Source organism: Lolium perenne, chromosome 6 (genome assembly GCF_019359855.2).
Source record: "Lolium perenne isolate Kyuss_39 chromosome 6, Kyuss_2.0, whole genome shotgun sequence".
Lineage (NCBI taxonomy): Eukaryota > Viridiplantae > Streptophyta > Magnoliopsida > Poales > Poaceae > Lolium > Lolium perenne.
This window is the reverse complement of record NC_067249.2, coordinates 228,746,365-228,817,590: the sequence shown is the minus strand read 5'-3', so window position 1 is coordinate 228,817,590 and position 71,226 is coordinate 228,746,365. Positions and strand designations below refer to the sequence as shown.

At 47.3% G+C, this 71,226-nt stretch overlaps 4 protein-coding genes and 1 long non-coding RNA gene across 6 annotated transcripts; 2 read left to right on the top strand and 3 right to left on the bottom strand.

Moving 5' to 3' along the window:
- The first annotated feature begins 31,973 nt into the window (after positions 1-31,973).
- Positions 31,974-33,057, top strand: LOC127305916 (uncharacterized). Its single transcript, XM_051336518.2, has one exon. It carries the CDS (start codon positions 32,093-32,095, stop codon positions 32,864-32,866), a length of 774 nt encoding a protein of 257 aa, XP_051192478.1. The 5' UTR covers positions 31,974-32,092; the 3' UTR covers positions 32,867-33,057.
- Positions 33,058-36,614: 3,557 nt separating this feature from the next.
- LOC127305913 (photosystem I chlorophyll a/b-binding protein 5, chloroplastic) lies at positions 36,615-38,831 on the top strand. The gene is made up of 6 exons (XM_051336515.2): positions 36,615-36,944; positions 37,025-37,157; positions 37,780-37,892; positions 38,036-38,140; positions 38,250-38,338; positions 38,418-38,831. The coding sequence occupies exons 1-6, from the start codon at positions 36,742-36,744 to the stop codon at positions 38,552-38,554; spliced, it is 780 nt and encodes a 259-aa protein (XP_051192475.1). The 5' UTR covers positions 36,615-36,741; the 3' UTR covers positions 38,555-38,831.
- On the bottom strand, positions 37,545-38,140 carry LOC139832910 (uncharacterized). The gene is made up of 2 exons (XR_011747740.1): positions 38,005-38,140; positions 37,545-37,918 (listed from the first exon to the last, which is right to left on the bottom strand). It is a non-coding gene; the product is annotated as an uncharacterized lncRNA (long non-coding RNA).
- Positions 38,832-38,936: 105 nt separating the features above from the next.
- Positions 38,937-44,786, bottom strand: LOC127305912 (galactoside 2-alpha-L-fucosyltransferase-like). 2 transcript variants are annotated; one of them, XM_051336513.2, is made up of 2 exons: positions 44,187-44,786; positions 38,937-40,535 (listed from the first exon to the last, which is right to left on the bottom strand). In XM_051336513.2, exons 1-2 carry the CDS (start codon positions 44,452-44,454, stop codon positions 39,109-39,111), a joined length of 1,695 nt encoding a protein of 564 aa, XP_051192473.1. In that variant the 5' UTR covers positions 44,455-44,786; the 3' UTR covers positions 38,937-39,108. The 2 variants fall into 2 exon arrangements, with proteins under 2 accessions (XP_051192473.1, XP_051192474.1); XM_051336514.2 differs by having other exon boundaries at positions 38,937-40,532; positions 44,187-44,783.
- A 15,021-nt stretch (positions 44,787-59,807) lies between these two features.
- Positions 59,808-63,074, bottom strand: LOC127309289 (germacrene A hydroxylase-like). Its single transcript, XM_051340193.2, has 3 exons — positions 62,157-63,074; positions 60,457-61,075; positions 59,808-60,310 (listed from the first exon to the last, which is right to left on the bottom strand). Exons 1-3 carry the CDS (start codon positions 63,069-63,071, stop codon positions 59,808-59,810), a joined length of 2,037 nt encoding a protein of 678 aa, XP_051196153.2. The 5' UTR covers positions 63,072-63,074.
- Positions 63,075-71,226: the final 8,152 nt, after the last annotated feature.

Genomic DNA, 71,226 nt, shown 5'->3' with positions numbered 1-71,226 from the left:
CCTGTTATTATTAGTTCTAAGCTTTCAGAGTTTGAAGAAGAAAGGTTATTGGAAATATTGAAGAAACACCGAGGTGCTATTGGCTACACTCTTGATGACTTGAAGGGGATTTCTCCCTCTATTTGCCAACACGCCATTAATATGGAAGATGATGCGAAGCCTGTTGTTGAACCTCAGCGTCGTCTAATTCCTAAGATGAAGGATGTGGTAAGAAATGAGGTATTAAGACTCCTTGAAGCTGGTATTATATATCCTATTGCTGATAGTAGATGGGTTAGTCCTGTGCATTGTGTTCCTAAGAAAGGAGGAATGACTGTTGTGCCTAATGATAATGATGAGCTCATCCCTCAAAGAGTAGTTGTAGGTTATAGAATGTGCATTGATTATCGAAAAGTTAATAAGGTTACTAAGAAAGATCATTACCCTTTACCATTTATTGATCAAATGTTAGAAAGGTTATCTAAAAATACTCATTTTTGCTTTCTTGATGGTTATTCTGGGTTTTCACAAATTGCTGTTAAAACTAAAGATCAAGAGAAAACCACTTTCACTTGTCCCTATGGAACTTATGCTTATAGGCGTATGCCTTTTGGTTTATGTAATGCTCCTGCTACTTTTCAAAGATGCATGTCTGCTATTTTTCATGGCTTTTGTGAGAGTATTGTAGAGGTATTCATGGATGATTTTTCCGTCTATGGAAATTCTTTTGATAATTGTTTGCGGAATCTTGATAAAGTTTTGCAGAGATGTGAAGAAACTAACCTTGTCCTTAATTGGGAGAAATGCCACTTTATGGTTAATGAAGGAATTGTATTGGGACATAAAATTTCCGAGAGAGGTATTGAAGTTGATAGAGCTAAAGTTTAAGCAATTGAGAAGATGCCCTATCCTAGGGATGTTAAAGGTATTCGTAGTGTTCTTGGTCATGCTGGGTTTTATAGGAGATTTATTAAAGACTTCTCCAAGATTTCAAAGCCTCTTACTAATCTTCTTCAAAAAGATGTACCTTTTGTTTTTGATGATGATTGTAAGGAAGCTTTTGAAACTCTAAAGAAAGCCTTAACAACTGCTCCTATAGTTGAACCTCCTGATTGGAACTTACCATTTGAAATTATGTGTGATGCTAGTGATTTTCTTTGTAGGCGCTGTTCTTGGACAAACGAGTAGATAAAAAACTGAATGTTATTCATTATGCTAGTAAAACTCTTGATGCTGCTCAAAGAAATTATGCTACAACTGAAAAAGAATTGTTAGCTGTAGTCTTTGCTTGTGATAAGTTTAGATCTTATATTGTTGATTCAAAAGTTACAATTCATACTGATCATGCTGCAATTAGATATCTTATGACAAAGAAAGATGCTAAGCCAAGGCTTATTAGATGGGTACTTCTTTTGCAAGAATTTGATTTACATATTGTAGATAGGAAAGGTGCTGATAATCCTGTTGCTGATAATTTGTCTAGATTGGAAAATATTGCTTATGATCCTGTTCCTGTTAATGATAGTTTTCCAAATGAACAATTGGCTGTAATAAAGGTGAGCTCGCGAGACAGTCCTTGGTTTGCTGATTATGCTAACTTTATTGTTTCCAAGTACTTGCCTCCAACCTTTTCAGCTCAGCAAAGGAGGAAATTCTTTTATGACTTAAGGCATTATTTTTGGGATGACCCACACTTATATAAAGAAGGAGTGGATGGTATTCTGCGAAGGTGTGTTCCCGAATATAAACAACAAGAGATATTGAGTAAGTGTCATGGTAGTGCTTATGGAGGACATCACGCCGGAGATAGAACTGCGCAAAAGGTTCTACAATCAGGTTTTTATTGGCCAACTCTCTTCAAAGATGCAAGGAAGTTTATTTTATCTTGTGATGAATATCAAAGGGTTGGTAATATCTCCAGACGCAATGAAATGCCTATGAATTATACTCTTGTTATTGAACCGTTTGATTGTTGGGGATTTGACTTCATGGGACCTTTTCCCTCTTCAGAAGGTAACACTCATATACTTGTTGATGTTGATTATGTTACTAAATGGGTGGAAGCCATACCTACAAAAAGTGATGATGGTGAGACCTCTTTAAAAATGCTTATAGACATTATTTTTCCTAGATTTGGAGTTCCTAGATATATTATGACAGATGGAGGTTCTCATTTTATTCATGGTGGTTTTAGAAAGACTCTTGTTAAATATGGTATTAATCATAGAATTGCTCCCGCTTATCATCCTCAAACTAGTGGGCAAGTAGAACTATCAAATAGAGAAATTAAATCTATCTTGCAAAAGACTGTTAATAAAACTAGAAAGAATTGGGCTAGTAAATTGAAGGAAGCACTATGGGCTTATAGAACTGCTTATAAAAACCCCATGGGAATGTCACCTTATAAAATTGTTTATGGAAAGGCTTGTCATTTACCTTTAGAACTAGAACACAAGGCTTATTGGGCCGTTAGAGAGCTAAATAAAGATCCTAAACTAGCCGGTAATAAGAGGTTGCTGCAATTAAGTTCTCTAGATGAATGGAGAAGTGAAGCTTATGAAAATGCTAAACTCTTTAAAGAGAAAGTTAAGAAATGGCATGATAGAAGGATTATCAAAAGAGAGTTTAATATTGGGGATAAAGTCCTATTGTATCGGTCTCGTCTCAGATTCTTTGCAGGGAAATTACTCTCGAAATGGGAAGGACCATATGTTGTTGAGGAGGTGTATCGTTCAGGAGCAATTAAAATTAGTTCTCTCCAAGGCAATGCCACGCAAGTGGTGAATGGACAAAGACTCAAGCACTATATCTCAGGTGATTCTTATAATGTAGATGTTGATGTTATTCAAGTGGAAACACCGGAGGCTTTCATCAAAGGTCAAATTGACAACCGCCGTAACCCGACTTTGAATAGGTAACAAGACAGTAATAAAAGTTCGCGATTTACTTTCCGAACAATGTTTTTGCTGTTTTTGGAAAATATGAAAAATTACGAGATCGAAACGGAGTGGAGGAGACGCACGAGGGCGTGCCCCCATAGGCCGGCGCGGGCCCCAGCCTGGCTGCGCCGCCCTATGAGGACACCGCCTCGTCGCCCCTCTCCGACTCTGGTTCGACCTGGTACTTTCCGTTTGTTGTGAAAAATTTTGCTATATAATCCCCCGGACCCCTGGAGGTCCGTATATCGTTTTCTCGACGTGTTTTGTTTCGAGCTGTTTCTGCCAGGATTTGTCTTTGATCTAGAAGCACCATGGTCTCCCACAACAAGGACAAGGAGCCTTCGGAGGAAGGTATTCAAGACCCCGAGTTGAAGGAAGAAGTGAAGGAGGATGAAGAGGAAGTCGAAGAAGTTCCGCAAGTACGCCCGCACACCACCATTGCAAGCATCGGAGTGGTGTCAAACCCGTTCAACGCCAAGAAGAGCGCACGGATTAGCACCGGAGGAGGAGTTCCACGTCATTACCTAGCTCCAAAGACATCTTCTTCAGGCACTTACCATCCCTTCCGCAATCTAATCTACAATAATCAAATTGAAAGGACTCCCAAGGCAGCATTGCTTAGCAATTGGGATATAGATCGTTCTAACACTGCAGGAAGGACGAAGCCTGAAGCTGAAGGGTGGGGAAATAATTCCAAGAATTGGGACTCGCCGTCGGACATACTTCTTAATCGCGTCGAGCACAATTCGGAGATGATCCGCAACCTCATGTACAAGATTGATGAGCTTCAGGAGCTTGTGGAGAAGCTTGTGAGGAGTTCATCACCACCACCGCCAAAGGAGTAATTCATCATCGGTATTGGCATCCCCTTGGTTTGTTCCAAGCTTGGGGGAGTGCCGCGGTATCACATCATCACCACCTTTTACTTTTTACTATCAAGTAGTGTCATATCATGAGTAGGGAAGTTATCATATAAGATGGGTTGCAGTGTGGAAGTATCTCTCCTTTAGTTGGTTGTCTATGTATCCCTTGGTGTGAGTTATCGTTATGAAATATTAATGAGAAGTCTTATCATTTACATATTGCACATCTTATTTTAGTTTGCAATTTCTAGTATATAATTGATCTTGATTTTAGTATTGGTACCACTTTGGGAGCATTGAGTAAATCTATTTGGTTTTGGCAAACTTAGCATTGGTCAATAGCAACAACACCTTGAGGTTTAAGTAGAAAAGAGAAATACATATAGTTGTTTCATTGTCTTCCTTTCTTGTTAGCTCATAGCTTATTATTCTGAAGTTAAAATTGTTTGTGCTTGCAAGAAAGATGCATGATTATGTCTATCACATGTATATTTGTTTGTTTCCCTCAACTCTTATGCTTGCTAATTAACCTTGCTAGCCAAAGACACAGACCGAGAGGGAATGCTTCTCGTGCATCCAAACCTGAACCCAAACCTATGCCATTTGTGTCCACCATATCTACCTACCGCATGGTATTTTACGCCATTCCAAGTAAATACTTCATGTGCTACCTTTAAACAATTCAAAATTTATTACTTCTTATTTGTGTCAATGTTTTATAGCTCATGAGGAAGTATGTGGTGTTTTATCTTTCAGTCTTGTTAGGCAGCTTCCACTAATGGACTAGTGGCTTCATCCACTTATCCTATAATTTTGCGAAAAGAGCTGGCAACGGGGTTCCCAGCCCCAATTAATCAACTTTCATTAATAATTCTCTTCACATGTTTTGCCCTGATTCATTAGTAAGCAACTTAATTTTGCAATAGACACTCCTCCATGGTATGAGATTGTTGGAAGGCACCCGAGGATTCGGTTAGCCATGGCTTGTGTAAGCAAAGGTTGGGGGAGTGTCATCCTTAAATAAACTAAAGTACATGTGTAAACAAAAGAGAAGAGGGATGATCTACCTTGCTGGTAGAGATAACGTCCTTCATGGGAGCCGCTCTTTGGAGGTCTGTTTGGCAAGGGGGTTAGAGTACCCGCTACCAGTCGTTGACAACAACAAACACCTCTCAAAACTTTACTTTTATTCTCTTTATATGATTTCAAAACTGAAAAAGCTCTAGCACATGATTTAATCCCTGCTTCCCTCTGCGAAGGGCCTGTCTTTTACTTTATGTTGAGTCAGTACACCTATTTCCATCCATCTCAAGCAAGCATTTGAGTTGTTGTGATCAAACCATTATATTGTGATTTGCTTCATCATGTCTTTACTTTTCCTTGTTTAGTACAAGTTTTATCTGAATGAATATAGCTTTGCAAGTTATCAATGATCATTATGATTGAGTATGCAAGTTTACCATAAGCTTTAACATGAGAGCGCTGCTCAATAGATAAGTGTAATTTGTTAACTGTTCTCTGACCAAGAACGAAGTTTGCCATCACCAACTATGATTTCTTATGCACCTTTATTTGTGATTACCTTATACTTGTTTCAAGTTGAATTATATGAGGAAGTTGTTTACTAGAATGTCTTGTGTGAATGAATATGATGCTTCTTGTCCGTATTTTATTTATCGACTCTTCACTCCATAAACATGTGGTCCTGTTTACCGAGTTCAGTTTCGCTTGGGGACAAGCGAAGTCTAAGCTTGGGGGGAGTTGATACGTCCAATTTGCATCACTATTTTATATCATAATTTGCTGTTATTCATTGATATATTTCATATTTGTAGATGATACTTATGTTATTTCATCTATTTTGCATGTTTCATGATTACTTGGGGATCACGCACCGGAGCCAGGATTCTGCTGGAAAAAGCACCGTCAGAATGCAATATTTCGGAAGATCAACAGTTGAAGGAAATTATACGAAAATTCCTATTTTTCCAGATGACGAAGGGAGCTAGAAGGGGGAGAAGAGGGGACCCGAGGTGGGCCCACCCCATAGGCCGGCGCGGCCCAAGGCCTGGCCGCGCCGCCCTGTGAGGAGGGGGCCCACAACCCCTCTCGCCTCCTTTTCTTCGCGTATGCCTTCGTCCCGAAAACCTAAGCCAGAGGGGTACGTCGAACACACTACAAGAGATGGGGGATTTGTTGACGAAAACCCTGGTGACAAAAATGCATACCGTCATGGATGTGTCCTTATAGGTGACGAATTCATCTTTCGTCAAGCATTTAAGGTAATGCTTGACGGTATGATTTCTCGTCAAGAAAAAATCGTCACCCATTACCCAAGCGGGAAGGGCTTCCATCGTGTCTGTTAATAGGTGACGAAATCAAAGATCGAGGTGACGAAATATTACTAAGTTACTTTATTAAATGTTATTAGTTTTATATATCATGCGTGACCCACTTGTCAGGAACATATTTAATTAAGTAAAAATTGTGGTTTGGAAGAATCGAACAAGGGCTTCGGCGTGACCGACGCGGAGTCTTACCGCTAAGGTAGATATGGAATTTTGATCTGGATCCGTAAGTAGTCTATTCTACATATTTATTTCAATGGTGTGATCTAGATGTTACGACATAATAATTCCCTTATTAATATTTATGTCGGCCGAGGGTGCCTCGTTTAAGTCGCGCCGCTAGCAGACACGGCCTATATAGGTGCTCTTGCTAACAGTCGAATCGACTAGGGTTCTCGTCGAGGTGAGAAGAATTCCGTGAAGGCTCCATTGTGGTGGCGGCGAGACGCATCATCGGTGAGTTGTCCTGATTGTTCGTTAGGTCTAGATTTTTTAATCAGTTGTCAAGATCTGTTCTGAAGAACGTTGGCATGTTCTTAACTGAATTGTAGGCAATGGATCGAAGTTGGATAACTGATGGCACCAAGAAGTTCACAACAAAGTACATGGCAGGTGTTAGGGATTTCATCAAGTTTGCGCGAGAACACTTGGACAATACAGATGAACCAATCTTGTGCCCTTGCAAGGACTGCCTAAATCTGATACGTCAGGATATAAAAGCGATCGAGGATCACCGCAATTGTTCAGGTATGTCCATGACGTATACAAGATGGACTAGACATGGGGAAGATTTTAGTGATGACGAAGGGCGGGATAGAAACGATGATGGTGCGTATGATAGTGACAACGATGAAGAGGAAGACAATGGTGTTTGTTATGTTGATGATTCGTCTAGTATGATCGATGAGCTCAGAAGTCTGGAAATAAAGGTCCCGACCTGCCAAATCTGTATGCTAATCTAATTGAGTCAGCGAAAAAGAACTTTATGAGGGATGCACCTCTTTCACTAGGTTGTCGTTCATCATTAAGCTCCTTCATGTCAAATCATACAGCCGGATAACAAACAGAGGATTTGATCTCTTACTTCAGCTTTTACGTATGACTTTGCGGATGTGGACTTTCCCAAATCATATGCTGATGCTAAGAGTGTTCTTTACGATGTTGGGCTTGGTTATGAGACAATTCATGCATGCAAGTTTGATTGTTCTTTATTTTGGGGAGATCACAAGGACGATACGAACTGCCATGTTTGTGGATTATCAAGATATAGAGACCCTACAGGAAAAAAGAAAATCCCTCACAAGGTGTTAAGGTACTTTCCTATAATTAAAAGGTTGCAGAGACTATTTGTTAAAAAGGAAATGTCGACACATACTAGATGGCACAAAGAGAAGAGGGTTGTTGAGCCCAATGTACTGAGGCACCTGCTGATGGTGAGGCATGGAAGCACTTTGATGGCAAGTTTGATTGGTTTGCTAAAGATCCTCGTAACATAAGACTAGGTTTTGCCACAGACGGCTTCAGTCCTTTTGGAAGTATGAGTAATCCTTACAGTATGTGGCCTGTTTTTGTGATTCCTTACAACTTCCCACCATGGATGTGCATGGATCAATCGAATTACATGATGGCATTGCTAATCCCCGGAAAGTATTCCCCAGGGAAAGATTTTCATGTATTTATGCAGCCACTGATAAAAGATATGATGCAGCTATGGAGCGGTGTGGAGACATTTGATGCATGCACAGAGGAATATTTCCCATTGCATGCTGCGTTTCTTTGGTCTATTCATGATTATCCTGGATATGCCACTATGTCAGGCCGAAGCACAAGAGGATTTCATGCGTGTGTGCATTGCGATGAGAATCCTTGCGCTGAAACTTTGAAAAACAAAATTGGATATATTGGGCATCGGCGATTTCTTGATAAAAATCACCCATACAGAACAATGAGACTTTTCAATGGTACAACTGAGACTAGAGATCCACCAAGGAAGTACACACCCAAAGAGGTAGCTGCGAAGGTAGAAATGGTTAAGGATTTTGAACATGGGAAAAATCCAATATGTAGAAAGCGGAAGCGTGCAACTGTACCCGGTGAACCAACATGGCACCTGAAAGTCAGCTTACATCATCTACCGTATCGGCGTAACTTAAGATAGCTCACAACTTAGATGTGATGCATATTGAGAAGAACATATGTGACAATATTGTTGGTACACTACTTGAACTTGAGGGCAGGAATAAGGACACTGTTAGTGCTAGAATTGATTTGAGGAAATTCAAAATGTGGAAGAAGTATTGGTTGAAGAAAATTGTGAAGGATGATGATGATGCAGCAGTAACTTATGCGAAGCCCCCTGCACCGTGGACGCTTTCGAAGGAACAGAAGAGACATTTGTGTAGGTATTTGGCAAACACTAGGTTCCCGTGATGGTTATTGCGCAAACCGGGGAAGATGTGTGAATATTGATGGTTGTAAGGTTACCGGTATGAAGACGCATGATTGCCACATACTGCAGCGAGTGTTGCGGCTGGGCTCAAGGGAATTGCATCTAAGGAAATGTATGTGGCTATTGCAGAGCTAGGAAGATTTTTAGGAGCTGTGTGCCAAAACCCCGAAAGTTGATGTGCTGAATCGATTGAAGGTTGAAATTGTTGTGATCCTATGCAAACTTGAGAAGCTCTTCCCCCAGCTTTTTTTGATGTAATGGTGCACTTAGCTATTCATCTTCCTGAGGAGGCTCTTTCGAGGGGTCCTGTTCATTATGGTTGGATGTATCCAGTTGAGAGAAGATTAGGTTATCTAAAGTCTACGGTCCGTAACAAAGCAAGGCCAGAAGGTTCTATCGCAGAGAGCTACATTGTTGATGAGTGTTTGATTTTTTGCTCTAGATTTTTCAAGGATGGCACAGAAACAAGATTTAACAAAGATGATAGGAACCAAGACATTCGGAGAAAACCTGATCCTGACGAGATGGAAGTATTTTCAGTTGGAGCTAAAGGTCTTGGGAAATCCATTTTGAAACATTTTGACAAGGAATTTGACAACATGGTTTGGTATGTGCTGAACAACTGTGACGATGTAGAACGTTATATCAAGTAAGTAGTTAGCTTCACTTTAATAACTACTTCTCAATGTTGCAGACATAATTGTCCTGTATTTCATATGTGTTTTTTCTATGTTTCAGTGAATTCCGACAAGAATTGGGAGGTAGGGGTGTGCGTGACATCGAGGAGACAGTTCAGAGAGAGTTTGCAGGTTGGTTTGCAAACCATGTGAGACAGTTGGACAATGCATCAGAAGATTTGAAGTCTCTCGGCTTGGGCCAGACCGGCGTGTAGTAGTATACGCTGGTTGCAACGTAAAGGGTGCGAGGTTTCGCACGCTTACTCGGGATAAAGACACGAAGACTCAAAATTCGGCGTAGCGACTAAGGGATCTTTTGGTGATGCAGATGAGACCGACTACTATGGTGTTCTGCAAGAAGTTCTTGAACCGCAAGACGGGACTAACAAACACGGTGACAGTCCGTGTACTTGTTTCGTTGCGATCGGTTCGACCTTGCGAGCAAGGGTTCCAAGATTAAAGATGATGGTTTTTTTAAAAGCGTTAACACTTCTATCCTATGGTTCAAGAATTCACCATTCATATTGGCCAGTCAAGCTGAAACATGCTTCTATTTGGAGGATACAAAGTTTGGTGATCCGTGGAAAGTGGTGCAGAAGTTCAGCCATAGACATGTGTACGACGTTCAGAATTAGAAGATGGTAACGATGATGCATTTGTACGGAATGAAGACGCATACCAGGAGGATGAAGGTTGATCGACCATACATTTCATGATGTTGTCGACCTAGACGAGGAAGCAGAGGTGGAAGCAGAGGAGGATGATCATCGTGCTCTTGAAGTTGTACGTATTCATGATGCTCGTACAATCCGTGAACTCGCGACTGAGGAAGATAGTCCCCATGATGACCAGGATATGAGCGACGATGAACTAGAGAATCAGGAAGATAGTGTCATTTTGGAAGAGAACATACATGATGACGAGGGAAAAATTCAGAAGAAGATAGTGATTTAGATTGATAGAAACATGTAATGCATACAACTATATGTTTTGTTCCAAACATTTGAAATGTTCTTATTTAGATGTTTACGATCTCGAACTTGTCATTGAATTATCGAGAAGGGTTTAAGAGCAAATTAATATAAGCAAAAATATGGACAAATATAAGAAAGCCAACATGTCGGTAACATAACTTTGACAATGGTTTTAATTAATCGACACTTGACATGATTACAACCAGCAGCACGATATGACTAACTATTGTTTTAACACAAGCAAAATCGACAATCGCATAAAGAGTCTTACAACTTAATTTAAACCTAAAGGGGCTGCATAGTTGGACACACGGGCACCATGAATCACGGACGAGCTACTCCAGATCGCTTTCAGGGCACATGGGTAGCAAACAAGTAAACCCGCATTTCCGGTAAAGCAAGAACAGCATCTTGTCACCCATCTGAAGGTGCTTTTCCTTGTCCATGAACTCCTTCCACCCATCGACGCAGAGACGACCATCGTCTCGAAGAAATTGCGTAGGACGCATGCACCAAAGTACCGGGATGGCACACAATACCGATTGCACCATATTGTTCCATATCTTTAGGAACCAAACGGCTAGGGATTTTCTGTTCCAACAGTAGGGACATAGTTTAGTTAACACTTGTACGTAATGTAGGTCGCAAACTTAATGAAATGATATGATCTACCGCTTACCACGTGTTTGTTGTAATTTTCATTGTTTGTCCAATTCGTAGTATGCAGCATTGGGACAACTAGTGCTCCTTGATCATAATCTCCGACATTGTGGTAGTCAACAAGGTAGTCCAAGTTGTCCACCCGAAGAATGACGGTATGCATCATCCTCCAATTTATCATTGTTCCATCGCATTTCATCGAGCGAGTCAACAATGTCACGCTTCGTACGGGACAACTGGTAGTAAGCTGCATAATTAAAATAACTGACATAAGATGGAATAATTAATATGATCAATCATTGTGTCCAAAGGTGGAAAATTACCTGGATGGATTAGTGGTTCAGTTCCAGTTATTACAAGAGTATCCTGAGCAGATGAGTTAACTCTGAAAATTAACTCCATGCCAACCTTAAAATTGTACACTCTAGCAAATTCGTTCCAAAATCTTCCGTTGATATAGGTTCTGCCAGCTCTGTTGGTAACATTAACAACAAATGCATGGCCATCTTTGGTTTTGAGTGCAGCTTCAAAAGTTGTCCTGTGGGAGGTCTGGACACCATACTTCTTAAGGAAATACGGTCTATAGTAGCAAGGGATGACCTAAATTCAGTAGAGTTAATACAAAAGTAAGTTAAATATGCGTCTACTCGGATAATCACCGAGTCTCAGATCTTGGACTTCTATCAGCACATATCTGAACTTCTATCAGCACATATCTGAACTTCTATCAGCACATATCTGAACTTCTATCAGCACATATCTGAACTTCTATCGGTATAGGACTGAACTACCGATACCTCTATCTCTAACAGCTACAACTATCGTAAAACTGGTATGAACGTAAAAGTTATCACAACTATCGTAAAACTCAACCATAAATAAGCGGTTAATACATATGGTGACCAACAATTATTACACACATCTGAATAATAGTACTAAACTAGCAATAACTACTAGGATCACGTGTTAAACTTTGATGTGGTGGCGAATTAATAAAACATCTGAATGAATTTTAAACTTGTAAGTGCATGTACCGTCTTCTCCTCAAAACCCTCTTGTAGTGTTTGGACGAAAAAACCTAACGCGACTCCCCCTCCGCCGCACATCCCCTTCTTGTCAAAGCAAACTGGACACTGCAAAAAATATGAAGAAAGATTACAAATCAGAAACAACGATCGATCGCGAGACGTACATGTTATTTATGTACTCCACTAGTAGGCGCCATCGTTGGTCTCGACGCGGAGCGCGAGTCTTACAAGTCTCGCCGGCGAGAGACGTGGCGAGCTGTGGCGGCGAGAGACGTGGCGAGATCTGGCGGCGAGAGACGTGGCGAGATCTGGCGGCGGCTGAAGGAGGTCGTGATATGATGGCAAGTTATATCGTGGAGTAAATTTCGGTAGGTCAATAGGAGTGCAAATGGGCGGTGCTGGGTTTAGACGTGACAACACGGTCGACTGCGCGTCAGTTGGACTAGACCCGCGTCAGTTTTCTCTTCGTCTGCCGTGTCAATATTCGGACGGAGTAATTAATGGGGATGATATTTATCCCCTTCCCCCTCCCCTACCGTCTCAATATTCGCACCGCATCCTGGTTTCCACTTTCCACACTTCTCGTCGTCTCCTCTCCCTCATTATCTTCGTCTCCCGCCGCTGCGTCGCCATGGACATGGATGAACAGCAAATGTACAACTGGACTAGCACGCGCGCAGTCCACATGCACGACGAGGAGGACCTGGAGGTGGTCTACACCAACGACCCCTGGGAAGTGCGCCGCGTCCTCGACATGTACACGGAGTGGCTCATGGAGGACGAGCACAAGTTCGTCGGCCTCGACTTCGAGTACACCAACCATCGAGCCGAGGACGAGAAGAAGATCGCCGTGGTTCAACTCTGCATGCGTCGACATGTGCTGGTGTTCCACTACGCAGCGTAAGAACTAATCCCCTTTTTTAATCTTTCGATTGGGGTTTTTTACTTGCCGCCGTTCTGTCTCTCTTTGATTTTCGTTAGACATTGTTCCCGAAAATCAGTACATTCCCGATCTAAATCTGCTACACATTGTTCCAGAAAAGCAGTACATTCCCGATCTAAATCTGCTACACATTGTTCCCGATTTATTAATTTGTTTCATCTTCGTCACCTCTTTAGGTTCTTGCATATTTGTAACTGATCTGTGACTAGTACATTACTTTGTTTACTGCAGTGCTAACTGGTGGGAGTCTCCGGCAATCTGCGATTTCTTTCGAGAAGGCGCTACGTTTGCGAGTGTTGACATCCGTGGTGACAAGAGAGTTCTGCGGAGGACATGGCACATGGAGATTCCTTCTGAGTACTATGTCGATCTCCAGGACGAGTACTTCAAGTACACTGGTCATGCGAGGGCTGGCATGGCTACCATGGCAGCAAGACTCATTGATTCATGGTTCGGTGATATGAAGAAGAAGTTCCACCACCATCGGCACGCATCGTGGGGGGACTTCCCACTTCCAACTATGAACATCGAGTATGCAGCCATTGATGCTTGGGTCTCGTACGAGCTCTACCGCAAGATCATGGTCGACAAAGTCCTGCTGATGGTGGATTGATCATCTCTTCTGCTGCATGACCCCCTGATCTTTTGGTTTGGTCTCCCTCCTGCGTGAGGTGCTTTTGGCTAGTAGTCCGTTCTTTTGAAACTGTAAATATTTTGCCATGATATGTTAACAATTGTCTTGGGACGTTTCAATTTTATGTTGTCTACATCCTAGTACTTCAAAGTGCTAGTAAACTAAATGTTCGTGAGCAAGAGAGTTCTTCAAAATCAAAACATACCAGACGTAAAAATCACCAAAAATTGTGATTCAAATTTTCTTTATGACTTTTACTCATTTATCTGAAATTTTTCATCGAAAAAATCTCAAAGTGGTGAACAATAACATAATATGGTGTCCCCATGGTGGACATGTGTCGAACGAGGGGTTTTCGGACGAAAAGAGGGGAAATCGCCAAAAACTCACCAAACCACCATGGATCTGGGGCATGATTTGGCACCCTTGTGCACATTGTGATATGACACCTTGGTTGCTATGGGTTTTTATATTTGGGAGTTGGTGGCTTGGTGTCCCCATGGTGGACATGTGTCGAACGAGGGGTTTTCGGACGAAAAGAGGGGGAAATCGCCAAAAACTGACCAAACCACCATGGATTTGGGGCATGATTTGGCACCCTTGTGCACATTGTGATATGACACCTTTGTTGCTATGGGTTTTCATTTTTTGGAGTTGGTGGCATGGTGTCCCCATGGTGGACATGTGTCGAACGAGGGGTTTTCGGACGAAAGAGGGGGAAATCGCCAAAAACTGACCAAACCACCATGGATTTGGGGCATGATTTGGCACCCTTGTGCACATTGTGATATGACACCTTTGTTGCTATGGGTTTTCATTTTTTGGAGTTGGTGGCATGGTGTCCCCATGGTGGACATGTGTCGAACGAGGGGTTTTCGGACGAAAAGAGGGGAAATCGCCAAAAACTCACCAAACCACCATGGATCTGGGGCATGATTTGGCACCCTTGTGCACATTGTGATATGACACCTTGGTTGCTATGGGTTTTGATATTTGGGAGTTGGTGGCTTGGTGTCCCCATGGTGGACATGTGTCGAACGAGGGGTTTTCGGACGAAAAGAGGGGGAAATCGCCAAAAACTCACCAAACCACCATGGATTTGGGGCATGATTTGGCACCCTTGTGCACATTGTGATATGACACCTTGGTTGCTATGGGTTTTGATATTTGGGAGTTGGTGGCTTGGTGTCCCCATGGTGGACATGTGTCGAACGAGGGGTTTTCGGACGAAAAGAGGGGGAAATCGCCAAAAACTCACCAAACCACCATGGATTTGGGGCATGATTTGGCACCCTTGTGCACATTGTGATATGACACCTTGGTTGCTATGGGTTTTGATATTTGGGAGTTGGTGGCTTGGTGTCCCCATGGTGGACATGTGTCGAACGAGGGGTTTTCGGACGAAAAGTGTCGTAAATCGCCAAAAACTCACCAAACCACCATGGATCTGGGGCATGATTTGGCACCCTTGTGCACATTGTGATATGACACCTTGGTTGCTATGGGTTTTGATATTTGGGAGTTGGTGGCTTGGTGTCCCCATGGTGGACATGTGTCGAACGAGGGGTTTTCGGACGAAAAGAGGGGGAAATCGCCAAAAACTCACCAAACCACCATGGATTTGGGGCATGATTTGGCACCCTTGTGCACATTGTGATATGACACCTTGGTTGCTATGGGTTTTGATATTTGGGAGTTGGTGGCTTGGTGTCCCCATGGTGGACATGTGTCGAACGAGGGGTTTTCGGACGAAAAGAGGGGGAAATCGCCAAAAACTGACCAAACCACCATGGATTTGGGGCATGATTTGGCACCCTTGTGCACATTGTGATATGACACCTTTGTTGCTATGGGTTTTCATTTTTTGGAGTTGGTGGCATGGTGTCCCCATGGTGGACATGTGTCGAACGAGGGGTTTTCGGACGAAAAGAGGGGAAATCGCCAAAAACTCACCAAACCACCATGGATCTGGGGCATGATTTGGCACCCTTGTGCACATTGTGATATGACACCTTGGTTGCTATGGGTTTTGATATTTGGGAGTTGGTGGCTTGGTGTCCCCATGGTGGACATGTGTCGAACGAGGGGTTTTCGGACGAAAAGAGGGGGAAATCGCCAAAAACTCACCAAACCACCATGGATTTGGGGCATGATTTGGCACCCTTGTGCACATTGTGATATGACACCTTGGTTGCTATGGGTTTTGATATTTGGGAGTTGGTGGCTTGGTGTCCCCATGGTGGACATGTGTCGAACGAGGGGTTTTCGGACGAAAAGAGGGGGAAATCGCCAAAAACTCACCAAACCACCATGGATTTGGGGCATGATTTGGCACCCTTGTGCACATTGTGATATGACACCTTGGTTGCTATGGGTTTTGATATTTGGGAGTTGGTGGCTTGGTGTCCCCATGGTGGACATGTGTCGAACGAGGGGTTTTCGGACGAAAAGAGGGGGAAATCGCCAAAAACTCACCAAACCACCATGGATTTGGGGCATGATTTGGCACCCTTGTGCACATTGTGATATGACACCTTGGTTGCTATGGGTTTTGATATTTGGGAGTTGGTGGCTTGGTGTCCCCATGGTGGACATGTGTCGAACGAGGGGTTTTCGGACGAAAAGAGGGGGAAATCGCCAAAAACTCACCAAACCACCATGGATTTGGGGCATGATTTGGCACCCTTGTGCACATTGTGATATGACACCTTGGTTGCTATGGGTTTTGATATTTGGGAGTTGGTGGCTTGGTGTCCCCATGGTGGACATGTGCCGAACGAGGGGTTTTCGGACGAAAAGAGGGGGAAATCGCCAAAAACTCACCAAACCACCATGGATTTGGGGCATGATTTGGCACCCTTGTGCACATTGTGATATGACACCTTGGTTGCTATGGGTTTTGATATTTGGGAGTTTGTGGCTTGGTGTCCCCATGGTGGACATGTGTCGAACGAGGGGTTTTCGGACGAAAAGAGGGGGAAATCGCCAAAAACTCACCAAACCACCATGGATTTGGGGCATGATTTGGCACCCTTGTGCACATTGTGATATGACACCTTGGTTGCTATGGGTTTTGATATTTGGGAGTTGGTGGCTTGGTGTCCCCATGGTGGACATGTGTCGAACGAGGGGTTTTCGGATGAAAAGAGGGGAAATCGCCAAAAACTCACCAAACCACCATGGATCTGGGGCATGATTTGGCACCCTTGTGCACATTGTGATATGACACCTTGGTTGCTATGGGTTTTGATATTTGGGAGTTGGTGGCTTGGTGTCCCCATGGTGGACATGTGTCGAACGAGGGGTTTTCGGACGAAAAGAGGGGAAATCGCCAAAAACTCACCAAACCACCATGAATTTGGGGCATTTAACGTCACCACATTACCCTACAACAGAAGTTTCACTTGGAAAAAGGTTTGACAACCTCTTAGTGCAATTAGGTCAACCTAGGTTTCACCAAACACTCAAACTTTCATATAAAATTGAAAATTTGTTGAAATCTTTCCAAACCTTGTGTATTGGCCAATGTGTGGCTAACACTTTCCATGGAAAATAACAAACTAGAAAAAAATTTGGCATAAGGGTGCATCAACATGTGGGTAATGACGCTAGCATGCTATCTTGGCAGTTTGGTTTGGAAATTTTCAAAAAATCATCCCCTAAACTCAAGAAGAGGCTATGTGTGATCACTAATTCGTATTTCAAATAATTTAGAGTTTTTAATACCCATACTGAAAATTCTGTGCCAGCCCATCCGTCATGCGTGGGACCCATGTCAAAGTAATGGGAAAGTGGACTGACTACATGCAGCAATCCACGTTTTCACACCCACGCGTCAGAGAGAGGAACCCAAACGGCAGCACCTACTGTATATCCATCGGCCCCATCGTCTCTCCCACCCGCAACTTCTATTCCCCAATCTCTGGCGAAAACCCTGCTTGCACCTCCACCAGCGCAACACCGACCTCCCCTTCCACCGAAGATCCCGAAGATGAAGCGTGTTCGCGGAGACGAGCCGGAGGCGAGTGCGGTCGTCAACGTCGACAGAGGCGACGGCGAGGGTCCGGTAGTAGTCGACATCGCGGAGGCGGGATCTTCTTCCGGACCTGGAGCCGCTCTTCGCCGCGCCGTGACCGTGGAGGGCTCCGCCCAACCGGCCGTGGTCGCCGTCGCTGATGAGGCCCAGGGAGACGTCCTCGCTCCCGCGGCACAAGCAGATGACCAGGGCTTCGATCCGAATGACCCGTTCTACCGCCACTCCAGGCAGTACCGCGAGCTATATGGCCCCAGAGAGTGCGACGAGTTCGAAGAGGAGGCCTCCGACAACTGCAGCGAGGTACTCTACTATTCCGATCGATCCCCTGTTTTTCTTGATCTTACTGTTCACCATAGGGTTTGCTCATAGGGTAGATTGATTTGCCCTGTCTGCGACTTCTTGTACAAATTGATGATTCTGGGGTTTTTGCTCATCTGATTTATGGTTTGTAGTTACTAGATCTGTAATATTTGATGCACATCTTGATTCAACTGTAATGATTCCTTTTGTGTGATGAATGATACCTGCTTAGTGTAACGCTCAATGCATTTCAAACTTAAATTCATCCGAATATGAATCATACCAGAGTGATTATGATTACAAGAATTATATTATAGGTAGTATTAATTGATCTGATACATGGATTTTATAATCACCATTTGTTTTAAACTGGTGCTTATTTATACGATGAAACCATAGTGTGTACATCATTTTAATTTGGGGAACAAGTGAATTATCAGTTGCATGTAATTTATGACCATAATTTTTGTTCAATTCCTGCTTATTGACGTCATGAATCCATATTGTTTTATGAATCAGTACATCTTCAGGGAACAAATGATTGATCCCTGATCCATGAAATTTATAATCACCATTTTCTCTTAAATTGGTGCTTACTTATAATACTGAAATAATGATTGGACTACCCATGAACCAGTTGTGACAACAGTTTAAATTGGTGGTTATTTATATTAGTGAAGTAATTATGTATCGTTGGATCTGGATCATAAATGTTGATTCTACATGATTAATTCTTAATAATGTTCATACAAAAATATTTAATGCTTCAATTGTATTTCAGTTAATTTCCTTCTCTCACTTCTTCTTTACTTTCAAAATCGCAGGAAGACTCTGAGGACGTTGACAGCGACAAGGAGGACCGAGACCGGAAGAGCCGCTTCGTTCTGAAGAAGCTGAAGACTGGCCAGATCCCTTTCCGTCGTAACGGAAAGCCACATTGCCCATTCTGCGGCAGGGTTTTCCCGAACGATCTCGTGTGTCTGATCCAGCACGCGACGGGAGTTGGAAAAGGTAGCAAGCAGAAGCACAATCCTGCTAGCAAGGCGAAGCACGCTGCCTTTGGCAAGTTCCTCAGGGACTACGTCAGGACTGGCCTCATCCCGCTCGTCGGTCCAGCTGTTGGCCCTCATGTTCTCCACTAAATTTAGTTTCTGTTTAGTTGTTCCCCTGTAGGTTCATGGTTAAACTATGTCATGTTTCAAAGACTATGTTCTACTTTTGTTATTTGGAACCTGGGCAATCATACCCAGTTGTTTAACTACCAGCCTAGTGGGCTTGTTCTGTTTTTCCCAAGGCCCAGGGAAGTACATATTAATTTGCAAAAAATGAACAATTAAAATCAGTGAAAATTGAACTGGCAGTAGAAAAAATGCAGGACCAAATAGTCAATCGTAAAGTGTACCCCCTACATAATCCCACTATACAATCCCTTCACACAAGAGCGGCCAGGGTAGCGATATGACATAAACACACAATGGGCACACAAAAATTGTAGACTAAAACAATTATATCATATGATAAAGATTATATCATAGGATATCAACTGAAACTTCAATACCACCACGGCCGCCCTGGTTGAAAAGAATGAGAACAACATTCCCAGATTCAAAGTTATACTCCTTAGTAAACTCCGACCAGCAGGAATCGAACTTCATCCTTCCATCGTAGTAGTGTAGTATGCACCACGAGGGTGGTAGCCATAGTCATCAACAAAAACATGCCTCCCCGCTTTCAGAGATATTCAAGGACCTAACAACTTCCTTCGGTATACGCTGAATAATAAAAATTAAATTTTATATGGGAAGGATATAAAGGATAACTAAGATTACATAAAGAAAAGGAGAACTATACCAGTCCATTGCCCTTCAAATCAGTATTCGTCAAGGTGTGCACAAAAACAACACCAAGACCAAGACCACGCTCACGGAGAAGTTGTTCCTTCTTCAATGTTTGAGCAAAGTAGTAAGCATAACACCTTTAGTGTGGACAACTGCAGTTGGAATTTCTGCATACAAATTTAAAATTAATAAAAGAATAAAAAAAGAGGAGATATAACATCAGTTATATTAAAAAAATGGGCAACACATGGTAAAAGGTAAAACAGAATTACCATCGACACGATGCTTTTCTGCCATCGGGACCTATCGCAAAAATCCCAAACAGTTCAGAGCACTATCAAACCCAAACATGATAGTCACCAACTTTCGTGTCGTAGTCATGAAGAAATTTTTGGTATCCAACCAAAAACACGTGTCTTCGAACTGCCTTTCTTAACATGAAATTTGTACTTCACTTCATCCGATGTAACGACAAAAAAGATATTACCAACAAGGTTGTTGAACTGCCTCCTCACAAAACAAGGCACGGTCTGAAAAAACAGAGAACAAAAATGCAGTAAAAATAAGGATATAGTCTAGAATCTGTCAACAAAAAGATACATTCTAAAAAAGGATATATACCATAAAGTCATCAAATCTGCTTCCAAGATAACAGCGAAATGAACTGAGAGTCTCCCGCCTCTGCTGACAATGATTGCCCATCGAACCACAAACAACACAGTTCATCCTGTGTATATTTAGCAATTTTACCAAAGCTAGTACAAAATACAGGTAGGTAGGGCATATTCATAGAAATCTATCCATAGATCTGAAACCATACACACATATATCCATAGATCTGAACAAACAAGATTATTCAGAGGACAAAAAGGATTTTCAACAAACAGAGAAAAAGGAGGTGAGGTGAAGTAGTGACATGTAAAAACATATTTTCCTACCTCTCAAAACAAACGAAAATCTTCAGAGAGAAAAGAGATTTTCAGCACAAAAGAGAGAGAAAGAAGATGAAGGAGACTTGCTTCACCGCATGAACAAGTGAGGGCAGAAGGCAAAACCAACCAGGGGCATTATAAATACAATAAGTAGTAGTAATCGCCTACAACCGCTATTTAATGAGGCTGTGGGGTAGATGGTGGTTGCTATCCCGTAAGTTCAAAAGTCAAACACAAAGTATGTCATGCAAAAATGGAGCCCACTGCTATTATGTAAACTCACACAATAAGTTCACAATGGCAAAACATCAGCACACTGAAAAATACATTGAATCATAATGTTGCACTTCAAAATTATTTAAAACCATATGATTTACAACTTCAAATGTACAACAAAATGTTGACTACATGCCTTTGTTCGGACTATAGGTTAGGTCGTAACAATTATGGCATGTTAGTCATTTTTTGAACATACATAAAAAACAAATGCTCATTTGTGGACGAAGTGCACAATTATACCAAAGTAGGCATCACTTCAACACATCAAACTACACCAAACCTCATGAAAAATTTAAATTTAGCATTTACTATGAGTTTTACTCGTTTTCTGTCATTTTTTAATAAAAAAATCAACAAACACCTAAAATTGTCAGAAAAATCTGAAACTCCTTAGGCACACATACCTACCCTTCATGACCACTCACAAAAATTTGCAGCTCAATCTGAGTATTTGAAGTGCAGCTTGCTTGAAAAAGAGCCCTTCACCGACATGATCGATGTGGGTCCACACATGGATCGACCCAACCAACATGAGGTTCCACAAGTGTTTTCAGACAAAATCTCACATGTATATGTGGGATGTGTTCTCACATATACCTCACATGCAAAAGGTTTTACAACTTCCGGGGTCGACGATTCGACCGTTATGCCGAAAATGCCCTCACTTGTGTAAATTCACATCAAACTACACCAAACCTCATGACAAATTTAAATTTGAATTTTGCACATGAATGTCACAACATTTACTCAGTCCCACTAGTTACTGATGATTTTACATTGAATTTAGCATTTATTATGAGTTTTACTCGTTTTCTGTCATTTTTTAATTAAAATATACATGTACAGTTCCATTATCATAGTCATATTGTTTCTTTCGCGGCAAAAACTTGTTCCCTCCAAATTGTAGTACGCCGGCTGCCAAAACGCCCAAATTTTTTGTTCCCTCCACTCCTCCCGCGCACCCCACCTATCAAATATTTCGCCCTCCCTTATATACGTCGTGCCTCTACCCCATGATTTACGAGCATCTTAACTACCCACCCCCCCGACGGCCCGACCTCATCCTCTCGTGCTCACCCCGATCCGGTGTCTTCGCCGGACGTTCATCCATCTCGCATCTATCTCCCCGGCCGGTGGTCGCCATGGCCGGCAGTCGTCGAAACGTCGGGGGGAAGGAAAATCGCACACACACGCCGAAGAAGGCGCCCGGCTCGAAGAAACGCCAAGGTAAATCTGTCGGTGATCGGCTTGTTGTCGTGTTTTTCGGATGGTTAGATCGAGAGATCGGTTTTACATGTCTACCACGCCCGTTTGACCTATATCTAGATCTTGCATATTTGATAGATCCAATCCCGACATCATACGTATAGGGTTTATCGTTTTTATTGCAGAGACAATCATGCCGTGCTATACAATCTTTGCCATCCCGTCTTTGTACAATCTTTTGCATAGACAATTGTTTGCCGAAACACTTAACTGAACTAATTCCAGCCGTTGCCGAAAACAGCCTGACGAGCTACAGTTAACAACGACATTGCTTCAGACTTTTATTCCTCAGTTTCAGAGGGAAGCAGAGTTTGATCTAGAACAATTGTTTGCTGTTTTCTATGGAACTAGTTAGTTTGCACCTGCAATGCACGTCTTAACAATGTAATGAAGTTTTTTTAATCATGTACTTTGTTTCATCAGTCTATTTATTTCCACAATTTTTGTTTATCTATGTCTTTCAAAAGTCAAAAATCAAATTTGAGCACATATCTGAACTTCTGTCAGCACAAATCTGAACTTCTATCAGCACATATCTGAACTTCTATCAGCACATATCTTATGTTTTCAATCAGCACGTAGACTCTTATGTTTTCAATCATTTGCTGCTGTACAATATTTTGCAAAGACAATTATTTGCTGTTTTCTATGGAATTGGCCCCCTCTTATGTTTTGTTCACGCTCCGCTCTTCCGATTATTTCAGCGGAGACACAAAACCCCGTCAAGCCGGCATATGAGCTTGCCAAGGAGAAACAAATGCAAGAAAATGTAGTACGCATGGAAAAAAAATTCGCTGAAAGATATGGACCTGCCCACAAATTTCAGAAAGATTTCTCTGGTTTTGCACGTACATTAGTGTATGGTGGGGTACAAATAGGAACTAGTAACAATCTAAAGGACACAGCATCGCGAAGAGATGGAGGTCGAAGAGGACCCTTCGTATGAACCGAATCCGAAGAGATAGCTAGTGCGATGATGATCTTCATTCAGATGAGGATCAGCGCACGATCGGCAAAACTTCAGCTCAGTGTCCGTGGAACTATGTCCGAAGTATGATAGGAAATACGTACATGCTAAATGTTTCCTACTAATGTAGCCTCTACTTTGCTTGCAGATAGTTGCTTCTTCTGCAATAGTTGCACCTGAGAAGAAGCGATCCATACCTGAAGTTGCACCATCCAACATTGCAACAAGATCAATGGCAACAACTGAACACGAGGCTGGGTCATCTCGATGAGCCGACGGCCACCGCTGGTCCGAACACCGAAGGAGCACCGTCACCTCCCCAGATCAGGACAGCGGGAGGCCGCACCTCCTCGCCAGAGGACAATCACATTGTACACCTTGAGCGGCAAGGTATGAAAATGTGTAAACACTACACCCTGTACCGCATTTTTTCATATAAAAGAGAATCATTTCATATATCTTCTTTCGTAGACACCGACAACATCTCGCGGTAGTAAGAGAAAGAGAGGTGGACGCAGACGTACCATGGGCCATGGACTACATGAGTACACAAGAAGACATGGTGGCAATAAGATGCCAATTGAATTCACTGCTGGTGTCAGGAGACCCAAGGATTATGTCCAGTCAGCAAAGCTGAGCAATGAGGTTGGTATTCACATCCGTGAAAAAATGCCGCTTGCAACACACTGGACACAAGCACAAGAAAGATGACACTCTCAAACATGTCATTCCTCATGCTATAAGTCTGATGGCGGTGAGTCTGTACAATCTTGGTTTAACCTAATTAGTATGCTACATGATCAACTATCTAAGATTCTACCGATTAATGCATCACTATTTTGAAGGGAAAGTTTAATATGGACAAAAATGATGAGGTGGCTCAAGATGTGTGCCTTTGATATCTTTTGCAAGTTAGTATTCGGCAGTTCCGATATAGGCTTAAAAAGGAGTATTGGCGAAAATTAAAAATCTCACACCGGAGCAAGCATATCTCAAGAAGCCAGGTCATGTAGAAGAGAAAAGCTGGAAAGAACTGGTGAAAAGATGGTTTGATGAGAAGTACCAGGTACATAAACGTTATTCCTTTCAATAACAGACTCTAAATTCTTACATTTCTACGATCTGGATAAATAAAATGCATGTACTGAACATAGGGACTGTGTGTAATAAATGGAAAGAACAGAGAAGCTGTGAAACAGTTCCATACCACTGGATCTCGAAGCTATGTTGCTCACTGGGAACATCTAGTAAGTGTTGTGAATTTCCCAATACAGTTCATACTTCTGTCGTACACAGTGTACAATGGTAATGTGCATTCTACATTTTTTCAAGCGAGAAGGCTAAACGGCAGGAAGAAGAAACCTCTCCAATTGAATTTTTAGAATCACACACACTAACAAGGATAACATTATGAGTCTTGAAGCAAAAAGTGCATATGTAAGAAATATTTCTTATTAGCACAATATAATATAATCCAGTTTTGTATGTTGTCCATGCAATGATTGTAATCTTTATGCAGGATCAAATGGTGGCAAAAAAGCGGCGCCACGCAATGAAGATGAACCTGATTTGACTGATTTGCAAATTGTTCAGCTAGTTCTGAGCGAGAAAAGCCCATCCACCACCTGCAACAGCACATTCCTACCAAGATTGGGCGTCGCAACAAGTTCCAGGAAGTCTTCTGTCTCAGCTACACGCATCCGAGAGCTACAACAAAGACTCGGCGAGATCAAGAGCAGAACTCCATACGTGCAGCTGAAACGTACCACGGTGAGATGCGAGCAAGACTACAAGGACAAGATGAAAAATTTGAAGAGATCGGGAAGAAGCAGGAGGAAGAACTTGAAGCTGTGAAGAAAGCCCAAGAAGAAAAGACTCGGCTTATGAAAAGAGGCTGGAGAAATGGATGCCGTGCTTAATTTGCTCTTGAGGACATCCCAGCCACCATCCATGTCTCAATCCCAGGGCAACTAATCTATTGCACCACCGTCCTACAACATTATTAATCATAGGTCTTTTAATTTCTTTGTGTTCCAATTGTAATTTTCTTATGAATCTTTCGGTCTGTGAGAGACATATATACTTCTTGTGCCACCATTTAAGTATGATATTTATTGTCTACTTTTTGATATTTCGCCAGTTTTTTTGTTTCCCAAATTTCGCAAATAATTCAAATGCTCTCAAATTTTGTCAAATTCAAAAGGTGACGGAAAATGTCACAACGTCACTATTAAATGAAACCACGTGGCACCAATTTCTGGTCCCACTTGTCAGAATTTGTGGGTCCCACCAGTCAGCATTATTGGGACCCATATGTCGGCAACAACCTGGTCCCACTTGTCTGAATTTTGTGGATCCCACCGGTCAGAATATTGTGGGTCCAGCTTGTCATAATATTTTGTGGGTCCCACCAGATATCCATGTCAGCACCATCGGACCCATGTTGTCAGAAGCCAAATGGACCCACATGTAAGGCCACGTATGCTTTTTTTGGACCAATCAGAAGCTTCCCAAGATTTAGATATTGACGAAAGTTGCAATTTTTCGTGACAAACCTGTCTGTCAACAATGAACCTTTGATGTTGACGAATTTGCAGGTCGTCACCATCAAACATTTGACGTTGACGAAAAAATGCATACCGTCACCCCCGATATTTTATGACGGAGCTTCCTTGACGAACCCCATGACGATCAAATTTTGTCACCGCGAAGTAATCCTTGACGAAAATTGGCCTTAACATGACGAAAGTGATTTGTCAAAAAAAATGTTTTCCTTTGTAGTGACAGAGCCACAGCCGCCTCTGCGGGGCGGAGAACACCAGAGAGAAAAGAGCTCTCCGGTGGGCAGGAATCCGCCGGGGAAATTCCCTCCCGGAGGGGGAAATCGACGCCATCGTCACCGTCATCAAGCTGGACATCATCTCCATCACCATCACCATCATCTTCATCATCATCACCGCCGTCTCCACCGCTGCACCTCGTCACCGCTGTAGCAATTTGGGTTTGATCTTGATTGTTTGATAGGGGAAACTCTCCCGGTGTTGATTTCTACTTGTTATTGATGCTATTGAGTGAAACCGTTGAACCAAGGTTTATGTTCAGATTGTTATTCATTATCATATCACCTCTGATCATGTTCCATATGATGTCTCGTGAGTAGTTCGTTTAGTTCTTGAGGACATGGGTGAAGTCTAAATGTTAGTAGTGAAGTATGGTTGAGTAATATTCAATGTTATGATATTTAAGTTGTGGTGTTATTCTTCTAGTGGTGTCGTGTGAACGTCGACTACACGACACTTCACCTTTATGGGCCTAGGGGAATGCATCTTGTACTCGTTTGCCAATTGCGGGGTTGCCGGAGTGACAGAAACCTGAGCCCCCGTTGGTATATCGATGCAGGAGGGATCGCAGGATCTCAGAGTTTAAGGCTGTGGTTAGATTTATCTTAATTACTTTCTTGTAGTTGCGGATGCTTGCAAGGGGTATAATCACAAGTATGTATTAGTCCTAGGAAGGGCGGTACATTAGCATAGGTTCACCCACACAACACTTATCAAAACAATGAAGATTAATTAACCGTATGAAGCGAAAGCACTAGACTAAAATCTCGTGTGTCCTCGAGAATGTTTGGTTAATATAAGTAAACAAACCGGCTTGTCCTTTGTGCTAAAAAGGATTGGGTCACTCGCTGCAATTATTACTCTTGCACTTTACTTACTCATACTTTATTCATCTGTTACATCAAAACCCCCTGAATACTTGTCTGTGAGCATTTACAGTGAATCCTTCATCGAAACTGCTTGTCAACACCTTCTGCTCCTCGTTGGGATCGACATTCTTACTTATCGAAGATACTGCGATACACCCCCTATACTTGTGGGTCATCACATGCACATAATCTAGAATCCTTTTAGTGGTATGAATGGAAGCATTGAGTTTAACTCTTTTATGCTTACCAAAAATGCAGTGCATACATAACTTAAACTTATTCAAATTACAGCCATTTAGCAGGTCTCTCCTGTGCAATTTTGCCATGCCATGTTCACTCATATGTCCAAGACGCATATGCCACAGATTAGTTTTACCAGGTTCATATACGAACATATAATTTTGCATAATTCATATCACCAATCATGTGAACGAGAGAACCTTTTGATACCTTCAGAATTCCACGAGAACCGGAGTGTTTGTACCCGTCAACATAAAGGGTACTGAGAGAGATCATATTTCTTGCCATGCCAGGTATGTGTCTCACATCTGTAAGAGTGCGTTTCATGCCATCATGCATCTTGATCTGAACGGAGCCAATGCCCACGCTCTCAGGTGGGTTGTTATCTCCCATACGCACACCATCTCCACTCTGCTCAAACTCATAAGAACTGAACCAGTCTTTGTTACAAAAAATATGAAACGAACATGCAGAATCAAGGATCCACTCATCATTACCAGAAAACACAACCAGCAAACACAACTAGGCAATCATCATCAGAATTATCACTGGAAACAACAGCAGCCTTACCATCACCCTCAGATTTGTTTTTCGGTTGGTAAGTACCGTTTTTTTTCTTTGCTCTGCAACTTCCAGCAATCATCAATAGTGTGGTTAGTTTTCTTACAATACTTGCAGAACTTACCATCTCGTCCCTTGGACTTTAAGCGACCTATGTCGGCCCTGCTCTTATCTCTGTTGTAGTTGTTGTAATTGTTGTTTCTGTTCTCGGACCTGCCTCAGACCTGCAGTGCTTCTTCCTTAGATGATGAACCCTCTGCCTGCACCATAAATTTCATCTTTTCCCTCTGCTGGAGGTCCTCATAAACTTCGGCAAGGGTTAGTTCATCACGGCTGTATAACAAGGTGTCTCGAAAATTCGCAAAAGAATTAGGCAATGAGACTAACAGTATAAGAGCGAGATCCTCATCCTCATAACTTACTTCCATGGGCAGCAAATCAGAAACGATCTCTCTAAAGATCGATAGGTGATTCATCATTGACGCACCTTCTTGCAGCTTGTGCGATAATAACTTCATCTTCACGTGCATCTTACTGGTTAGATCTTTAGACATGTAGATCGACTCCAGTTTCAACCATAGCGTCGCTGCGGATTTCTCAGCCAGCACTTCATGTAAGATATTGTTTGATAGATGAAGCTGAATTAATGAAAAAGCATTACGGTCTTTCCTCTTTTCATCGTCGGTCCAGGTCTTGGCATCTTTCTTGCCAAATCCATCAAGAGCTTCATACAGATAAGAAGATTGGGTAAGGATCGCCCTCATCTTCACTTGCCGCAGAGAAAATCTCGTCGTATAATCCAGCCGCGGTAGATCGAACTTCAAGGAAGACACGTCGCAAACCCCTAGATTGAAACACAGGCTCTGATACCACTTGTTATAAAAGCCACAAGGAAATAACGAAGAACGGTAAAAGAAAACGCAGCGGAGACACGAGATTTAACGTGGAAAACCCTTTCCAACACAGAAGGGAAAAAACCACGGGCGCCAGCCAGCAAAACTTCACTATATCGGGGAGTGTTTACAAACGCCGTGGGTTATCTTATAAACTGATAAACCTTAGCCGATGGCTTACAAGATGTATATAGGCGGTGGCAATGATCCGTACCGCGGGGGCTGCCGGCCCCCGCACCCCCTTCGCATGCGTCCCTGCAGGGCACGATGTATGGACTAACTTCAGACTCCGCTACGCTTCGCTCATCAGAAGTTAGCCCCCTTTAGTATATGAACTTGGATCACAATATACACTGCGGATCACGAGAACCCATCAACCAATCCACCAAAGGAACGCAAAACTTTCTTTGTACACTGACTTGATCGATTACGCCTTGGCACCGAGGCTGGAGCGCGGATTCAAACTCCCTAACTCCAAGCAGGAGAACTCCCTCTTGTTACGCGTCCTCATCTCTCCGCCGTGTCCGATCCGGTGGCACCGCAACCATTGATGATTAGTAAAAGCTATTGTTTGTTTCATCTCATGCGTTAATCATGGTCGAGAAGATCTAAGGGCGTGTTCGGACCCTTCCCCGGTGTTCAGCGAGGTGGTGTTGTTCAGCGTGAAAGTCTTGGATTCAACATGAGGCCAATGGGCACTATTTTCTATCTTGGAGGTGTTGTCGAAGACCTAGTTTTCACATGCTACCGATGGTCAACGCACGTATGTGCCTGGTGGTGGAAGATGGCTTCGTGGGCTGGCTTTAAAGGCTTCATGTTACTTATATGTTTCTGGTTCCTTTCACGTAAAGGAGGGAGATCGAATGCAAGATGATGTCCTTGCAGAATGGAATGGACATCCTCAGAGACAATGGAGCGCAGGCGCATTCACTCTAATGTACCTTTAGCATGATGGCCCCGCGAGCCCTTCTTTCATGAGACAATTGTGATTCCGTCGTACCATAATATCTTACAAAATGCAATAGTTTAGGATTTGCTAGTTTTGGAGTTGTTTTCTTGTTGTCAAGGTTTTACCTGGTTGCCCTAAATTCAATTGCATATTGTATGACTTTCAGTCTAGTTTACAATGAAACTAGGTGAGTCTGTCTTTAAGGAGTGACGTATTCTCAATCGATTGAGAATTAACTAAATTCTAAACCGAATGAGAATTAACTTAATCCTTAGTCACTTGATATGATCTAATCTCCGTTGGAACCTATGATGCAACTAATGACTAGTGCGAATCACGAAGTAATGCAACGGGCCGAGGCATTTTTCTATGTTGCAAATCATGTTGCAACTCAAAACTACCACAAATCAAAAGGCAGTGCATTTTTCTTAGTTGCAACCTGTACCTGTGTAGCAAAACCTCAGTTGCAGACTCAAGTACACTTGAGAAAATCTCAGTGCAACTTATGTCTAGCACAAACTACAATACAATTTAATGGTCAGAAAGTTGACTAAGAATTAAATTAATTTCTAGTACTGAGAATTAAGCTAATTAATGTTCCAAACGAAGAATTCGCAAAATCCATATTTTTATTGAATTGCCGGAATTGCCCGCCTTCTGAGGTTTCCTTGATAAAAGATAGTGCTATTGCTTATTGCAAAAGAACAAAGTTGATTTTTTCAAAATCGTCGAGCCGGCCTGATCGAGAGCGATGTCCGCTCCAATCCGGAAACAACGAACTCTTTTAAAACGTCTCGCGGCGATACGCCGACTTCCACGACTGCGGGGACGCGAGGTGCCCATCGCATGATCTGCCGACCTGTCGACCTGGGCCGTCCGAATTAAACAAAGTAACGGTCTAGATCCTGCATGCTTTCGCTTTCACACACTTGGGAGGTTTGACTTTTATAATCATCCTTTCCACAGAACGGTCAAAGTCCTCGAAGCCTTTGTCAGCGTTCCGTTCGACAGACAGCGCCACTTCGAGTCGCTAGTAATAATACCCTCGTTTCTTTTCGCCGCGTCACACAATAACTTGTTCCTAAATAAGAGGAAAAAATCATGTGTACAGTCGTGTTTGGACGGTTGCTGGGAGAACGTGTTTAATTACAGTGTGCCATCTCTGAGCTAACTTCGGGTGTCTTGCTAAACGCGACTTAATGCTGGTCATTTTGTACCCCACAAAGCAGTTTGAACTGTTTTTATACGAGCCTTCTTAAATAAAAAATATAATTGGACTTTCACAGTTTCACACTAGAAATTAGACGCACATTTTCTAGGAATATCAAGTATAATATTGACGCACGCACGAACACACTTGTACAATACTTACTGACTCATGGAGCTTAAAGATTGACGTAATCACGACATACCAAGCACACAAAAAACATCTACAATATGGTCAATATATTACTGTGGCAGCATCGTGGATGGTGCCAAAATCATGTGTTTTATAAATCCAAATCTGACAAAAGGAGGTGGGTCGAGGAGAGACTTCGTTCTTCCTCGAGACAAAAGTTGACTATGGGCACATGTAGAATAGGAACTACAGGAAAATGTCGAAACGCCGACGGTCGTGGGCTATGCCAACGGTTGGGGCTGTCGACGTAGCAAATGTGCTCCTATGGCTAAAAAACATGTCATCGGCGTAGCCAGGCCTGAACCGATGGCTGCCGTCGGCATAGGTAGCATCATCAGAATTCGCGTTAGCCGTCGTCGTATCTACACCCGTCGGCATATATGCACGACATGTGTGGCCACCATCGACGGTGGTATGACGACTGTCATTTCCGCTGGTAGGGCATGTGTCCTCGCATCGTGTAATGCATAGCGGCATAGTCTAGAATGTTCTTACACATAAAGTTGGATCTTGTGCTAAGCCTGTCCATGTGTGTTAGCTCGCCGAAGAATTTTACTTTGTTGGGAATGAAAGAGCTCCAAAATGTGTGCATCATCAAGGTCTCGGAGTTCGAATCAGTAAACGCGGGTATGAATCTCTAGTACAGACGGCGTAAGGGTCCATCTCGACCTTAACATTTGCATATCACAATATTCTTCCTCACTCTTTTGAGAAATCTTAAACTCCGCATATTTTGTCATAAATCTTGTTATCCCAAAAAAATGAATACACCGAGTGAATGACGATCCGTATCTTGTAGATCCAAGAATAGGAATCACTCTCAAAAGATGGATTTCCTAAATAAGTACATAGGGACAAATTGTTGCTTCTAAAATATATTTACTCTCAAAATCGCTACATATTGTTAACCTGATTTTGCGGAAATAAATTTTGGTGTGAACATCTCAAATATGGTGATGACCAGCGACAAGAGTGGGCTACGTGGATGTGGATAATCATCAGCCCAACACTCCGTTTCCACCTCTCCGTTCCCACGATAATTAACAACGTGCCCAAATCTCGCCCTTTTAAAATGCGGAGGACATGCACACGTCCCAGTATAAAAGCCACAGCGCCAAACACCCTGAAACATCAGTGAGCAGATCACGAGAACTCATCAACCTATAGCTAGTACCACACCAACCCAAATCTTTCTTCCAACACCGACCTGATCACGTAGGTGCGCCGTCATGGTGCCGAGGCTAGAGCGCGGTGCCGGCGGGTTCCAGCTCCCCAACTCGGAGCACGAGAACTCCCTCTTCCTCCGTGCCCTCATCTCCGTCGTCTCCGGGGACACCCTCGTCCCCACGCTGCACCTGGAGCCGTCGACGCCGCCCTTTGCCGCCGCCGTTGCTGCTCCCACCGCTGGGACAGCAGCTGCAGCCAGCTGCGCCACGTGCGGCGCGGACGGGTGCCTCGGATGCGAGTCCGTCGCGGCAGCTGCGGCGACGACCGGCTCGAGCAGCGAGGGCGAGGAGTGCTCGGCCGCGAGCTTCGTGAAGGATGGCGGCGTGGGCAAGCGGCGCGGCGCCAGGAGGGGGAGCAAGTTCAGGGGCGTGCGGCAGCGACCGTGGGGGAAGTGGGCGGCGGAGATCCGCGACCCGCACCGCGCCGTCCGCAAGTGGCTCGGCACCTTCGACACCGCCGCCGAGGCCGCGCGCGCCTACGACGTCGCCGCATTCGAGTTCCGCGGGCAGCGCGCCAAGCTCAACTTCCCGGCCGCCGCATCATCTTCTGTGTCGGCGTCTGCGTCTGCTACTGGTTCTTCCTGGGCGGCCGTGCAGCCGAGGCCGCAGCACTTGCCGGAGAGCAATCGCGAGAACTGCGGGTCGAACGCGTCGTCGCCAGCCCACGTGAGGCAGCTTCCGGAGCAGGAAAGGGCGCCGGTGGGGAGGGAGAAAGAGATCTGGGACGGCTTACAGGAGATCATGATGCTTGACGATGGCAGCTTCGACCTGGTCTAAAGCGCCATGATCTCGATCTATCGTGGCCACTGTAGCTCGTTGTTTCCTTAACTTTTATCATTTCTTTTGTTACAAACATGACTTGGAGAAGAATAGCTCCTACAGTTTCTACACATGTAAGACGCGCGCGCAAGATTGTCTGGGAATTCTTGGAGTTAATTTGGAATAGAGAACTTTGGTGCAGTGCTTCAGATCGAGGTCATCTCTCGTTTTCGTCCGATGTTTTCCACTGCCTTTTTGACCATTAAGAAAGGTGCCGATCACGATCACAACTAAAGCTGATATAAGACCTAGACCGGATCACATGACGTGTTCCATGCATTTTTGTGGCGTAAAAGCGATTATTTGTCTTGTCCTATTTAATTCACCGCCTGTCTCTACACCTTTTTTCTTGTCGAAACGGTTATTAGTCACTTTTGACTAGTACCGGTATTTTAGTATGAAGAACGTAGAATTATACTTGCTTTCGAGACGAAGGAAGGAACACAGTACTTGCTTTCGAGACAAAGATGAAGAACATATCTACAAGATGCCCCTTGGTGCATGCAAAGTACTCCCTCCGTTCCTTTTTAATTGACTCGGATTTAGTACAAGAGTATTTCTTAAGAGTTCAGAGAGATTCCAGAACCAGAAGACGATCTGTCATCCTTTCTCTAAATTAACAAGGCCTACGCGCAGTCACCGTCCAGACCTCGCAGCCAACCACGTTGAACTGGCATTACTTGTTCTAGAGGCTACAGAGAGAGACGTATACCTTATTTTATGCAACTACTAGTATACAGATAGTGAGTACAGTACGACGGTACGCGGAAATCCCCTCGCGCAGCCCGCGAAGCGGACTAGCTTCCTCCTTCAGCATCACGTCAGCCAGGTGATCACCAGATCTTTAACTATCAACAAGGATCGGAAGATTCTCCTTGACAAATTAGCTATCGATTAGAATAAGAAGCACGAGTTCCATCTTGAAAGAAGATCTCCAAGACTGTCTCTCTCCGCCTCCCCATCTGCAACTGCACTAGTCTTTTTCATTTTTCTTTTCGAGGAATTTAAGAGTGTGTACATCATTTTAGGAGTTGTTTTGTAGTGTTAGAGATGTATGGATCATTTTTCTAATTAGCCCTTTCCTCTGTCCTCTCGTTTTCTGCCTCCGTTGAGAGTCCCTCGTGATTCTCCGGGTCAATCCCGAGCTTCTCTCGCCAGATTAGCTGGCCGGGGATGGCAAAGGAGAGACGCCGGATTTCATGTACATAGTAGTTGTAGGATTAGTACTAGATCTTGGCTTTATGCTAGTTTGGTTCAGCTTTATGCTGGTTGTCGGCAATATGCCGGGAGAGAAGCTGCAGATTTCTCTGGCCAGATCTGCGGTGCCTTGAAGCTCTTCTTACTCACGGTGGCGCTCCATTGGTTGGAGCCGGATGCGGTGAGGAGGATGGCGGCGGGGATCTCCGTCTTGAATAAGGTCAGTTTCTTCTGCGGGATTGGTTTTGGCGGCCATGGCTTGCAAGCCTCTCCCTCTGGTCATGGCGATCTGGAGGATTCTGGCATGCAACTCGGTGGTCAGCTGGCACCAAACCTACAGCAGGGGATTGCGGATGCTGCTCCCGGGAGTGGAATCACGGCAGCTCTTCGTCGGCTGTCGTTCAAGATGGTCGTACGGCGACTACTCCCCCCCTCATCGTCGGCATCGGTTCTTCCCGGCCGGCGTTTGCAGGTGAAATCAAACCTCCTGGCTTCTATGCCGATTCGGAGGCCCCTCAGCTTCGGTGTAGTTGGCTCCCGGCATCTCACCCCAAGTGGCCATGTCCCCGGCGGTGTTGTGCTTGACTGCATCGTGGCTTGCACAAGCAGTGGCGTTGGAGCTGGACCTGATTGCATTTTCTGTGTATTTTTCAGGGTCCCTAGTGCAAAAAGTTTGGACCTATGTGTACTTTTCTTTTACTTACCGGTCCTCCTTGTAATTATGCCACTGTTTAATGGAAGCTCCTAGGTCCCTCTGGGACCGCCCCTGGTTCAAAAAAAAAAAAAGATCATTTTTCTAATTATCCCCATTGTTAGAGAAGCATGTTCCCAACATGTAACACAAGCACAAGATCATTTTAAGATTCTTTCTGAAACAAATGGGCACTAGGAATTGACTTACTGTACATTTTGTACACGAAGTGGAGAAACACACGAGATAAATACAAAGCATCAAGTCATACCTCGTGCTAGTTTCCGTCCGAAATTCTTATTCGTAAATTGACCTTTGTTTTCCTTTTAGCTCCGGCATAAGTTTCTGTTTCCCATTGGTATATGTCAAGACATTTTGGTATATATGTGGAACATACTGCAACCACGTCATCAACACGAGTGGCACTCGGCTGTCACTCTCAAATCTACAATTCGGCTCGTGCTGCACAAAGCAGCCAAATGTGCCGGAAATGCAATTCTAGCGGCACCATGACCTACCGGTTAAGAATCCACCATTGATCCCAAAGCATTGTACCCCTTTGCCGCGAGAGAAACATGCACAGACGATTAGGGTTTCCCTACCTCCCGTCCACACCGCCGCAGATCTGCCTCACTTATGTGGCCTTCGGGCCATGAAGGCGGGGTGGATCTCGGCCCGTGTTGGTGGGAGGGATCCGTTTTTCTAGTGTTTGGGTTAAGGATTGGTGGGGAGGCACTCAAGTGGTGGCGGAGGCGCCTTGTCCTATAAAGTCTACCCAGCATTAGCCCCTTCTCGGCGACAATGTCACGGAACTTGTGGGAGTGGTGTCGTTCTCGAGGACTTCTTCTGGTTGTGGGGATCTCTAGATCGTCAAGGATATTCATCTACGGTTATTCCTTCTTCTTCATCTACGAATGTGGTCTTTTTTACCCGTTCGACGACTTCTCGTCCGCAATCAACAACATCAGGCCGGCTTAGGGAGGAGCGGTGGCAAAGACGAAGGGTATCTCAAGGATTTCATTGTAATTTTCGATTTTGTTGAGGTGCTTTGTATTGTTCGATGTTTTTTAATGCGAGTGTCCTTTTTGCAAAAAAAAAATCAGCCATTGAAAAATATCATGATTCGTGCACCCCTACATGCATAGACCAAGTTATAAATATTGAAACTTAATTGTGTCACGAAGAGAGATGAACGGTCGATACCTGAACGGTAGGTCACGACGCCGCAGCTAGGAAATCGCTTTATTGGATGTGCAAAAAAAAAATCGCTTCTTCCACCACAACTTCGACTCCAAGCTTATGCCAGCTTCACCGACTTTTTGCTCTCGTGCTTCCACAGTTTCGAAGAATCCACCATCAACACCGCCATTGCTTGGAGCATATGGAAGAGAAGAAACGCTCTCAGTTTCAACAACATCGTTGAGGATCTCTCTCTTGTCTCACAGAGGTGCATTGAGGATGTTAGGCTTTGGGCTTTCTTCATCATCGACCTCTCTTCTTAATTCTTGGTGTAATGGTTATAACCCCCCCCCCCCCCCCCCCCCCCTAACCCCCACCCTTTTATTCAGCTCCTCTGCCCCTCTAAAATATGCTTGTAATAATCCTCATACCTTTGAGTGGTGTATAAAATTGTTCAGGCTGGCGTAAGACTGTCATAGTCCAGGCCACAAAAAAAAAGTGCAGAAAGATCTCCATGTCGTCTCAGACCTGGGCCAGAGGCCCAATACGTTCAATAGGGTCCGGCCTGGCACCATGACAACTGACAAGGCAGACTCTAGATTTCCGGAACCACTGAAGCTAGGATGTCTGAACGCCTCAAGTTCCATATCCACGGTTTTGATCTGTCTGAGACACACACCCACACGGCCCCAGCAAAACAGCAGCAAAGAAGGAGGGCCCTAGCCGGCTGCAGTTCGGCGAGCAATCAGCCAAGTCCGGTGCCGCCATGGCATTAGCAGCGAACACCCACGGACGAGTCGTCCACACCTGCACCCTCTCCTCCAAGCCGCCCACACTTTTCAGCAGGAGCACGGCCGCTGTACCCGGACACCATGCCCACTCGCTGCGAGCTCGGTTTGAGGTCCGAGCTATCGCCGAGCGGGCAACATGGCTTCCTGGACTAGACCCGCCGACGTACCTCGACGGCACGTCAGTTACTGCCAATCTCTGTTCTCTGCAGGGTGCGAGGATTCTTAGGCTGATAGATTGTGTGGCTTTCATGGTTGCAGGCTACCTGGTGATTACGGGTTCGATCCACTGGGGCTCGGAGAGCAACCTGAAGACTTGAAGTGGTATGTTCAGGCCGAGCTTGTGCACTGCCGGTTTGCCATGGCAGGGGTTGCCGGCATCCTTGGAACCGATGTGAGTTTCTCTCAGTTGAACTCCTTGCCGATCCCTGTCAAAATTAGTATTCTCTTCTCAGTTCTGATAAACCTAGCACTGAATCTCCAGTTTGCAAAAATTCTGAGGAGGTGCCTGAATTAGGATAGCCTGTGAAAAGAACAGTGAGAAACCAAGCATGACACAGTGTGTACTATCTAGCCAAATGACAATAACAATCACAATGGCAGCCAAGCCATATCCAAGATAGCAGCTCCATTTTCTAAACGAGCAGCTTAGGATATTTTTAATGTACTGTCAAACCACTGCAAATATTGTACATTTGTACTTGTGCATCACTTTTTTCTAAGAAATCATAGAAACTTAAAAGAGTTCAAGTATCTTTATTACAGAAAAGAGTAGTGTATGCTAGAGGTTACTTTCAGACACCGAAAATATTTGGTGGTTCTAATGATTGCTAGCATGATAGCATTCTTAGGACATTGAAGCATCGTCACTTACAGAAGCCAAAACATGAAATCAATGTCATCCATGCTCCACTGTGCTTTTTTTCGAAATGAAGGATGAGACCCCGTGCCTCATCCTCCATTTCGGGAAAAAAGCACAGTGGAGAATGGAATCAAATTGACATTTTTCTTTGTAGTTGATCCGAGTATCAGGAATCAGCAACCTACCGGTGTGGTTTGAAGCAGGTGCTACAAAATTTGACTTCGCCAACACCACAGCTCTCTTCTTTGTCCAGCTTCTCTTGATGGGGTAATTTCGCATCCAACTGAAACGTTCTATGATTGGTAAAAATAATTGGTTCAGTAGCTCAGAAGTTTTAAATGGTGTAGACTATGATGAATTCAAACAGGCCAAGACTGACCTGTTTCTATCATTACTCTGATCCTCGACAGATTTGTCGAGACCAAGAGGTATATGGACTTTCTTCATCCAGGTTCACAAGCAAAGGAAGGGACATTCCTTGGGATAGAAGCCTCACTTGAAGGCTTACAGCCAGGGTAAGTGCTGCAACATGCTCCAAAATGAAGATTCAATGCCATTCATCTGAGCAAGTCTGCGGTTCTGTGATTTAATTAACTTATTATTACAATGCTCAATCATGAACAGATACCCTGGTGGTCCATTATTTAATCCAATGGGACTTGCCAAAGACATAGAGAATGCACATGAAGTGAAGTTGAAAGAAATTAAGAATGGTAGGTTCACTTTCTCTATGTACAATTCCTTGTAAGATGAACTTGTAGTAATATCTAACATTATTTCCATCAATCACAGGGAGATTGGCAATGATTGCTATGCTTGGCTTTATTGTGCAAGCATCTGTGACTCATGCTGGGCCCATCGATAATCTTTTGACACACCTTTCAGACCCGTTCAACAAAAATATCGTTCATGCACTCACCTCTTCGTGAAAACTCTCATCCCCAAATTTTGTATCTTCTTTTGTTTTTGCAACTAAAGATGTAGCACAACAAATCACAACGATTTAATTACAGGATGCACCCTTTCTCCGAGCTCCTCGGTTTCAAGGTTTTATCAATCACACAAATTGAATACCAAACTTCTGGGGCCGAAAATATTAGAACGTCGACACACAGTTGCCAGTACAGGTGGGACAACAATTGTAATTTCTTGAAATGCAAACAAGATATACTTATAGTTTGTTGAAACAAATGATGTTTCTGGTTCTTTTGTATGCAGTATATGTTTCTGCTTCAGTAATATGCTTTAATGAAAATCACAGGTGAAAATAATCCAGAGAAAAGGAGAACTATACTAGCGTTGACCATGTAATTTGAAACAAATGCAGCAGTTCATGTCATTGCATATATTAACTAAGTCTGAAAAGGCTTTCCTGTAATATAGAAACAGAGTTGCACTTGCACCTATACCATAGAACTAAAGCATATATGAGCTTGTACTGTACATATATAATTTGGATAGTACATACGCACCATGTGTACCACTAACTCTGATCAACTAGCTTAAGACCCCAGCTCATATCTTCGCAATGTCTTACATGTGGGACAAGTTTTCCTGTATCAACTCCTCTCTTAGCTTTGCAATCATAGAAAGGTGGAGCATGAAAACAAGGTTCCATGGACAAAACTTGGCGGCAAGGTGGATCAGGGGCAGTTCGGTTTTCAGGCTTGAACAGAAGCCATGGCTTCAAACCACTGAGACCCTGGGCAACATAACCAAAAGTTGACCATGCACTAGTAACCATAACATCAGATAGGCTTAAAAGATATATCTCTGCCCACGCTTTCATGTTATGCATTTTCTTGTCCGAGTTCTGATGCTCCTCGTGACTAGGCTGGTGGAAACTAATTGTCTCGCCATTTGTGGTAGGATGTTCCCAATACATGTTTCTGAATTTTTCATAGTATCCTGAGTTCAAAGAAGTAACTAGAACAGCTTTCGACCTGGCCTTCCTTGATGGGACAACTAGCTCTTGAGTATTAACCTCTGGCAACAAGTGTTCCTTCAGCGTGCACGCAAGGACCTGATCCAAGACATGCTGAAATGGACCAGTTTCAGTATCGAAGACTCTGATTTGGATACCCAACTTTTCATCAGCCGTTGCAAGATAAGAATCATAGTATCTTGTAACCATGCCCCAGACGACATTGCTAGGGTGAAACAAGTAACGTCCCAAGTGATGGAAAACAGTGTCTCTCTGGCGAAAAAGCTTCATGAGTTCCTCTTGGTATGCTGGTATCAGGAAAAGTGAAGGTACAAAGTAATTATCTGATTTTAGGATCAACCATGGGATTGTTTGAAGATATTGCTGATTATCTTCGCAGAAAAAAAGCTTATCGAAGTCACTGTAGTCATGAGCCAAATGAAGATACAGAAAAGCAGGGCTAGACTTAAGAGCTTTACTTTTCAGCATGTTTCCATAACTCTCAGGAGAGCCAGCACTGAAGTTCTTTAAGTGCTTGGTAGGGAAATCTGACGGTAAGAACCATGAAGTTTCAGGAAATGGTTCGCAGAAAAGATCCGCCGTGCCTTTATCTCCATCAACAAGCAAGACTCTGTTTGTAAGGATGGCATACAGAAATGCTGAGGCAATTGTTAAGATCCTGTTCCCCAGACCACTGTAAGCTATCCAGACCAAATAGTTGCAGTCCATAACCTTAATATCCTGGCCAGACTTAAGCTGCTCAACAGCCTTCCTGTAGAATTCAGTATGTGGACCACACTTCTTCTGGAGAGCCTCATGTTCCCTTAATCTTTCCAAGAGGTAGGTAGATGGAAAGTGGGGTGATGTTCGACGATACAGCGCTGATTGATATCTACTTAGGCAAGCCTGCGCATCAAAACCAGGAACTAACAAGCCACCAAGTAGTTTGTCCCTGACAACTTCCGGAGATCCTGAAGTGCCATCTTCTCCAAACCAAACAGCAAAAAACATTGTGTCAGCATTCAAATTCAAATATAAATAAAGACAAATGAAAAAAAAAAGTTCATCTTCTGGTCAAGGGTCATTGATGCCAGTACAAAACTGAGGTAGGCACGAATTACTCAAGCATGTTAGCTATAAAAGTTATTATTCAAAGTTCTATTGTCGGTTAAATATACACTGTAGGGCGGATAGACTATTTTGCTGCAGAGTAAAACCTGGGTTGCCTAGCACAGCAATCCTGCTACTAGCCAAATTAGACACTGGGGACTTCTTATCGGTTCAATAAACATATGCAGATAGGAACACAGATGGTCCCCCCTAAACGACTACGAAGTTGACATATTAGTAAATGACAAGAAAATGATAGCACCATGCATAAACCAGACAAGACACGGAACAACAGTATCATGAAACATAAACTAGACAAAGTTGAGGCTGTTTACCAAGGCAAATAATAATACTCCCTCCGATCCATAATAAATGTCGAGGCTTTAGTTCTAATTTAGACTAAATTGAACTAAAGCTCCGACGCTTATTATGGATCGGAGATAGTAGTACGGATGCTAGTAGTAATATGCTAAGGTCCGTCACAATTTTAGGCGGTAAACCCAGGAACTAGTACAAACAAATACTCTCTCTCATCCATAATTATTGTCATGGTTTTAGTTCAAACTTGAACTACAATCACGATAAGAATTATGGAACGGAGGGAGTACTAAACATGTAAGGAGACCTTAGTACAGCATTCGAAACCCCACACATTCTGCACGCAGACGGTGATCATTGCCCTCATACTACAGAGACACAATGATCTGAAGAGCACAGCTGCAAAATTCTGCTACGGAGAAGTTGAGTAGCATCAAACTTTGTAGCAACTCGCAACAATGCAAAGTTCAAGAGGAAACTGCTACAAAAAATTCTAAAAAAAGTACTATATATTTTAATTTTTTGCAGAACTTACACTAACGAGATGAGGGAGTATGAGCGCAACGAACAAAGTCATTGAGCCCAAACAACATTAAAGGCGGCAGGCTTGTCACCCCAAATGTAACATCGGCACCCACGAGTACTAGTATTACTACCACGAACAATAGATTTTGGAATTAGCACAGAAACGGTGGACTGAACTCTGAAGAAAGTTGTGCCTTAAAATTCTGCTAGGGAGAAGTTGTAACACATTTTCACTGACCGCGGAAGGTGATAGTGAAATAATCATCTACCTTTGTAGCAGCTAAGAACAATCCAAACTTCTCAAGGGAATACAAACTGCGCCAACAAATTCTAAAAAAAAGTAGTCGATATTTTTCCTGCAGCAGCGAACATTGTCATGGAACCCAAACAACATTAAAGGCGCCACTCGCCAGGCTTGTAATCCCAAATGTAAGAGCATCTCCAGTCGCGTCCCCCAAACCGTCCCCCAAAGGGATTTGGGGCGCGCCGGACAGAAAATGCGTTCCAGCCGCGTCCCCCAAAGCCCTTTTTTGTCCGGTGCGCCCCTATACGGTGTCCGGCGCCCCGAGCCCGTCCCCGTCCCACAGGGGACGCTCCGGGGACGCCGGACACAACGAAAAGCGAGGCGGGCTCCCACATGTCGGCGACTATTTGCATAAACCGTTGGTTCGCGCCTCTTTTCTCGTCGCTCCTTCCTTCACGCGCCTCCCACCCCACCGCCGCCGCTGGATTTCCCGGCCGTTTGGGCGTCTGATCTGTGCTGCGAGTCAGCACCGTTGTCGCGGCTGGGGCTCCCGCCGGTCGTGCCGCCGCCGCCGCGTCGCCAGCGCCTCCCAGAACGCGCCGTCAAATCCGCCCCACCTCCGCGCACGTAAGGTGCTCGACGACTTGCTGCTGCAGGCGCGATTGGTCGCTGTTTGTTGCGTCGTCTGCCTCGGCGCAATTTTAACCATTGATTTTGCTTTAGCCATGGACAGCGACGATGAGATGGTTGCCCCGCTGCTGGAGGACGAGCAAGCGTTCGACGACGACTGCGGGAGCATTTGCCGATCATCGCGTCCCTCCAGGGCATGCTTGACGCCGAGGCGGAGAAGAGGAAGAGGCCGCGCCGCTGAGGATCAAGGCCGGGAAGAAGGAAGTCGAAGCCCCGGCAGAGGATGGAGGGGCATGCCATGCCGCAGAACGACTACTTCGCCGACGGGCAACACATGCCGACAATTTTCGCGCCGGTACAGGATGAGCAAGGGCCTGTTCATGAATATCCTCCACGGCGTTCGAGAGTTCGACCCTACTTCAAGCTCAAGGTCGACGCCTCGTAGGCGTTCTCGGTTCTCATCCATTCGAAGTGCACCGCCGCCATGAGGATGCTTGCATACGGAGCACACTGCCGATACACAGACGACTACCTTCGCATGAGTGAGTCTACCGCCATTGAGTGCATGTACAAGTTTTGCCGAGCTGTGGTGGGAAAGTTTGGCAAATACTACTTGAGAGGGCCAACCGAGGAAGAGAGCTGCAAGGATCATGGCACAAAATGCTGCCAGAGGATTTCCTGGAATGCTTGGAAGCATCGATTGCATGCACCGGGCATGGAAGAACTGCCCGTTTGCTTGGCAAGGTATATACAAAGGGCGTCATGGATATTGGTAAAGTGTGGTGCTTGAAGGCTGTGGCAGATTATGACCTGTGGATTTGGCATTCTTTCTTTGGCATGGCGGGATCACATAATGACATCAACGTGTTGCAGCGGTCTCCGGTGTTCAGCAGACTAGTGGAAGGGCATGCTCCACCATGCAACTATGAGATCAATGGCCACTAATATACCAAAGGCTATTATCTAGCCGATGGTATATATCCAAAATGGGCCACTTTTGTCAAAACAATCTCGAATCCATCAGGTCTGAAGAATTCTCACTTTGCTACACGACAGGAGGCTTGCAGGAAGGATGTCGAGCGGGCATTTGGTGTGCTTCAAGCACAATTTGCCATTGTCCGGTACCCTGCTCTAAGCTGGTCTCACGACCAAATGTGGGAGGTGATGCAGGCTTGTGTGATCATGCACAACATGATCATCGAGGATGACCGCAAGAATCATGTTAGGTCACATGTTGGTCCCTATGAGTGTCAAGGCCCTCTCGCGGAGGTTGATCATGAGTTGTCTGCAGATTTTGCTGATTTTCTCGCCATGCACGCAGAGATCCGTGACAGCAATGTGCATGAGCAACTTCAAGCTGATCTCGTTGAGCATTTGTGGAGGATCAAAGGAAATACCGTGGCACCTTGATGTATCATCTAGCCCTTTTTATTATATTTGATTACTTGTTTTATTGTTTGTTGTAATTTAATTTGAAAACAATCCTCGAAAACATTTTTTTTCATATGCTACATTTGATATAAATGGTTTATGTGCTAAAAAAATTATTTTAAATGTTTGGGGGCGGCGTTTGGGGGACGCGGCTGGGGAGCGACGTCCCCCAAACGCGGCACGAACAAAACACGTCCCCCAAACGCTCAATCCGGCGCGGTTTGGGGGACGGTTTGGGGGACGCGGCTGGAGATGCTCTAACGTCGCCATCTATATGTGCCAGTACTACTCATAGGTTTCAGAATTGACACAGAAACGGTGGTCCTAGGCTCCTAGCGCAGCTGAAACACGGAAATGGAAAGCGACGTTACGAGCGTACCATCAGGCGGACGGACGAGGCGCAGATCGTGGCGGCCACCGTCCCAGGAAGAATCGGCGCCGAGGAACTGGCCCCTCCGCGCCGCGGAGCCTCCGGCGAGCAGGAGCAGGAGGACGCCGAACACGAGGAGCGCGCCGGCCGAGACGGACCAGCGCAGCAGCAGCATCGCCGCCCCGCCCTTCCTCCCGCGCGGCGACGCCGCCGCCGCCACGAGCGCCTCCTCCTCCCGCTGCGACGACGAGCGGCGGATCCGCTCCTTGAGGTCCATCCGTCCGTGGCGGGCGGGGCAGCGGAAAAAATCACGGAGGTCAAAAGACGTCTCGTGGTAGGCACGTCTGGGGTTGTTATATAAAGAGGGGACAAGCGCCCGGGGTTTTGAGCTTTGGATGCGCTTCGGGTGGGTGGGGAGAAAAAGTGGCACCGGACGGGGAGGAGACGACGTGATCGGCGTCGGTGGAATGGAACTGGGGGCGCGCGCGCCTCCTCGGCGACCGGCGTCGGCGTCGGCGTGGCGACAGCGGCGGGTTTTCTCATTACTTTTGTGCAGCTCGGCCGCGCGGGTGCCGGGTGCCGGGTTCCTGCGCGGGGCACCGGACGAGCGGGCGGCGCGCCGGGTTCGGCGGCCGATGAGCGGAGCGTGCCGCGTGATGCGGCGAGGGGGCGGTGGACTGGTCTGGTTCGCTTTTGTTGGCGCTGAAGCACGGGGCGTGCCACGAATAGTGCACGTGTTCAAACTTCAAAATCTATCAAATTTGTGGTTTCCGCATATACTTATGCAGCCTTTTAGAAAAAAATATTTTTATATTTGGAAAATTTTGACTAAAATAGCCTACATTCGGCCTATCTTCACCCACCCAGCCATTTGGCCCAAGCTCACTATGATTTGACACGCTACTTTACTAGAGGCCCCAAATATTAACTTTTTTACCTAGTTCGAACTTTGAATCCATGTACACTACTATACATGGGACCAGCTAGGGCGTGTTTGGTTGCTCTCATGCTTTTTCCATGTCTTCAAATTTAGGCCCGATGGAAACCAATTATGCGTCGTGTTTTGCACACCGCTTGGTTACCTGCACTGAGTATTAGACTCCAAGTGATGGGTTCATGCGATACCCAGTACCCATAGGCCGGCTAAGAGTAGCGTGCTTGCTAGGAGCTAACACTGCTCCGTTTGGCTGGCTAGCCAAACGATAAAGGTCGCGAAGAGAAGTAGGGAGTAAGGTAGGTGGAAATCTAGGACGGTGATACACACGAGTTGCCCGGGTTCAACATCGACGAAGGTAGCGGATCTCTATTCCATCTAGAATTTATTATTATAGTGGCATATGTGCAAGGTTCGACCTTTAAGTCTATGTGAAGACCGACTTACATAGGAGACCGGACATAGGATTTACATGGAAAATTCTAATCAACCGACTAGGATATATAGTCCTAACAAAGGCATCACCTATGTTAGGTCTTGCCCTCCAAACCCTGTCTTGAATACTCCTAGAGGACTGAGCCTTCATCTTGGTCCTTGGCAACTAGGCAACTCGGTAGGCTTGCTGGACATACTGCAAATGGGACACACTGGTACACTATTAGCCAAAGTGTCCATCTGCTTCTGCCATCTGCTTCTGTTTGGTCGGGCCCGGACACCAAACTGGATGTCCGTCCATGATTGACTATTTGCACCGGGGGTAGCGCGCCCGAGCGGCCCAACACATTCCCCTGAGCATGGGTATTATAAGATTTTGTCTCACCCTATTCTCCCCGAAATGGCACATACATATGTTAAAATAACAAATGTTTTAGTGTGATGTTTAACAAACTTCATTACACCCAAACAAATACTAACAAAGTTTAAAAATGAAAGAGCATAGTTCCTAATTAATAAATAAATTGAGATGATATTGACTAGTCATCATTCTCTTCATGGCTTGTCAAAGCTCACATATTTTTTCGATAAAGGGAATATATTAATATCAAAAGATATCAATTACACACAGCCTCTGCAACAACGTAATATCCTAATGGCAGTACGGATGTACACAACCAAAAAAGTGAAAAGGAAAACTAAGAAACAAAAGTTCCGCTACAACATCCCAACCCTAGCAACAACAATACATCCACCACCAAGACAACACCTGAAATACAGACTCTCCAAAAGCGACGACTCCAAGAAGGTAACAGTGCACCAGCACCGTCGTCGCCCGATCAAAGATCTTAGGTTTTCACCCTGAAGATAGTCCCTGTTGTGGGTATACTTCATGGGTGTACCATCGACAGTGCCTGGATCCGGCAAGCCCGGGTGGCCCACAGATGGTGGTGAGGCATGTGGCCCATCGGGCGGCCCAGTTGCTGTTGATCCTGACGGAAGATGTCCGGCCCAGGAGCAGGGAGCCGGATCCAACCGACGTTGAGGAGGAACCCGGATCCACGGAGGCCCATTAAGGGACCCGGATCCGGTACGACGTAGATGGAAGGGTGGATCCTTGGCGTACACGGCAAGACATTGTACCGTAGTTAGGAAACCTGTATCCGGGTAGGACTCTCCATGTAAACCCTAGATCCGTGCGCCTTTATAAGCCGGATCCTGGGAGCCCTAGAGGCAGAAGCTCAACTCATTGTAACATCGCGAAAGCACCCAGATAATTCCAGACAAGCAGCAGTAGGCCCTGCCATCGTGCAGGTGTTCCGAAGCTGGGTAAATCGCGTACCACCGTCCCGTGAGCACTCCGCCCAATGGCCCCTACTTCTTCTCCACCTCGTGAGGATCCCTCCTCCGAGGTACCGTCGACAGGGCAACGACGGTTGGCGCCACCGTGGGGCCTGTGGCGTCTGGAGGCCGGAACCGGGAGGGTTCCGCCATGGGAAGCTACGACGACACCATCGCTGTGGGGCGCGTCCTCTACGCCGGAAATCTGCCGATCGTCCCTCCGGATGAGTGTTGGATTCCGGCAAGGACAAACCCCGTCAAGCTCTCCATCGTCCCAGTTGGCGGCATACACATCTTCATCGGGGAAACCGTCGATTCCGACGGAAACCCACTGGTAAGTAACGCAGACGCGACCGCCGCTGAGCTGGACGCTGTCGCGAAGATCCGATCTGAGATGCAGGAGCTTCCCAAGGAAGATTCCGCCTTGGATCTGGAAAAATCAAAGCCCACCCAATCCGCCCCTCAGCAGGAAATAAAGGTGGAAAACCAATGCAGATCCGCCTGGGTCTCCCAGGTGTTAGAAAAGCAGAGGTGCCACTTCGTACACTTCTTGGCCCATACCGCCGGAACCGCCCCTCAAGAAGACGGAGCTGGTCCTGAGCAGGTAGAGGCACCGGAAAACGACGCGGATCCGGATCAGGCTGAGCCTGTCGGAGAAAGCGAAACTCCGGTTGAAGAGTCGATCTTGGGCAATCTGAGCCCAATTTCGGGAGATACCCCCTCCATGGATACTGAAGAGTTCGATCGCAAGATAAGGGAATACGGATACGGTGATCAGCCTGAAGTTGAATCCGCCCAGCCTAAGCAGGTTCTCGCAACCGTAGCAGCGCTGGGACAACCTGGATCAGAAGAGGCAACCAACCAATCCGACCCTCAGCCATCCCGCCAAGGATCTCCAATGTCACGGGAGCGACCCCGCAGGGATTCTTCCTTGGAGGAACTCCTGTCACCTGAAGAGATGGTTGCACGAGCAGTTCTTAACAAACCTATAACCTCGGGCGACGCCGCAGATCCGGAGGCTCTAGAGGCCACGAGAAAGGAAATGCTGGCCACAGCCAAGAAGCTCGCCAATACCGCAGCCGCAATAAGGGATGAAAGGGCAGAAGCTGCAAACTTGATGGACCACTTCGAAAGACAGGATCGCGAAATTGCTGACACACTCGAGCATGTCAAGAGCATGAGGCAAGAGTGGGAAGTAAAGATGACCTATGCGCAGACGGAGGCTGATCGAATCGTTAGAGAAGCAATTCCGCCCCGCAGAATCAATTTCGCCACGCCCGCAGAGCAGCAGCCGCTGGAAACCCCAAAGGATAACATGCTAAAAGCCGCGGAGCTATTGAAAAAGAAGGACGAAGAAGTTGATATCAACTACCTCCGCAAACTTGTCGCTTCAGCAATGCAGCAGCAAAGCAAGGCGGATACCTCGCGCAGGTTAGAATCCAATCCGGATAACTGTGTATCTACCGCGCAGAAGGACGCTCGCGCCAATCGACATCCCGACGATGAATCACACACCGGATCCTCGGAGCGCAGAAGAAAAGCCAGGGAACACCCAAATCCGATCCCCGTGCCATCAAAGACGCCTTCGTCAGATCCAAGAAAGGGAAAGGATGCAATGTACTCTGGACGAGACAAGTACCGCAACCCCTCTCCTCCGCCTAATGGTTACCCGCGACCCCCTCGCCGCCGTAGTCCAGCCGGAAACACCAGGCCACCAGGGCATGGTGGGATTGTTATCCGCGACAACGTGCTGCCAAGAAACAGAAACAGGGAGCGCTCGCCGGAACCTCGCCGGAACCAGAACAACGATCGTGAGCCCGAGCCCAGGAGGAGTCGGAATGAGGAGCGCGACCCGGAGCCTCGCCGGAGCCGCGACCCGGAGCCTCGCCGGAGCCGGAACGACCAGGGCAGCCAGCGCCATGGCGAAGGCAGCCACAGAAGCCGGAGCCAGCACCGGGAAGGCCGAGGAGAATTGGAAGGCGGAAGCAAGAAGTCGGATTGACCACCTCGCAGGTCTCCCTCACCACCACCTAGCGGTGGCGGCGGAGGTGGAGGCGGAGGCGACGGCCAGAGATCTCGCTCTCGCTCACAATCTCCTCGCCACGGCCCGCGCGACGCGCGGGAACGCCTTAACGAATACAGAACCGACTACATTGGTCCGAAGTGCTTTGGCAGGATGATTCGAGAGGAACCAAAGCCAAGGATGAACCTCAAGCTACCAGGAAACTTGAAGCATTATGATGGCACCGAAAGGCCGGACACCTGGATTGAGGATTACTATAATGCAGTAACCTTTGCCGGAGGAACCCCTAACATCGCCTGCCGCATGCTCCAGTTGTACCTTGTAGGTCCAGCCCGGATCTGGCTCAGTGACCTCGAGAAGAACTCCATCTTTTGCTGGTTCGACCTGAAGACCGCTTTCGAGAAACACTTCAGAGGCACCTACAAAAGACCTGCCACGGCAAGCGACTTGCAAGCCTGCATCCAGAAGAAGGGAGAAACCTCAAGACACTACCTCACACGATGGTTGGCATGCAGGAACGAGTGCGAAAACATCGACCACACCACCGCCATGTACGCTTTCATTGGTGGACTGCAGAGGGGAGGATTGCTGAGGCATACGCTCACTCGTTTGGCTAACTCAAACAAACTGACTTTGGATGAAATGATCTCCATTGCCAGTGATCATACTGCCGCCGATGATGACGCAGGCGGTGATCTCGCAGCTACAGCAATCCCCCTACATCAACAAAAGAAGAACCATGATAACGGCAACAGCAGCAGCCATAAGCGCAAGAACCCTGATGACCAGAAGAGTGACGGATCCGAGATGGTCGCCATGGCGTTTCAACGCGGAGGTTCAGGAGGCGGAAGAGGAGCGGAAGAGGACGTGGCCGTGGTGGCGGAGCCGGCAGGGGTCAGCAGCATGGCACTGAGGTCACAGCTGGCGGATCCCGCGCCCCGCAAACCTATGAGGAGTACAGAGACATGCCTTGCCTAGCCCACTTGGATCCGGTTACAGGGAAGTCCACTCACACCAACCGCAACTGCAAATGGGTCAATGATTTAAAGAACGACCCGGAGGCAGGATACAAGCGAGCCCGGAAGCACCGCCCACGCGGCAAGGGAGGCAAGGGCAAGAACAAGGACAAAGAGGATGATAGTTCCGAGGCGATGGATGAGGATGATAACTCGCCGGATCCCAAGGCAGGGTCCGCAGGTAAATCCAACCCATTCGAGAAAAAGAGCGTGGGGGCTTACCACACTTTCCTCGGAACCCCAACAGTCCGCGCTGCAAGTCGGCCTACCCGGATCCTGAACGCCACAGTTCCGGCTGTGCCGCAGTATGTCAGGTGGTCGAAAGTCCCGTGCACATTTGATAGGGAGGATCACCCTGCCATTGTGCCAAAAGAATGCTACGCCTTGGTTGTAAGTCCCCGCATAGACGGGTATGACTTCTCCAAGTGCCTCATGGATGGTGGAGCCAGCTTGAACATCATGTACCTGGAGACTCTAGAGCGGATGAACCTCACCAAGGAACAGCTCAAACACAGCAACACTGAGTTTCATGGCGTGGTTCCGGGTAAGAAGGCGAATTCCCTCGGCAGCATCACACTTCCCGTGGCTTTTGGCGATGTTCACAATTTCCGCGAAGAGAAGATCACGTTTGAAGTTGTGCCCTTCAAGAGCTCCTACCACGTTATCTTCGGCAGACCCACCTACCACAAGTTCCACGCAAGAGCGTGCTACATCTACAACAAGCTCAAGATTCCGGGTCCTAAGGGTATGATTACCGTATCCGGAGACTACAAAAAGGCCCATGAGTGCGAGTTAGGCGAAGCCGCCTTCGCAGAGTCTGTGATATCTGGAGAAGAGCTGAAAGGCTACAGAGCCGCGGTGGATCCGACTGAGATGCAGACCACCAAAAAGCAGATCTCCGAGCACAAAAACTCCTTCAAGGCCGCGATAGAGACCAAGAAAGTCAACTTCAAGGAAGACGACGATTCCAAGCAGGTCTCAGTCGGAGCCAACATGGACCCCAAATAGGAAAACGCGCTCGTCGAGTTCCTCCGCGCTAACATGGATATCTTCGCATGGCAGCCTTCTGACATGTCCGGAGTACCAAGGGAACTCGCCGAGCACTACCTCAACATAAACCCGGGGGCTAAACCGGTGAAGCAAGCTATGCGGCGCTTTGGAGAGAAGAAGCGCCGCGCCATAGGAATGGAGCTAGCAAAGTTACTTGAGGCAGGTTTTGTAATAGAAGTTATCCACACTGATTGGATCGCAAATCCCGTCCTTGTAGCCAAAAAGAACACTGAAATACTAAGAATGTGCATCGATTACTCTGGCTTGAACAAACATTGCCCGAAAGATCCGTTTCCCCTGCCGCGCATTGACCAAGTCATTGATTCGATGGCAGGGGCGGAACTTCTGTGTTTTCTTGATGCGTATTCCGGGTATCATCAGATCCGGATGAAGGAGTCTGACCAAAAGGCGACCTCATTCATCACCCCGTTCGGCACTTACTGCTATGTTACTATGCCTTTTGGCTTGAAAAACGCAGGTGCCACCTACCAACATACGATGCAGCGGTGCTTGAAGGACCAAATTGGCCGGAACGTACACGCCTACGTCGACGACATCGCGGTCATGACTCGGAAAGGATCCGACTTGATCAGCGATCTCACAGAAACCTTTGAGAATCTCCGTCGGTACAAGATGATGTTGAATCCGCTAAAGTGCGTCTTTGGCGTACCAGCTGGAAAACTCCTTGGCTTCATTGTCTCTAATAGGGGCATTGAAGTTAACCCGGAAAAAATCAAGGCAATTTTGTGCATAAAAAGGCCAACTTGTCTCAAAGATGTGCAACGGCTCACTGGTTGTGTCGCAGCAATCAGCAGGTTTGTTAGCCGTCTTGGCGAGAAGGCACTCCCCCTGTACAAGCTATTGAAGAAAACAGACAAGTTTGTCTGGGACTAGGCAGCAGATGCAGCTCTACAAGGGTTGAAGAACATACTCACCTCCCCACCTATCCTAGCAGCTCCAGGAGAGTCAGAGCCTATGCTCCTTTACCTGGCAGCCACCAACAGGGTCATCAGCCTCGTCATCGTGGTGGACCGACAGGAAGAAGGTCATGAGTACGGAGTCCAAAGGCCAGTCTACTATATCAGCGAAGTCCTTACGGAGTCCAAACAGCGCTACCCTCACTTTCAGAAGCTAGCATACGGAGTATTCCTAGGCAGCAGGAAGCTGAGACACTACTTCCAGGAGCATCCAAGAATGGTCGTGAGCAAGGCTCCGCTGTCAACGATTCTCAACAACGCTGACGCAACAGGACGCACAGCAAAATGGGGCATTGAGTTATCCGCCTTCGACATCAACTACAAAGCCAGGACCGCGGTCAAATCCCAGGTCTTGGCAGATTTCATTGCAGATTGGACAGAAGCTCCGGATACAAACCTGGAGCCGGAACCTGAGACATGGGTCATGCACTTCGATGGATCCAAGCAGCATCAAGGCTCGGGAGCCGGAGTCACCCTGAAGTCCCCCACCGGAGAAGAACTGCAGTATGTTCTGCAGATACACTTCGAAGCTACAAACAATATGGCGGAATACGAGGCTCTACTTCACGGATTGCGCATCGCCAAGGAGATAGGGATCAAGCACATTATATGTTGCGGAGATTCAGACCTGGTGGCACAGCAAGTAGCCGGAACCTAGAACGCCAGAAACTCCATCATGGCGGCCTACAGAGACGAAGTTGACGAGATCGCAAAACATTTCCTCGGATACGAAGTCAAGTACGTCAGGCGGGATGACAACACAGCGGCAGATATGCTATCCAAGCTCGGATCCGGCAGGAAGCCAATTCCGCCTGGAATTTTCCTGGAGCATCTCCGGATACCCTCGGTTTAGGGCGCTAACCCGGAAAACCCAGAAGTGGCAGTGTCTCCGGCTAGGGAAGTCATGGCTATCATTCCGGCTTGGACACAGCCTTTCCTGGACTACCTCATTGACCAGAAGTTGCCAGAGGACGAGGTCCTCGCGCGACAGATCATCAGACGAGCAAGATCCTACACAATTGTTGACGGACAGCTCTACAAACGAAGTGCAACAGGGGTATTTCTCAAATGCGTCTCCAATCAAGATGGCATTGAAATCCTCAGAGAGATCCATGCAGGGGACTGCGGGCATCATGCCGCCCCCAGGTCACTCGTTGGAAAAGCTTTTCGGCTAGGTTTTTACTGGCTCACAGCTAAAGAAGATGCTGACAAGATAGTCAAGACCTGCCGAGGTTGTCAGTACTACGCTACTCAACCAAACGCTCCAGCCCAAGAGCTGAAGACCATACCTATCACCTGGCCATTTGCGGTCTGGGGGCTCGATATGGTTGGTAAGTTAAAAAGATCATCTCCTGGCGGTTTTGAATACCTTCTGGTCGCTGTTGACAAATTCAGCAAGTGGATCGAGGCAAAGCCAGTGAGGAAAGCCGATGGTGCTACGGCACTAAAATTTGTCTACAGCCTCATGATGCGATTCGGCATCCCACACAGCATAATCACAGACAATGGCACAAACTTCGCACAGGGAGAATTGAAGGATTACTGTGAGACAGTAGGGATTCGACTGGACCTTGCATCTGTGGCTCATCCACAATCAAATGGTCAGGTTGAAAGGGCTAACGGCCTAATATTATCAGGAATTAAACCGCGCCTTGAAGAACCACTGCGACGAGCAGCTGGAGCTTGGGCTGACGAGTTGGAAGCTGTTTTGTGGAGTTTACGAACTACCCCTAACAGATCAACAGGGTTTACCCCATTTTTCCTGGTATACGGATCCGAAGCCGTGCTTCCCTCCGACATCATCCACGATTCACCGCGAGTTTCTGCCTATAATGAAGAAACAGCTGACGAGGCCAGACAGCTATCTGTAGACCTGATCGAGGAAGCTCGAAACCTAGCTGACCAGCGCTCCGCCATCTACCAGCAGAAGCTTCGACGCTATCACAGTCGTCGAGTTTGGAATCGCTCCTTCATGGCAGGTGACCTGGTCCTCCGTCTTCGGCAGGTGAAAGACCATAAGCTGCAGTCTCCATGGGAAGGACCCTTCGTCGTTAGTAAAGTGTTTCATAACGGGTCATATTACCTTGTTGATTTCCGCGAGCTGAAGGATAGACCTGCTAATTGGCACCGGAAACGCAAACGTGAGGATCCGGATGACATCTACGACGAGACAGATCGCCCTTGGAACATCGCACAGCTACGTCCTTTCTACACTTAGCGTATTTTTTCCGAGTTACAAACTCTGTAATAGTTATACATGATCAATGAAAGAAAGCTTATGGTTCACTCTCTGAGTCTTTTACCTCCTTTACTTGTTCATTTTTAGATCATGTATGTTTTCCGACTAAAACCGCAGAGCTGGATTTTTCCGCCTAGGCGTGTATAAAAGTTGTGATTTTCAAAAATCGTCCTTTAGGACGTAAGCTTAAGTTTTCTGATTAAGTTGTTGTCTGTTGCGAACTCGTGGATTCCTAGTAGCGATTTCCGGCACCTATGCCTGGGGGCTTGTTTCCGCGGTTATTGACGGATTGCCATTGGGCTTCGTCGCCGTTGGCGAGTGTTTCCGGCTAAGGTCCTCCGGCTCGCGGAAGGTCAAGCGGGCTAGCCGGAAAACAATAAAATCAGCACTTGCTTTCCAACATAAAACGAAACATGCACATAATATTAACGGATAGCAGGATAAGTGTTTCCGCCCCATGCATAGTCGTTTCGTTTCCTAGCTACTTAAGAATTTAAAGTCTTATTACAAACCCACTCTGGGGCCAAAATGATGCAACTTGTTTCATTGTCTAAACAGGAACTCTACTCGGAGTCCTCTTCTTCAGATTCCTGGTAGGCGGAGCCGTCGTCGTCACTGTCACCGGATCCGGCCGAGTCGTCACCGAGCTTCCTCCGGAATGCTCGACGCTGACCCGGAGCCTTCCCCATAATACTCCGGCTCACCTTCCTCCTCCTCCTCTCGCATCGGAAAATCCCTTGGGCAGATCGTGTTTGTTATACCGTAACGAGTGATTCACTCGCACGACAAACAACTGCTCATAGCCTTGGGTTTCCGCAAGGAGGGCACCCATGTCGGAACCCTTGGGGGCTCCGCGTGCAACATTCGCAAAGTTGAGCGAGGGAAGTGAGCCTTGCGGTGGCCAAGACTAGGGAGGCGACTCCGCGTGCTGAAGATTTTTGCCGATCCTTGATGAAATCCGGCACTTGTTCCATGAGATTGGTCATCGTATCGATGACTGTGGTTTTGGCCTTCTTCAGAGACAGAGTCTTGGCGATTCCGCGACAGGCTTCAAATAACGCGTCAATAGAAATCCGCGCTTCATCATATGCCTCCGTCCTCTTCAGGTTCGACTCTTTTGACCACTCGAAGCCAAGGCTCGCTGTGGAAGAAGGTCCAGTTCCGTTAGAGAGAAAGCATATAAGATAGTCGGAGCAACGACACGGAAAAAAGCTTACGGAAGATAAGTTGGTCGATGGCCTCCGCCTCCGCTTCTAGAACTTTGTTCTTGGCTACCAAGGAGATCACGCGACCCTGGCTCTTCTCTAGTTTTTCGTTCAGATCCGCCAGGACGCGGGCATGCTTCTCGGAGAGCTCCTTCCTCGCCTCAGTCTCCTTGTTGGAGGATTCTTGGAGAAAAGTTTTGAGGGATTCATTCTCCGCCTCAAGCACCTTGACCTTGGCGGATAGCTCATCAAACGAGGAGTGCTTGGCAGTTTCTTCTGAAGGCGGAAAGTTGCACATATCAAGCATCATGAACAGTTATATTAGTATACGAAATCAACTCGGATCTCATACCACGGAGGCGGGTCTCAAGAAGCTGGACAGCTTTCTGGCTATTTTCCGCGCTCTGACGCAGCCCTTCGATCTCCGTGATCTGCTCCAGCACATGGATGTGGAGATCCTCGTGCAATTTCCGCGTCGTCTTAGAAGCAGAGAGGAGTTAGCCGGATATTTGAAATCCGGGGGGCTGGCGAAGAATCCAAATTCTTGAAGGAATAAAATTTTTAAATCTCCACCTAAGGTACATCTCGAGAAAGCATCGGCTAACACATGTTACACGGAAATGTCTGACCCAATGCTTGGGGGCTAGTATTACCTACCGCACTTCTTTGTGCTTGGCGAAAAACTCTTTCAGATCGTTCTCCAGGACGGTAAGCTCTTGCATCTCCTCATCCGACTTCCCCCAGACCTTGTTCAGCATGGCGGAAACTTCGGTGTGGCGCTCGGCGAGTGTAAGATTTTGAAGAGACTGGGTCGGTCGAGGATCCACCCGGATCGCATTGGAGGCTTGAACGAGCTTCACCTTCTCCTCATATTCTTCCTCGGTGGGCTCCGCGAAAGCGGCGCTTGGTTGATCTTGAGGGGCAGACGAGGAGGCACCCTTGGCGGAATCTCCAATGTCTGCGGGATCTTCCGGAAGATCTTCAAGGTCGATGATGTCCTTGGGATCCGGCTTAGAAGCAGATGAAGCTTTGGGTGGGATCTCCACTTCTGGAGTAACAGGAACTGAAGCCGGAGACGGCTTGACCTTCTTCTTCAAGATTTTTGGAGCCTTGGGGGGCTGGCTTCCGGAGCTTCAGTAAAAAGAAAAAAGCATAAACAACTAAGGAATTGCTCGTGAAATTAGAACTTGGATCTCGGAAACAGACACTTACCCGGAAGGCTTGAAGAAGTTCTGGATGGCGGGCTGCCCCTTGTTGCTGGTGTTAATCAGCTTGAGGCGTTTCTTTTCCGCCTCCGCTTTCCGAGTTGCTGCAGTGCTAGGCACTTCGCGGGCACGTTTAGCGGCAGGGCTGGACGGAGCAGGCCTCTTCCTCTTAGGAGGGCGTGGGGCCTCGTGGACTTCCGCCTCCGAAGCAGCCTCCGGATCCGTGTTGCCAGTGGAAGGAACCCGGAGAAGAGTTCCGAGTTCACTTTCTTCGAGCGCCTCAAGCTAATGCATGTGTTAAACACTTAGACAAAAAAGTTCGAATACGAAGAAAAGCAATGGACCAAAAAATCGAGACGACGTACCGCGGTTCCGGAACCCTTCGTGTGGATGTCTTTGTTACACACGTGAACGTGAAGTTCACGCGGAACCATGATGAGGAGCCGGATCCTCTTGTCGATGGCGTCGGCGGGTAAGTTGTCCTTTGTGGCGCGCATTGGGTCGTCGCGCCCTGAGTACTGGAACATCAACCGGTCCCTGTGTTGGAGCGGCTGGATCCGCTTGGTAAACCAGGAAATGGTCAAGTCCTTCCCTGACAGCCCCTCCTCCGTGAGCTTGCAGATCCGCCTAACGGCGCGAGTGAGCTGGGGCGACTCGGAGAGGTGGGGGCAGTGCGTCCATGTCGGAAGCTCGGTGGCGGGGCAGTTCTTGAACGGCGGCAGCCTCCTTGTGCTTGCCGGGTCGGAAACGTCCTTCAAATAGAAGAAGCCTCCGGACCAGTACCGCGCGGATTCGTGGCGGTCGGTGTGGGGGTAGACGCGGCCCGGGCGGATCATGAAGGTGATGGATCCGCATGTTGCCAGCTCGGTGGAGTTCCGGATCTTCTCCTTCTTGACGGTGAAGTAGTATTGAAACAGAGGAAGCTCGGGAGTTACCCGGAGATGGCCCTCGCACAGGGTGATGTGATTGCTGATTGCAAGCATGCTGTTTGGAGAGATGTTGTGGGGTTGGAGCCCGTAAACCTTCAGGATCTCCAGGAAGAAGTCCGAAGGCTGAAACGAAAACCCCGCTCCACCAGTGCCTTTGTCAGCACCATCTCATTGTCCTCCGGAGCTGGGGCTAGTTCATCAGGAACCGACCTCCAGCTTCCGGGTTGCAGGAAGCCCTCCGTCTCGAGGTTCGTCAGCTCCGTCTTGGTGGTGGCTCAAGGCCACCATTTTCCCCTGGCTTCAGCATCTCGTTGACGAGCCTTTGATTTTTTGGCAGCGGCCTCTTCCGCCTTGTGCTCCGCCTGATCCTCCCTGGAGGCCTTTTCCGGGTTAGCGGAAGTCCCTTCGGTTTCCTTGCCGGAATCCTTTGAAGGACCCAGCTTAACTGGAGTGAAAGGTGGAGGGGCGGAGGAGATCGGGGTGGCCATGATCGGTTTAGAGGCTGGAGGCGGAGTCGTTGAAGACATCTGAAGAAAATACCGATGGCGGAAAACGTTCTTTAGTCAGATCCAGCATCGTCTTCCCCAAGTTCATCCCTACTAACTACGGCACGAGAGCAAAGCTCGAAGACTTACCGTAATGGCGTTTGCGGCGGTCGGAGTCGCCGGCGACGAGGTTTCCGCGCGGTGGCTCGCTGATGTTAAGAATAAGATGAACACGACGCGGCGGCGAAGTAACTCCGGTGATGTTCCGGTGAGATTCCGGCACGGCGGAGAGGGAGCTCGCGGCGGCGCTCGGCAGAGAGGTGAGAAGGGGGGTGAATGAGGGTTAAGGCGTCGACGGCGGATATTTATAGGCCGACGGGACGAGATTCATGCTCCGCATCCTGTGGTCGGAACGCAAGCGTCGCACCGTTGGATGCGTGACACGTGTCCTAAACCCTAAGCGGTAAAAATGGCTAGAGATAAGTTACCGCACAAATCGCGCGAAAATGGCGCCAGAATTGGTGGAACCGTTTGAGTCTTTTAAGATTCCGGGTAATTGCGTGAGGATAAGTTGGTTCTCATTCGCGAGCAGGGAGTAACCCGGAAATGTTCTTTGGAACGTCGATGGATGAAGTCCCGCAGGATGGGAGTATTTTCCGACTATAAGTTGGAAAAAGAGGAAAATGTAAAGTTGGAGTTCTTCAAGTTTCTCCGCGTTACCAACGTTTGCCGGAGATCATAATGGACTAGCAAGGCGGAAACAGCAGGTGAAACTCGGAGAACTCTGGGGGCTACTGTTGTGGGTATACTTCATGGGTGTACCATCGACAGTGCCTGGATCCGGCAAGCACGGGTGGCCCACAGATGGTGGTGAGGCATGTGGCCCATCGGGCAGCCCAGTTGCTGTTGATCCTGACGGAAGATGTCCGGCCCAGGAGCAGGGAGCCGGATCCAACCGACGTTGAGGAGGAACCCGGATCCACGGAGGCCCATTAAGGGACCCGGATCCGGTACGACGTAGATGGAAGGGTGGATCCTTGGCGTACACGGCAAGACATTGTACCGTAGTTAGGAAACCTGTATCCGGGTAGGACTCTCCATGTAAACCCTAGATCCGTGCGCCTTTATAAGCCGGATCCTGGGAGCCCTAGAGGCAGAAGCTCAACTCATTGTAACATCGCGAAAGCGCCCAGATAATTCCAGACAAGCAGCAGTAGGCCCTGCCATCGTGCAGGTGTTCCGAAGCTGGGTAAATCGCGTACCACCGTCCCGTGTGCACTCCGCCCTATGGCCCCTACTTCTTCTCCCCCTCGTGAGGATCCCTCCTCCGAGGTACCGTCGATTAGGCAACTACAGTCCCCACCCTCAAAGCAATGCCTTCAACAAGGTCATTGCTAGGCACAACCAGTTAAGGTCAGACCTTGGGCTTTCACCGTAAAAGGTAAGACTCTGAATTTGACCTATGTTGTCGCCCCCACTTTCATACCACTGCTGCGCAGCCCGGAACACCAAACAATTCCCTCAACAGCGTGGAGACTTAAACCTCCCTTAGCTAGTCCTCCAATCCGGCCTTCATGATATTCTCTTCTTCTGAATTCACCATGGACCAAAAAGTCTCTTGATGTCAACACAGAACAGAGCTTCGCGCCGCTCCCTCCAGAACAAAATAAACGGACGGAATAAAATATGGGTTCGCACGACCGAATACCAACCGATCCAGTAAACTCCAGGCAATAGAAGCATTGATCCATTCACCGGTGGCGCCTTCCAGAACTCAACGCTCCGGCCAGATCAAGAAGGGTAGACCTCGGGAAGGTCTCCATCTTCGCATAAAAGAAACCCTAGGACCGCCACCTTCAAACTGCAAAACGAACGAGCATGCCCCCTCGCCGCCATCCGCTGGCTAGCGATAACGAAGGAGGAATCGGTGGATGCAGCATCCCAGACCCACGCGACCCAGATCTCAGATAGGCCCTGCCACACCACGCGGTCTTGGACGCCGGCACCACACCATCCACGCCTTGCAAGGTCGCTGCCCCCTCCTCGCGCCGTCAGCTGAAGAACCGACGACGTGTCTAGGCAGGAAATAGACCCGCAGCCACCACCACCACCCATCGCCGGAGAGGCCATGGAGGGAGCAGCTGCCGCCGCACATCCAGGGACATCCGCCCCGAACGCCCACATATGAGCAATCAAATCCTTGGAAATGTGGCTATCAGAGACTTGAACGTTCATATGCACAAACTCCTCCCAGGTTCCTTCCCTAGGTTGTGGTTGAACCAAGTCACCATATGCTAAAAAAAAATCTAACATTTCGAAATATAATTTTTTGGTAGAGGCAGCATACGCATCCGGGAGCCGAATTATATTTCTAATAGAGAGAGAGATTATTCATAAAGAAGACAAATCCAGGGGAATTGTTGTGTCTACATATATGTACAGCCGTTGAAGCATCCACGTGGAACTGCAATCAGATATAGGTCATTTCTTCTGCCTACTGTAACCCCAAATTTCTCGGACATGTCTAGTGACTCCGGGCTGCCCTCGCCAGGAAGCACCCATTTAAAGTGGTAGATAAGGTTTGCCAAAGCTAACTCCAAGGTTGATGTGGCGAACATCATCCCTGGGCACTGCCTTCGCCCAGCCCCGAACGGGGTGAATTCGAAGTGTGCCCCAACATATTGGATGTTATTGTTCTCAAATCTCTCGGGAATAAAATCTTCAGCATTTTTCCAATACGCTGGATCCCTGGACACTGCAAAGGCGTTAATGAGGACAGTGGTGCCTTTTAGCATGTCATAACCCAGAATTTTGCAGTCATTTCTAGTCATCCGGGGGATTAGAGGGAATGGTGTATGTAGCCTAAGAACCTCCTTAATGACCATGCGCATGTAAGGTAGCTCGGGAATGTCTCTGGTTGTAATGAAAGATCGATCTTCACCTAGCACCTTCCGGATCTCTAGATATGCCTTCGTCATGACATCAGGATGACGAACAAGCTCGGACATGGCCCATTCCAAAACAGTTCCTGTGGTATCTGTTGCACCAGCGAATATATCCTGGAAACAATGGTTATATACGGTACAAATCGTTAGAGATTAAATATGTGTGTATTGTCCAAAACAATTTATCGTGTGAAAAACAATACCATAGAGATATATGATATGTGGTATTTAAAAAAACATAGGCATATTATTTTTAAACCTTAACTTCAATTTTTTTTTGAAATGTGGGCAAAAGCTTTACCCAATATATAATTAAGAAGAGAGTTTACATGAAAGTAAAAGTCGAGAACCATATTACAAGTTACTCTCCCGGCATCAAACTACCCAATCTTTTTGCACCCGCTAGAACCCAAAGCCTAGCTTCCTTTCTAATATTCTTGAAGATGATGTGTGAGGGCGCATGCTTGCTCTTGAAGACCCTATCGTTTCGCTCATTCCAAATCTCCCAACACATGAGCACAGCGAGGGAAGCCATGGCCTTGCCATTTTGCCCCGTGGTCATCATATTCCACCACTCGGGGAAAGTGAGGTCCTCCTAAAGGTTAGTGTGAAGCTCAAAGATATCCAACCAATCTTTGGTTTTCATCCAAAGCCGACGGGTGAAGCAACATTGCACAAAGAGGTGAGTAACAGACTCCGTACGTTGCTTGCATAGAGGACAAAGACTACAATTTGGCCATCCTTGTTTGGCCAAACGGTCGGCCGTCCAAATTCTATTTTGGTTTACAAGCCACGCGAAAAAATTCATGTTGGGTGACGCCCAAGCTTTCCACACCGACTTGTGTAGACTAGAGAGAGTAGATCCCAAAAATTGCATTTCATAGACGGACTTTGCTTTGTATTGGCCATTTGAGATGAGCCTCCAAACAATGTTATCCTCCACGTTTTCAGTGAGTTGAAAATTGTCACCACCCGAAAGAAACCCAACTATTTCGGTGCGCACGAGCCTGATAACTTGTTGATGGATAAGACCGAATGACCATGCGATATGACATACTCCGGACCGATATTATTTTTAGAAGGTACGATTACTCTTCACGTTACTAGTAGCATGGGTTATCCCAAACAAAATGTGTGGGTCTGTTCTTAAAATGAATTTTGTCGACCCTAAGAAAAGATGGTTGAAAATACTCACAATCAGTACGGCGAATATACTCTCTCTGGTTAGGGGCGATTCCGACGAGTCCTCCTTCTGCAGCCTCAGCAACACGTCCACCAGGTCCTCGTTGTCGGCGCAGCAGGCGACGTCACAGGCCGCTCGCTCGGCCTGCTGCTTCCCCTCGATGACGTTTCCGATGATGTGTTGCATGCGGTCATAGCTTCTCTGTAAGCGGCGCGCGTCGATGCTGAACCACCGTGCCAGCCGTGATGACGGGAAGAGGTTGAGGAGGGAGAAGCCGCCTAGCAGAGTGAGCATCACGTCCAGCTCGCGGATGTATTCCTCCTGTTCTGTAAACTTGCCGCCAAACGCTGCCCGCGACACGACACCGTTGCTTAGCGCCATCACCTTCTCGCTGATGTTGATTGTGCCGCCGGTGGAGGCGGTGTCGGCGACGTAGCGCAGGAGGTTGCCCACCTCCTCGGTCCTGATGCCCTCCATGCGCCTCACCTGGCTGGAGCTGAGGAGCTCCACGACACATACCTTGCGCATCTGGCGCCAGTGGTCGCCGTAGGGCGCGAAGACGATGCCCCTGCCACCGCAGCCGGCCATGTCCTGCGACGTGGTGCTCCGACGCTCAGCGAACACGGGGTCGTTAGTCTTTAGCACCAAAGCCGCCGCCTCGGCGCTGGAGACAACGACTGTCGGGACCTCGCCTAACTTGAGCAGCATCACCAGCCCATAACGGCGAGATAACTCTATTAGTCTGCGATGAGGTAACGTGCATATGACATGGTGGAGGGCGCCGATGATGGGAAGAGTCCATGGACCAGGAGGAAGCTGTTGCTTCGTGTGTTTGGTCTTGGGGCGGGAGACGGAGAGCTTGAGGAACCAAAGGGCTAGCAGAGTGGCTAGGACTATGAAACAGAAACTTAACGGCGCCACCTCCATTGCAGGCAGCTTAGCTTGTAGTGATAACTGATAAGTTGATAACCAATCTGCTCCCTTCCGTGATATTTATGGAGCGACTGCCCTTCCTGGCACGTGTGATCATTCTCTGCCTCTACGTTACCATTGGTGGCTAACTTGTTTAGAAAAAAAACCCACCTCCCCTCCACTCCACTCGTGTAACCCTCCCTTCGCCCCCGTTCGGCCGCCAGCGGCCCCTCTAGCCCCTCCCGGTGCACCTCCCCTCCTGCTACCGCCGGAGGCGTCGCTAGGCAAAGCCCTCCTTGGCCGCCGGTTGGGTTTTGGCACCACACACTTGCCGGGGCCTTCATGCAGCGGTGGTGAGGATGACGGTTTCCAGGAGCATGGATTGTGGGCGAAGGCGTCAGGTGGTGTGATTTAGGTGGGTCCGATCTAGGCCTAGATGGATTCGGACAAGCCTCGACCTATGGCACCTTACATTTCGTTGTTCAATGTCAACATACGGTTGTTCCTAGGCTTCATCCGCAACATGAGGGAGTCGGGCATGGCGGTGGTGGCATCCTCCTCCGCCGGAGTTGGTCGGCGGGTTGGTTGTGGTCGGCGGCAAGTTGGGAAGGCGTAGCTGCCGGTGAAAACCGAGCTCCGACTATGGTAATGGTGGCTGATTGTGTTGTTCTCGTGTTGATACCTTGTTGAAGGCTTCTTTGCAAACTACGTCTCCTCACTCGTGTTGCTCTGAGGAAAACCTTAGATCTAGATATCCTGAATTGGATAATGTAGATGCTTTCTACGTCGATCTCCCTCATGAAGGTGTTGTTTTGGAGTAGTTGCTCGATGGTGCAGCTATGTGCATCTTCCTTGTCGACGTCGGCGAGTTTCGGCGGCGTGGCGTAGTGTGTACTCTGTGTCACACCTGGTCTGATGAACTAGCGCATGGCGGTGGTACTGTCTGGCGCCATGGTGACGTTGATGACTGGCCTGACAAGTTCTGGATCCATGTCCTGAAGATGGTTGGTGGAGGCGAGTGTCTCTTGGACCTCTTTTACTCGATGTCGACATTCGGTTGTTCCTAGGCTTCGTCCGCAGCATGAGGAAGTCGGGCATGGCAGTGGTGGCCTCCTCCTTCTATGGAGGTGGTCGGCTGGTTGGTTGTGGCAGGTGGCGAGTTGGAAAGGTGTTGCTGCCGGTGAAAATCAAGCTCCGACGATGGTCATGGTGGGAGATGGCGTCGTTCTCGCGTTGTTACCTTGTTGAAGGCATCACCTTTGCAAACGGTGTCTCCTACTCGTCCTGCTACGAGGAGAACCCTAGATCTAGATATCCTCGATCGGATAGATGTTTTGAGCGTTGATCTCCCTCATGAAGGTGTTGTTTTTGAAGCAGTTGCTAGATGATGGAGGCAAGAGGTGGAGCTAGTGCATCTTCCTTGTCGATGCCGGCGAGGTTTGGCGTGCAGCGTGTACTCAGCGTCGGACGTGGCTTGATGAACTCGCGCATGACGGTACGTGGTCCTGTCTGGCACCATGGTGACTTTGAAGACTCGCCTAACAAGTTCAATGCATGGACCCATGAAGATGGGTGGTGGAGGAAAGGGTCTCTCTTAGACTGCTTTGCGTTCCTGGATCGTTGTTAGGCGGTTTGGTGAAGCCTCCGGTGTTTGAATATGTGCGTATGTGTGAGGTATGGGTATGCGGCCCCGACATGGCCACCCCCTTCATTATTTTTTAGGTATTGCGAAAACTGTGTATAGTGAGGTGGCTTCCAATTTATCTATATATTCTCTTTGTAAGGCTCAGTTAGATAATATATAAACAAGAAAAGCTGTATGCATCGCCTATGGTTTCAAGCTCCATTTCGTAAAAAAAAGCCTCTTAAGAAACTATTAGTGTTCAGTAATATGATGTAATCACATAACATTAAACAGAAGGCCGTAGCCCTGCCTTAAATTAATAAGGCCGTTGCCGGCAAGAAGATACAAGATGCTGAAAACCAGCTAACAGGAACCGAAAACTACAAGCAAAACAAGAAAAAGGAGTGAAACACAGCTTGAGCTCCGAGACCATTGTCCAGTCTTGTGATCCGACTAGAGAGGCGTCGAAGCTGATGAAGAACGCCGCCATTGAGGGAAACACACCATCGTCAACCTCCGAGGCCAAGCAAAGCCCAGGCACCATCCGTTTCCATCTCCAAAGAAAGCTCCCTGCTTTCTCGCCCCGGATCGGAGGGCACCGTACCTGTCGGAGGTAGATCGCTCTCCCTGAGCACGCATGGATGATGGGAGTTACCGCCATGAGGAAGACTCCGAGCACTCGCCTCGCCGCGCCGCCACCCACGAACATCACAGCCACCCGCAGCACAAACCACCAAACCGAACCAAGCTGCTAGGAGTAAGCGAAGACAGTGCAAACCAGCCTCCGCCGAGCTCATCCACCCAAACCCACAATCTCAAAACGGCGCCTCCAGCGAGGGAACGGCACCACCCGGGCGCCGCCACCGTCCAAGCTAAAGCTTTGGGATTTCACCCGAGATAGATAGGCAGGGAGGGAGGGGGTTATCACCTCGATGTCGCCTTCAGGAAGGAGAATGGCGCCATCAGCGTCGTCGACGTCACGGCCGCCACCGTCGGCCAAGGGTTTCCCCCGGTCCAGAGCCCACATCCGCCCACACTCCGCAGCCACCGGGGGCAGTCCGGGGCCGGGAGGTGCGAAGAGCACCGCAAGGAGGGGAAGCCACCGTCTTCAGATCTGGCCAGAGGCCCAACGGGGCGACCTCCACACCACGCCCACACCCGCCGCCCCCTTCACCGCCCGCACGGCCGAAGGAAGCGGACCGCAACATCAGCACCGGCCGCCCGCCGACAGGCCGGCGGTGCCCCACCGAGCGCCCAGGGCCGCCGCCCTGGAGTCCTGGCCCCAACCCGGACGACGGAGGCCTTCAAGCCCCGGCCACCACCTCCCAGCGCCGGTGAGGCCACACCGGAGAGGGGGACGGGGGGATCGGGCCGACCTCGCCCAGCGGTGGAGGCGACCCCTGCGCGGCCGTCGTCCTTCCTACAGCAGCGCACGGGGGGCCGGAGGAGAGATCCCCCACTGGTGGAAAAAGGGCCTTTGGTCGCGGTTCGCAACTGCCATTAGTCGCGGTTGCGCAACCGCGACCAAAGTAGCGCGACTAAAGGCCCCCCCCTTTAGTCGCGGTTCCTTACGAACCGCGACTAAAGGCCCGTCCACGTGGGCGCCAGGCGGCCGTCGGGGCGGAGGACCTTTAGTCGCGGTTCTTCTGGCCAACCGCGACTAAAGGCCGCCGCAGGTTTAGGGTTTTAGGCCCCCCTAAACCTGCCCCCCCTAAACATATTTTCTGTTTAATTTGTATATTGTTTTATTTCTTTTGTGCTTTATTGTAATTTTGAAGGAGTTTCACATATTCTACGGTACTACATATATACATGCATATGAATGTACAATTTCAAACAAATTTGAAATTAGAACCAAAAAGAATTCAAGAGGAATATACAATATATATTCAATATCATCGGATGACCATATACAAGTTTGAACAAGTTTCTATACATAATTTAATGCATGTATAGTTCTACGTCGTCGCAATGGTGTTCTCCTTTAGGATCGAGGACTTCCCTCCTGAACCATCCAGCTAGTTCCTCTTGAAGTGGTCGGAAGCGAGCTTCTGGACTAAGCATCATCCGGAGGTTATTCCTCTGAGCATTGAGATCACTCGGAACGCGCTCAGAGGTGTATCTCCGGATCATCTCACAGACATAGTATCCACACAGATTGGTTCCCGGTGGCTGCATATCGCTACCATTCTTAGCCTTTGACCGCATAAAATTTAGCTCTTTCTTGAATTCACCGACCTTTGTATCTGCGAACCGTCTCCAAACCCTACGAGGCAAAGAAAATTAAATGAACAAGAGAGTTATTAGTTAATTACTTGAAGCTTAATTAGGAAATGAACGAAATAGGCCGATCGATATAGAGCGCAAATGAATGAAAACAATTACTTTTGAATCATTTGTCTCATGTCGGCCCACTCCGCCTTATCCATATCCAGAGAGTCGTGGACGAGACATTCTGATTTGTCAACTTTAATTACTAGCAGAATCCAGTGGAACCTGCGGACACGATACATGCACAGTACGTCATGCATAACTCATCGATTAGCCGGCCACATACCATGCATGGAGTAAACAAAAGAGAATGTGCTCAAGACATAAACACTCACCCAAAATGGTAAGGAAATAGAATATCACTTTTGAGTTTCTGCTTTTCAAGAAACCGCCACAGGTCTTTCTCCACGTCGGCGGGGTGATTCTTTAACGTATATCCATTAACGATGTGTGGGTCAATGAACCCAACATCATGGATGCTCCTTACTCTGCATTCCTTAATCTTCAATCTGCATGTATAATAGCGGACACAACAATATAGTTAGGACATATATATATATATAGTGCAGGCAATATGAACGAGATGGGGTAGAAATAAATCACTTACAGAACGTAGCAACTGATGATAGATTTGTCGAGCTCGCGCAGATTGAAAAGCTGGAACAATTCACTCAGATGAATTTGTACAGAGTATTGTTTGAAGTGATGCTCATATCCAACTTCCGCATAAATATAATCTTTGGCGTTTTTATGTTTTATGTAACCCTTGTACCAGTTCAGCAGACCTTTCATTTGTGGAGGTAGATCATCTTCCTGCGCAGGCTCGACGAGAGGCCCATTCTTCACATATGTAAGTACTACCTCCTTCACTGGCGCCTCATCAAGGCCTAACAGTTCACGAAGAGTAATACCTAAGTTGGCCGCTTGTTCTCTGGCACTCGTTACAGTCAATCCCTGTGCTGCCGCAGCTTCTATGATTTCGGGGGCATCCGGACCGGCGGCTGTCACTATAAGCGGGGCAATCGATTGTTTACTTTGTTCCCCGAGCTGGGCAACAACTCGTTTCCCGCTTTGTGCACTTTGTAATTCCGCTTTATCGGCCTCCTCTTTCATCTCCTTGAATATGCGTGCCTGATTCTTTAGTTCACGTGCATAGTCGTCAGGCAGATTCTTTGCGGCTTGGGACGGTGTGTTCAAAAATGACTTAGCCCACTTCTTTTGCTCATCAGAAAATACTGGCTTGGGCTCGGGCTCTCTTTTCTTCTTGCAGCCCGCCTTCCATTTCTCTAAATCAGCAGTCGCGGCCGCCTCGACTTCCTCGGCACTACGTTCCCAAGGCCTCGTGGGGAGAGGCTTCAGTGATGGCTCCGGTACCTTTGTTTTCTTAGGTACGTAAGGGTCCGGGTTAATAATCCAGGACTGCTGCTTCTGCTTCTTCGCCGGAGGTGGATTGGGGGGCGGCGTCTGCTTACCCGCCCGGGGCGGACTAGGGGGCGGCGGCTGCTTACCCGCCGGAGGTGAATTGGGGGGCGGCGTCGGCTGACGTGAAGGAGGTGTAGGTGAAGCACCACCACCACCACCGCCACCGCCGCCACCACCACCACCGTAGGGGGGTGGACTTGTTGGCGCCTCGCCTGGAAACTTGATAAACTTCTTCTGCCATAGAATGAACTGGCGCTTGACATCTCCAAGCCTTGTCGCCCCTTCAGGTGTAGGAATGTCAATGTCCAGGTCCTCAAACCCTTGGACTATGTCCTCCACCGTGACACGAGCATAGCCATCTTGAATGGGGTTGTTGTGGTGGAGTGCTCCAGGTGGTAAAGCACTGCCGATGGCTACCTTCATGGACATGTTCCCGATAGGATAATACAGATGACATGCTTTCATCTCCTTTATATCGTCCACGGGGTAGCGAGGAGGCTCCGGTGCAGTAATTTCGACCACCAGAGGCTCCGGTGCAGTAATTTTGATCGTCGGTGCACCAGCCGGTGGGGCCTCCGTGGAAGCCACGCTGCTTCTCCGCTGCTGGCTTCCGAGATCCAATGGATGATCTTCATGCTGCGCCCGAGCTGCATCTCTTTCGGCTACTAGTACACTCACGGTTTTCTTCATGACATCCATTTCCGATGCCAACCGCGCCACAACATCTGCTTCCCGATCCATCTTTCTCTTACGGCTTCTGTAACCGTACGGGTCATCGTTCTGGGGGAACCCTACTTTCCACGGAATGTGCCCCATGCCTCGTACACGTCCTCCGTGTTCAGGATTCCCGAGGGCTTTTGTCAGGGCGTCGTTCTCTCTGTTGAACTTGATCCTCCCCTCTTGAGCATCCCTCATTGCCTCAATAAGCTTTTGGGTGGGTTTAATTATTTTGCCCTGATAAACACACTCCCCTGTCTCCGGGTTCAGCGATCCCCCATGCCCGTACCACCAGCTTTTGGCCCTTGGGTCCCATCCCTCCGTACCTGGACGGATTCCTCGCGCCCTCAGCTCGTTCTCCATCTTCTCCCACCTAGGCTGCCAAAAGCGATACCCTCCTGGCCCCATAATATGATTGTACTCCTTCTTGGCCGCATTATCCTTATTTTTTTCGATATTTCAAGGAACTGCTCCGATTTCTTTTGCTTCACAAATTTTGGCCAATCATGTTGCAGTTTCTCATATTGTCCTTTGAAATCCGGAGTCTTGCCCTGCTTGACAAAGTCATGGGCTAGATTTTGCTTGTATTTCCGGAATGCGTTGGACATCTTAGAAAGAGCGAACTGTTTGACTAGCTTGCACCTCTCCTTGTTTTCCTCAATCTTGTTACCCTCCTCATCGTATTTGCGGTATTCCGGAGGTAGAATGAAATGTTCCATAAGCTTGTTGAAGCAATCTTTTTTTGTTCTCTTATCGACAAAAGTGAAACCAAGACGTGCCTTCTTTGGCTCATTCCACTCCTGGACGGTGATCGAGACGTTGTCTCTAACAACGGCTCCGCATTGGCTGATAAACTTGGTGGCGTTCTTGCTGGGCTCCAGCGGCCTGCCGGTTGCTTCCTCGACAACCTCGATGGTGCATGTTTCTCCTGGTTTCATCGTCTTGGTTGCGCCACGCTTTGACGACGTACTCGATTTTTTCGACGATCCGGCCGAGGGCTAAAATAAGAAAGAGAGTCGCGCGCGTTAGTACACACATATTTATTCAAATCAGTTAGTTTGTATCACCAGAGGCTCAATGTATATATATACCTCGGCGCCGGAGGTGGTTGCTACTTCCAATTGAAGATCGTCGTTTATCGACGTTTCTTCGGCATCATCTTGCTGACGGCGCCCTTCATCTTCACCCTCAAGGTTCAGATAAGAAGAGATATCATCTTCTTCTTGTCCGGTCGGCACATATAGAATATCGCCTTTTATGATGCCGAACATATGGTCTTCAAGGTCCGGATCATAGTTGTCCAGAATCGGGTCAGCTCTATCGTCCGCCATATGTCAGTCCTGAAAACATGTAGTCAAAACAAATTAATTGTGTATATGTATTATCACATCTCTTCTACATATAAACAGAGAGGGCGACGAGGGAGGCGAGAGGGGGGACGCAGTGACCGCGTGACCGAGAGACCGGTGGCGGTGGCGAAAGGGCGGTGGCGAAAGGGCGGTGGCGGTGGCGGTGACGCGTATTAGATGTGTATATGCGGACGATCGACCTCGCCTCGCAGTGACCGCGTGACCGAGAGACCGGTGGCGGTGGCGAAAGGGCGGTGGCAGTGGAGGTGGCGGTGCCGATCTTCTCTCTCGTAAAAAAACAAAAAAAAACCCCGCGCGTATACGGAGGGGGCGGCGTCGCCGCCCCCTCCATATACACGCGGGGTCGGTGGCGAAAGGGCGCCCCCTCCATATACACGCGGGGTCGGTGGCGAAAGGGCGCTGGCGAAAGGGGGGCGGCAGCGGCGGCGGCGCTCTCGGCCTTGCCGCCCCCTCCATATACACATGTACGTATAACCCTCGCCGCCCCCTCCATATACACGCGGGGTCGGTAGCGAAAGGGCGCTGGCGAAAGGGGGGCTGCCCTGGTGAGAAGGTCGACGAGCCTTGGGTCTGGGCAAGCAACCCAGTTCGTGTCTCTGCCCGGCGCCCGTGGAGAGCCTCGACGTGGTGCCGGATCCTCCCAAGGACGACGCCATCATCGACTCGAAAGCAGCAGAAGCGTGATCCTTTATTTTGTGGCAAGAGTTAGATAGTTTTGGTTTCTGCTGATCGATCGCTCGCGCAAGTGCAAACCGTCTCACACGTT

Excerpts from the sequence above, each read along its gene's own strand:
- LOC127305916 (XM_051336518.2), top strand. The coding sequence starts at position 32,093 with ATGGTGCCGAGGCTAGAGCGCGGTGCCGGCGGGTTCCAGCTCCCCAAC.
- LOC127305913 (XM_051336515.2), top strand. The coding sequence starts at position 36,742 with ATGGCATTAGCAGCGAACACCCACGGACGAGTCGTCCACACCTGCACC. Across the intron at positions 37,158-37,779 it reads CCGGCATCCTTGGAACCGAT|TTGATCCGAGTATCAGGAAT; the intron begins GTGAGTTTCTCT and ends TTTTCTTTGTAG. Across the intron at positions 38,339-38,417 it reads GTTGAAAGAAATTAAGAATG|GGAGATTGGCAATGATTGCT; the intron begins GTAGGTTCACTT and ends CATCAATCACAG.
- LOC127305912 (XM_051336513.2), bottom strand. The coding sequence starts at position 44,454 with ATGGACCTCAAGGAGCGGATCCGCCGCTCGTCGTCGCAGCGGGAGGAG. Across the intron at positions 40,536-44,186 it reads CCTCGTCCGTCCGCCTGATG|AAGATGGCACTTCAGGATCT; the intron begins GTACGCTCGTAA and ends TTTGGTTTGGAG.
- LOC127309289 (XM_051340193.2), bottom strand. The coding sequence starts at position 63,071 with ATGGAGGTGGCGCCGTTAAGTTTCTGTTTCATAGTCCTAGCCACTCTG. Across the intron at positions 61,076-62,156 it reads GTATATTCGCCGTACTGATT|GATATATTCGCTGGTGCAAC; the intron begins GTGAGTATTTTC and ends CATTGTTTCCAG. Across the intron at positions 60,311-60,456 it reads ACGTGGATGCTTCAACGGCT|CATATGGTGACTTGGTTCAA; the intron begins GTACATATATGT and ends ATTTTTTTTTAG.